Source organism: Dendropsophus ebraccatus, chromosome 13 (assembly GCF_027789765.1).
Source record: "Dendropsophus ebraccatus isolate aDenEbr1 chromosome 13, aDenEbr1.pat, whole genome shotgun sequence".
Classification (NCBI taxonomy): domain Eukaryota; kingdom Metazoa; phylum Chordata; class Amphibia; order Anura; family Hylidae; genus Dendropsophus; species Dendropsophus ebraccatus.
The window spans coordinates 55,231,588-55,303,676 of NC_091466.1; the positions used below are offsets into that span (position 1 = coordinate 55,231,588).

The 72,089-nt window shown below is 43.3% G+C and overlaps 4 protein-coding genes across 4 annotated transcripts; all 4 read left to right on the forward strand.

Moving 5' to 3' along the window:
- The first annotated feature begins 2,803 nt into the window (after nucleotides 1-2,803).
- LOC138770573 (olfactory receptor 5AR1-like) lies at nucleotides 2,804-3,742 on the forward strand. Its single transcript, XM_069949677.1, has one exon. The coding sequence runs from the start codon at nucleotides 2,804-2,806 to the stop codon at nucleotides 3,740-3,742; it is 939 nt and encodes a 312-aa protein (XP_069805778.1).
- Nucleotides 3,743-20,215: 16,473 nt separating this feature from the next.
- LOC138770574 (olfactory receptor 5AR1-like) lies at nucleotides 20,216-21,154 on the forward strand. The gene has a single exon (XM_069949678.1). The coding sequence runs from the start codon at nucleotides 20,216-20,218 to the stop codon at nucleotides 21,152-21,154; it is 939 nt and encodes a 312-aa protein (XP_069805779.1).
- Nucleotides 21,155-40,051: 18,897 nt separating this feature from the next.
- LOC138770575 (olfactory receptor 5AR1-like) lies at nucleotides 40,052-40,990 on the forward strand. The gene has a single exon (XM_069949680.1). It carries the CDS (start codon nucleotides 40,052-40,054, stop codon nucleotides 40,988-40,990), a length of 939 nt encoding a protein of 312 aa, XP_069805781.1.
- A 12,757-nt stretch (nucleotides 40,991-53,747) lies between these two features.
- LOC138770576 (olfactory receptor 5AR1-like) lies at nucleotides 53,748-54,719 on the forward strand. The gene has a single exon (XM_069949681.1). It carries the CDS (start codon nucleotides 53,748-53,750, stop codon nucleotides 54,717-54,719), a length of 972 nt encoding a protein of 323 aa, XP_069805782.1.
- The last annotated feature ends 17,370 nt before the right edge of the window (nucleotides 54,720-72,089 follow it).

Consider the following 72,089-nt stretch of genomic DNA (forward strand, 5'->3'; position numbering starts at 1 on the left):
AAGTGAGCTCCCTGCATTATAGTCAACACGTGTTCCTAGCAATATTAAAGCAATATCGGAGAATATCGGAAAAATTAATGTATGGGGCAGTGTACTTTTTTAGTAGGGAACCAATCAGCACAATTGTACTAATATGGTTTCCAGATTCATAGTATAGGGCTACTGTGCAGCTTACCGGAACGCACCAGCCGTAGCTGCAGCAGTAGCTTTAGTAAGGTGAAAAAGGCCTGTTAGTGGCCTCTCTGCCTGTCAATCATCCCTGCACTGCATGCTGACAAGCAGAGAGCGGTGACTATTCACAGGCAGCTCCCTGTCCAAATAACTAGTTGCTGCCCCTCTCCCTTGCACAGCAGAATAAATATTTTTTCTCCTTGCTAAGGGTTCAGATTACGGAATATGCAAGGGCTGGTTCCGCTGTCCGCTGAAAGAATAAACATGTCAGTTCTTTCAGCGGAAGATGGAATCGGCCCGGCCAAAGAATGGCGTCAGTGGAGCTGGCGGATACGGGTACGAGCGATGGAATCCACCTGAACTTATGCACGCAGATTCCACAGTCTGAAGCCACCCTAAAGTTACCTCTGCAGTCGCTGCTGGTACGTGCCGCGAGCTATACAGTAGCCCTATACTATGATTTTGGGTCGAAGGGGTCTTATGGATACATTTGGTGCACTTACTGGGAATGTTTCTGACATACCAACATATAAATGATGTATGAATAGAGGCTTACTTGTTAACATTCTAGAAGGTATGACCACTGTCTTCAAAGTTACTATTTATACCAATAGCGTGTTCCTCAATTCTCTTTCAGAAACTAAGTAGCGTATATGGAGAAGTTAAACCAAACAAGTCTAAACTGTTTCATTCGACTTGGCTTATCTACTGTTCCTCACTTTCAGATTTTATGTTTCCTTATATTTTTGGCTATGTATATGGTCACATTCTCAGGAAACATTTTGCTAATAATTGTGCTGAGAAGAAACCAAGCTTTACACAACCCAATGTACTTTTTTCTATGTAATCTCTCCTTCATTGACATCTGCTTCTCCTCCACCATTGTTCCCATACTTCTTATTAATACTATATCCAAGGACAGGAATATATCACTATGGGGCTGTGCCTTTCAAATGTTTTTCTCTTTAGTACTTGGGGCAACAGAGTGTCTTATCCCTTCAGTCATGGTCTATGATAGATTTGCAGCCATCTGTAGGCCATTATATTATACCGTTATTATGAGTAAGAAGATTTGTGTTTGTATAGCTTTAGCATCATGGAGTGTCCCTTATAAATGCCCTTATACACGTGCCACTCACTTTTCAATTACCCTTTTGCAGGTCTCACCATGTCAACCATTTCTTTTGTGAAGTGCCTCCTTTCTTAAGAATGTCCTGCAAAGATCCTTGGCTTAATGTAGTAGCAATGTACTGTATATAATTATAAAAATCAGTTGTAGTGACTAATTTGCCGTCACTTGAGACAATTTGAGGAGAATGGAAATTATATACATCATGAAAGCAATTCGACAACAAGTACCATTAAAACATAACTTTAAATATAAATATATATATTAATATATATATATATATATATATATATATATACAAACTACAAAATATATAAATGTGATGCACAGACTCTCATTCTCTCCAAATATATGAGATGGATGAGTGTATAGACATGTTGATTCTTTGTTGAAGGTACATATCTAGACTATGTGGCCATAATCTGATAGTTTGGCCACCCTAGTTGGCCTATCTATCGAAAGATATATACCTAGCTTTATATCATATTTTTATATCACTTTACATACACACGATGGGGGGATTCATCATCCCCATGTGTGGTGTACGTCAGTAAAAAGCTGCAGATTTTTGTGCAAACCAATTTGCAACTTTGTGTCGCTCAAAAACCTACTTGGCTGATGGTGGCAAGGCACGATGGGGGAGTGGTATAACTCACGGCAGCCTTAGTTTTACGGAACAGGCTGCAGGAGAATTCTCTATCAGTCAATAAGGCCGCAAAGCCACACAGAGACTTCAGATCCAGCAGCAAACGAGACTAGGAGGAGGAGGACCTGACCCCCCGGTAAACAGGCATATTGGATTACAGTATTCCCTGGCCTCCTCTAAAATCAGAGAAAAGAGGTTGGTTAGGGGGCTCACACTTCTTCAGTCAAGATATGGCTTATGAAAAACGGTCATTCGTTGGGGATGATTAGTTGGATAGAATTTTATAAACTATTATTTCATCGTATATGTATATGTCAGTATAGTTTCTATGCTTTTGTTTCCTTTGATAACCCTATTCTTTGTTTGCCTCTTTTATTATATTTAAACTTCATTTTAATAAAGGTGCTCTAATGAACCTATAATCTTAGAAGAATCGTTACCTGGAACTAGTTAACACATAGTGGGTGGTAGTCTTAAATGTAACCTATGTAAGGTGTCCCGGCAGTATAATTCAATGTGTGATGGCAGTCTACTTTGATTAAATTTCGATAAAGGAGTGATGACAGAGGAAGGTCCAGTGTGACCTTGCAAGCTCTAATCCAGAATTTTAGCCCGGGGATTTTGACTTGGATCCTTGACACATGAATAGAAGGATAAATGGGGCCTTGGTATAATTTTTATCCCAAGGTCTGTGGGTTGGGAAGTAACAGTTCTAACCAAAGAGCTTGTCCTGGCATAGGCTGTCTTAAAATACACTTTTATAAAAAAATATATATATATTTTTATATAAAATATTAGCACTCTACATCTCTAAATATTCACATTTTTCCCACATTTTATCCAGCAACATAAATGTAATGGAAGACTTGAATCAAACATTTCATGGAAGATTCGTCCTTCTTGGTCTGACTACTGTCCCATATCTTCAGATCATATTCTTTCTTATATTTCTGCTGATGTATATAATAACACTGTCAGCGAATGTTCTACTCGTCATTGTGGTGACTATAAACTCCAAGCTACAGACGCCCATGTACTTCTTTCTGTGCAATCTCTCTATTATTGACATCTGCTTCTCCTCCACAATTGTCCCCCATATTCTCAGAAATACAATCTCCAAGGACAGAAGTATTTCTCTGTTAGCATGTGCACTTCAAATGTTTTTCCATTTGGCGTTCGGAGCCACTGAGTGCGTAATACTTGCCATCATGGCTTATGATAGATTTGTAGCCATTTGTAAACCTTTACACTATAGAAACATCATGGGCAAGAAATTGTGCTGCTGTTTAGCTGCTGGTTCATGGAGTTTTTGCTTCATGAAATCAGCCCTTCATGTGGTCCTCACCTTCCAACTACCCTACTGTAGATCTCACTATGTCAACCACTTCTTCTGTGAGATGCCTCCATTTTTTCAATTGTCTTGCAAAGACACTTGGCTAAATGAAATAGCAATGTATATCTCAGCCGGAATGATAGCCTCGTGTTCATTCATCCTTACTTTGATTTCATACATCCACATCATCTCCACTATTTTGAAGATCCGTTCCTCACAAGGGAGGAAAAAAGCTTTCTCCACATGTGTCTCCCACCTTACGGTGGTGTTGCTCTATTATGGGACTATTATGATTGTGTATCTCAGACCTCACTCTAAGTACTCTTCTGAGATAGACAAGACCGTATCCATTTTATATACAGTGGTAACTCCAATATTGAATCCCATCATTTATAGCATGAGGAACAAAGATGTTAAAGGTACCATAGGAATGAAGTTTTTTAAGCAGTCATTGGACCATTAAGATAAATTCTGGTCATTTACTTCTACATTTGCAACTTTAAAATAAAAGCAACCAAAAAGACAGACATTCTTATTTTTACCAAATAATTAATAGACTGCTATAGTGCAAGACACTCAGAATGGGAATAGTTCAAAGCAACCACCAACAGGGGCGGATTAAGGGGACCGTGGTGAAGTCTCCCACTATGTGTTTTCTTTCTCTTCTTACACCTTGGTAAAAGTGTATCACTCCAGTGACACAAAATAGGACAGGAGGCCGCTGTTCTTTACTTCAACCACTAGATGTCACACTTCGTCACAGCACAGCTACAGTTAACACTAGGTTCAGCTACACACACCACTCTCTCTAACTACTTCCCTTTAGTTGTTAGTTAGTGCCTGGTCTTAGGCAGGCGGGACATATGGACAGTCTGTTCCTGCAGCTAGCTACCCAGCCTTCATGGCTAACCAGACTAGACCCCTAGCCCTTTTGTGCTGCAGCTAGTTTTGGCCTTAATGACCAGGCTAGTTTTTCAAAATCTGACCTGTCTCACTTATAGCTCAGTGATCCTTAATGTATGCTAGGGATTTTCTCAATTTCACAGTGAATAGGAGGGAAAAGACACCCCACAATTTGTAACGCAGGTTCTCCTGAGTACAACGGTACTATGTGGGCATAAACCACTGTATGGCCACACAGCAGGACTCAGAAGGGAAGGAGCGTCCTTTTGCTGGAGCAAAACCGCAGCTAGTATCCTTTATTAGAATATTGCAGAAACGGACGATTACGGGTAATCTGGAGTGGTTACTACCTATCTGGCGTGGTTACGCATAATCTGGGGTAGTTACAGGAAACCTAAAGGTGTTAACGGGCAGTCTAGCATAGATCTAGCATAGTTTCGGGCAATCTAGGGGTGTTTACTGGCTATCTGGGGTAGTGACAGGCAATCTGGGTTGGTTACGGCATTCTGTGGCAATCTGGGGTGGTTTCAGGCAATCTGGCATGGTCACGGGCAGACTGGAGGGGCTATGAGTTGTTACAGGTTACAGGTTGTTACAGGTTATCCGGGGTGGTTATAAGTAATCTGAGGTGGTTACAGGTAATCTTGAGTGGTTACAGGTAAACTGGAGATGTTTATGGACAATCTGGCATGGATACAAGCAATCTGGGGGTGCTTAAAGGCTATCCGGAGGTGATTACGGGCAATTTGGGGGGGTTAACTGGCTGTCTGAGGCAAAAACAAGGTCTGCACAATCTAAATAGGTGGTGCTACACTACATACCAATACAAATTTTAAACAATACAAGATGAAAAGGGGGTATGTAAAATTGTGAAGCACACCAAAACCACGATATAGCAAAAATACTAAAATTCTTTATTAATACAATAAATAAATAAAATTCTGAATCCCTTCACCCATATTAAAAACACTTAAAAAATACCTATCAAGGGAACCGGAAAATAAAAGGGTTCCTAAGGACTCTCAAACACAATACATGCTCACTCCTGTGATAAGTACTATATATGACAAAATATAAAACACAGTATGGACCAGGTGCACCAGGAAAAAGATTAAGTGCTGTGTGAAATTACCAACCAAGATGTAAAAACCTTAGGACCCAGGTTATGGAGATAGAGGATCATTCAGGAAGCCAATGGGTATATGGGAGATAAGAATCATGTCCATTTCGGAGGCCGCAAGCAAGAAAGGAAGTGAGTATCCAGTGAAAAAGCTAGACTAAAAGAATAATTTAAAAAAAAGGATAAAAAAAAATGAAAAACGAAAAAGTGAAGTGAAGATGAGCTAAAGATGGAAGATGAGAAAAAAATGGAGGAGAAGAGTAAAAGAAGGTGACATTGTGTATGTAAGAGACTAGGAAAAGCCTAGTCATGAAAGGTGTCAAGAAAAGCCCACCATTAAAAATGCAAACACAACACCCATAAATAACAACAATACACTTACTTATAAAATCCTGTTTATAGAAGCTCCCCATTCATACCACCAGGAGCAAGACTCCACAATCTGTAGATCTATCTTGATTCCCTGTGTAAAAGAGATTTTCTTATGTCGCAACCCCTCATCCCCAGCGACACTTTTTCTAGGCCAACCACATGTAGACTCTCGCACTTAACACCGTGATAGTCCCGGAAATGCAAAGCCACTGACGTTAAGTCCGGAGTAGGGATGAGCAAACGTTTGAAAAGTTTGGTTCGGTTCGATCCGGCGAACTTTCGTGAAGTTCGGATTCGTACGAACTGAACCTAAAACGAACCTTGCTATAACAGCTGAATAATTGCAGCTACAATAGTGGGAGTCTGATAGGGTATAGTGTCATTTAGTTGCAGTTGCTATTACAATGAAAAAAGTGGAAAAAATCAAAGTGCAAAAATAATGGGAAAAAAAGTAAATAAATAATAATAATAATAATAATAATAATAATAATAAAATATAGTGAATTAAAGTGCAAGAATAGGGGGGGGGGAAATATTGGGAAAAAAAAGTTGAGGAGGAGGAAGCGGCAGCACTTGATTGCACCCAGGCCAGTATTGTTGAGAAGAGACAAGTTGAGGAGCAGGAGGAGGAGGCAGCACTTGATTGCACCCAGGCCAGTATTGTTAAGAAGAGAGAAGTTGAACAGCAGGAGGAGGCATCACTTGATTTCACCCAGGTCAGTATTGTTGAGAAAAGACAAGTTGAGGAGTTAGCACTTGATTGCACCCAGGCAAGTATAGTTGAGAAGAGACAAGTTGAGCAGCAGGAGGAGGCAGCAGTTGATTGCTCTCAGGACAGTATTGTTGAGAACAGAGAAGTTGAGGAGCAGAAGGAGACAGCACTTGATTGCACCCAGGCCAGGATTGTTGAAAAGAGACAAGTTGAGGAGGCAGCTTCAGCAGCTCTTGATTGCACCCAGTATGTTTCCAAATAGACAATTGACGGTGGGGGCATTAGTAGGAGTAGTATTCTTTTTGACCCAGAAGGGCCTAGTACAGAGAACTGAAGAGAAAGAATATACACGATAGTAAAAATCATTTTTTATACATGACAAAATGTTGATGTAGAGTTCAGCACAGGACAGTCAACGTTTTTTTAAAAAAAACCTCTAACATTACAGCTAGTCTAGTAGGATACGGACACGGTTAAATAGACAGATAACCTCACCCACAGAATCCATGAGGTGAAGAAAGGACATTTAAAAAGGCACGGATTCAAGAAGGCTTCACCCCAGTTCCATTATCCAAAAATGGACACCTCACTGGCACTTACTTTACAAATTGACGCAACTACTCTGGTGTCAAACCTGTTGAATCTGGGCCTATGGCTTTTAGAGAGACATTATATATATATATATATATATATATATATATATATATATATATATATATATATATATAGATACACCAGTTTGATGTCCTAACCGAGTGTAGCGCCCAACCCAATGAATGTATGCTTTTGTGTTTTTTTTAGTGCTGTCACCAGCTGGCTTAAAGGATAAGTCCGGGCAAATTATACGTTTCTGGGTCAAGTAAGGGCACAGAAAGTTATATATTGCCTGGACTTATCTTTTAAAGTGGGTAGGGGAAAAACCCCTGATGGGGTATGGGAGTGACCTCCCACCCTCGCTTTTGTCACTCCCAAAAAACCTCACCCTATGGGTACCTTCATATGTGGCTGCGGGTTTGCTGAGTAAAATCCACAGGGCATTTTTATATCGTTCACCAAACCACGTTCAGTACTGTGGTGCCATCCGGACATACACAGTTCTGCGCTGCACTAGGTATTTGCGTCATGCCCCATAGTACTGAAGGTGGCATAAAATCAGCCAAAGATGCGCTGTGGATTTTAGGCAGCAGAAAACCCCCAAAAAGCCTCCCATTGTAAAGGCACCCGTAAATAAGGCAAGTTAACCAGCCTTTCAGCAATTGTTTGTTGCTGTTACTAACTGTGGAGTTTTTTTATATCACAGTTGAAGGACAGCAGCCTCCATGATATATACCCCATAGACAGCCTTATTCTACGCGTAACTGCATGAGAGGCGTAAAATAATTTGCACAGAGAAGAACCCCATCAGGATTTGCGGTGTGAGATTTTACTACTGTCATGATATCGACAAAAAATACCTCAAGAACAGTTAGTACCCGCTCACAAAACGGTAAGTATTGTTCCTTGGCACGGGTGCCAGGGATAGAACCCTACGGCTACAGTTCACAAAAGGTGAAATCCCCACTTTGTGAAGCATAGTCGTGGGCAGTGTCGGACTGGAGTGCCTTGGCCCACCAGGGGAAATCATTCTTGGGGCCCACCCTTCTGCCACCGCACTTATCTATGGTAACATTAATAAGGGTCCATTAACACGGCGTGATATGGGGCAGCATAGGGCTGCAAATGATTGCTAATCAGCAGGGCAGGTGATGTGCAGCCGACAGCAATGATCTTAGCCGCACAAAAGATCAAATCAGTCGACTATGGGACATTTGCTTGCATGTCAGCAGATCTCTGGCACTTTTACATGGGCCGATCATCGGCTGAATAGACTTCCTAGGAGCACTTGTTACCGATTATTGGCCGGTGTAATTAGGCTATAAGACAATTTTTTTGTATGATAACGCTGTATACTTAGATACAAGTCATACAGCTACCAATAACACCAGTATACAAAGAGCAAATATCCCCACACATATTACCGCTATATAGTAACTGACCAAATCCTGTCTATCAAGACCGATATTACCAATAAACCAGTATACAGGAGGGAAATAGTATCACCATACATATTACCGCTATACTGTTACTGACCAAATCCTGTATACTGAGACCAATATTACCAGTATACAAGGGGGAAATATTACCGCAACACCACAACCATTGCTACCATATTGTTACTGACCAAATCTGGTATACTAAGACCAATGAACACCACACCAGATTACAAGTAACAAATAATACCCCCACATACTGACTAACACCACCACATACTGACTAACACCACCGCTGCTACTGAATAAAATCCTCTGAACAAAAGATCAATGTCCCCTCATACAGTCATATAGAGGTAGCCCCAGCTCTACACTATATACGTTACAGTGCACATAGATTTAGTGACTCACAGGGGACGTCTTCTCTGATCGGAGTTCTTCCCTTTTCATCTTCTTCTCCATCTGCCCTGGGCCCTTATGAGAACTTCTCCGAGCCACGAATCCACAGAATCTGCCAGAGAAATATATTAGGCTCCTCACTCTGTCACCATCCTCATCTCTCTACACACTGCACATCTGTACTGGCCCCTTTACACCTTCTCTCAGTGATTAGCCCTGACTATTTGTAGCGTGTGTATGTGTGTGTGTGTGTGTGTATATATATATATATATATATATATATATATATATATATATATATATAGTGTACACACCTTGTAGATGGCCCCTTGTTCAGTTCTCCATATAGATGGCCCTGTGTGCCTCTACTATAGTAGAGATCCCCCTCTGTGTAATCCCCTTACAGTAGATGACAACCTCTGTGCATTCCCTATATCAGGGGTAGGGAACTTCTCCAGCTGTTGCAAAACTACAACTCCCATCATGCCTGGACAGCCACAGCTAAAGCTGTAGTTTTGCAACAGCTGGAGAGCCAAGGTTCCCTATTCCTGCCCTATAGTATATAGCCCCCTCTGTGTAGTCCACTAAAGTAGATGCCCCTCTCTGTGCATGCCCTATTGTATACACACCGCACCCAGTATAGTTACCCTTATACATTGTTGTCCCCCTCTGTGTAGTGCCCTTTATAGATGCCTCCTCAGTGTTGTCCTCCTTATAAATTGCCCCCAACCAGTGTCCCTTATAGATGGCTCCCTGTGTTATCCCCCTTATAACTGGCCCGCTTGTGTTATCCATCCCCCCATATAGATAGCCCCCTTATGTTGGCCATCCCTACCCCCCATATAGCTCCTTATGTTGTCTATTCCCCCGTATAGCCCCCTTAGGTTGTCCTTGCCCCATATAGCCCCTTATGTTTTCCTTCCCCTGTATATAGCCCCTTATGTTGTCCTTCCCCTGTATATAGCCCCCCTTATGTTGTCCTTTCCTGTATACAGCCCCCCTTATATTGTCCTTTCCTGTATATAGCCCCTTATGTTTTCCTTCCCCTGTATATAGCCCCCTTATGTTGTCCTTCCCCTGTATATACCCCCCTTATGTTGTCCTTCCCCTGTATACAGCCCCCCTTATGTTGTCCTCCCCCTGTATATAGCCCCCCTTCTGTTGTCCTCCCCCTGTATACAGACCCCCTTCTGTCGTCCTCCCCCTGTATATAGCCCCCCTTATGTTGTCCTCCCCCTGTATACAGCCCCCCCTTATGTTGTCCTCCCCCTGTATACAGACCCCCTTATGTTGTCCTCCCCCTGTATATAGCCCCCCTCATGTTGTCCTCCCCCTGTATATAGCCCCCCTTCTGTTGTCCTCCCCCTGTATACAGACCCCCTTCTGTTGTCCTCCCCCTGTATATAGCCCCCCTTATGTTGTCCTCCCCCTGTATATAGCCCCCCTTATGTTGTCCTCCCCCTGTATACAGCCCCCCCCCTAATGTTGTCCTCCCCCTGTATATAGCCCCCCCTTATGTTGTCCTCCCCTGTATACAGCCCCCTTATGTTGTCCTCCCCCTGTATATAGCCCCCCTTATGTTGTCCTCCCCCCTGTATACAGCCCCCCTTATGTTGTCCTCCCCCTGTATACAGCCCCCCCCCTAATGTTGTCCTCCCCCTGTATATAGCCCCCCCTTATGTTGTCCTCCCCTGTATACAGCCCCCTTATGTTGTCCTCCCCCTGTATATAGCCCCCCTTATGTTGTCCTCCCCCCTGTATACAGCCCCCCTTATGTTGTTCTCCCCCTGTATACAGCCCCCCTTATGTTTTCCTTCCCTGTATATACCCCCTTATGTTGTCCTCCCCTGTATACAGCCCCCCTTATGTTGTCCTCCCCCTGTATAAAGCCCCCCTATGTTGTCCTCCCCCTGTATACAGCCCCCCTTATGTTGTCCTCCCCTGTATACAGCCCCCCTTATGTTGTCCTCCACCCTGTATACAGCCCCCCTTATGTTGTCCTCCCCTGTATACAGCCCCCCTTATGTTGTCCTCCCCTGTATACAGCCCCTTATGTTGTCCTCCACCCTGTATACAGCCCCCCTTATGTTGTTCTCCCCCTGTATACAGCCCCCTTATGTTATCCTCCCCCTGTATACAGCCCCCCTTATGTTGTCCTCCCCCTGTATATAGCCCCCCTTATGTTGTCCTCCCCCTGTATACAGCCCCCCTTATGTTGTCCTCCCCTGTATATAGCCCCCCTTATGTTGTCCCCCCCTGTATAAAGCCCCCCTTATGTTGTCCTCCCCTGTATATAGCCCCCCTTCTGTTGTCCCCCCCCCTGTATATAGCCCCCCTTCTGTTGTCCTCCCCCTGTATATAGCCCCTTATGTTGTCCTCCCCCCTGTATATAGCCCCCCTTCTGTTGTCCCCCCCTGTATAAAGCCCCCCTTATGTTGTCCTCCCCCTGTATATAGCCCCTTATGTTGTCCTCCCCCTGTATATAGCCCCTTATGTTGTCCTCCCCCCTGTATATAGCCCCTTATGTTGTCCCCCTGTATACAGCCCCCCTAATGTTGTCCTCCAACCTGTATACAGCCCCCCTTATGTTGTCCTCCCCCTGTATATAGCCCCCCTTATGTTGTCCTCCCCCTGTATATACCCCCCCTATGTTGTCCTCCCCCTGTATACAGCCCCCCCCCTTATCTTACCCCCTCTGATAAAAAAAAAACAAAAAAAAAAAACACAAGACTACTCACCTAACCACACGATCCCCCGTCGGTCGCCGGCCTCCTCTTCTCTCTTCTCCTGACAGGTGAGCAGCTCCGTTGCGAAGTGCCGCCAGCGCCATCACTGACCTCAGTGTGCGCCGCGGTGGCTGGGACTTCCGGTATTCGCTCCATGAACCGGAAGTCCTAGCCGCCGCGGCGCACACTGAGGTCAGTGATGGCGCTGGCGGCACTTCGCAACGGAGCTTGCGACACTCTTGTGATCGCAAGCAAATCTCTGGTTGCCTACGGCTTCCCGCTTTGTCAATCAGAACACTTCCTTACATTTAACTGGAAGCGATTGTTGCGATCGCTTCCAGTTAAAAAGGGAGGTGCGGCCCCCGGCCCCCCCTAGGAGCGGGGGGGCCCACTCCAGCTCGGGGCCCACCGGGGGTTTCCCCAGCCCCCCGGTGGCCCAGTCCGAGCCTGTACAGTATGTATATACATACGCACCCTTCCACAAGCATACGCCTATGTATTTGTACACATTTTTCATGTTCATCTATAGGGTACATATAGTAGGTTTAAACTTTTTAAACTGCCTAGAGCAGCACTTCCAGTTTGGGCACTAATAAAGTTTAAGACCAAAATGTGCAGTTCAAAGGGCATCATAAATTTCCTTTAAGAACAGTAACCCTTCAACAGTAAAATAACAATATTAACCTTTTCAGGACCAAGGCAAATTTTATGAATATGACCTGTGTCACTTTATTCATCAATAACTTGGGAATGCTTTTACCAATCCTTCTGATTCCAAGATTGTTTTTTTGTTACATATTCTACTTTATGTTAGTGGTAAATTTGAGTTGATAGCTTTAGAATTTTTTTGTGAATAACTCCAAAATGTTGTTAAAAATGTAAAAAAAAGCGCATTCTCTACATTTGAAAGTCTCTGCCAATAAGGAAAATAGTAATACTACATTCATTATTTATTAATTCATATCTATAACATGTCTACTTTATTTTAAAAGCATTTGGTGAACATGCTTTTACTTATTTGGGATGTTAGAGGCCGTGAATGTTTAGTAGCAATTTTCAAAATGTTCGTGAAAATTTCAAACTCAGAAATTCTTTAGGCACCAGTTCAGTTTTGGAGTATATTTTAGAGGCCTGTATACTAAAACCCCCCACAATTCAACCCATTTTGAAATCTTCACTCTTTCAAGTATTTAAATTTACATTCATTCAGTTATTTAACCCTTTCTGCATTTCACAGGAATAACTGCAAAGTAAGAGGGAAAAGTTAAAATTAGCATTTTCTTTCCAGAGATTCCAATGTAATCCTATGTGTTTTTTACAAAACCAATTACCGTTACTGATCCACCAAAGCCAGCAATTGCCGATGCTGGATCCCCTTTGGGGGTCCAGTGGCGGTTACACTAAACTGTCAGCTATCAGCTGAAAGTTTAGTTGCGGCTCCCGGTCACTGTTTTTCTAAACAGCGAGCATCTGAAGCAGGTCAGTAAATGTACTGACTTTTGCTTGAAAGGGTTAAATCTAATATACTGTATGCTATGTAAACGTTTATATCTCCAGAGAGTTAATTACTGCCGTTCTATTTCTGACATTAACTAAACACAACTATAACTCTCTGCAGAGACTAATAAGAGATTGAGAAATTAACTTCAGTTCATATATTCTACAATACAGCTGGGATCCTAAATTGCTTATATAAGAATGGCTTCCCAAGCTTGCTTTTTCTATTTTAGTAGCACAGTTTCTATAGTTTGGCCATGCACAAGTTTTAAGAATGGTCACATATAAAACAATATAAAAATATGAGCAACAACTTTACTATACTAAATGCTATGTTTTGTCAGTGATTCACTAGAAACCAAGTTTTGTTGAGGTAAGTCACCGCAACCCCAACAGATCAAAACTTTTGACATGATTGTTGTTGTGTGACATGTCTTTTTTTTTTTTAATGACAGTAACACTTTAATATGACAGTACTTTGAGATGCCTCCTCATTGCAATTTGTTTTGATGGTTTATTAATTGATTTTCACAAGATAAGAAAACAGTAACAGGCATTCAACGATACATGACATCAGAGATCAAATATAGTCATTTAGGTGTAATTATCAGTAAGGTGGTTAAAGGGGTATTCTGGCCCTATGGTAAAAATGAATGCAAAATAGAAAAAAAAAATTACCTAGAACTTTCTCTACAGCTCTCGTTCAGTTCTTTCCTCCTTTCTTATGGCTCTTAGACGGAAAAGAGAAAATACGAAAATGCTAAAACTTTTTTTTCCAGGGTAATTATGATGTTGGGAATTGTATTTTCCAGCTCTCTGGCTGTATAAACAATACAAGTCCCATTATGCACTGACAGTTGAAAGGAGTTGCAGTTTTGTAACAACTGGAGAGCTGGTGGTTGGGGAACACTATTTTACTGTATGTAACAACAGACATACCCTAAGAAAACAAATTATTGTTAAAAAAAAATTCTTGATAAAAATACATTACATTAAATACAACCACATAGACAAGAAACAGGTCCGGAATATTGGTATACTGGGGACTAGCATGAAGTAAGGCAACAATTGTTTGTAAGCTCTTGCAAGCAGGACCCTTGTTTCCCATGTGTGGCTTCATAATTATATGTAAATCTCTATGTATATACCCCTAGAATTGAAAAGTGCTGGGGAATCTGTTGGCGCTATATACATTAATATTATAATTATTACTATCATTATTGTTAGCCCAAAAGAGTGTATGTATATACACCAACAATATGCTTAAAAAAACATGGCTAAATAGATTTATGTTACATTGGCCCCATCTACTGGTAGGTGTTAAAATAATAACATGCTCAAATCCCTGTGTAATCTAATCTATTCAGGTAAAAATTAGGTTAATAAATTAGACTCAGGGTAAGACACCACAGCTATAGAGAATAGCAGATGTAAGAGGAAACAGAAGAAGATACATAGGGGGACATTTATCAAAGGGTTTGGGCCTAATTTTAGGTGAATAATTGCATTTTTAACCCATTTTTCACCCAAGTTCTATTTATGAACCAGTATTCAACAGGTAAATATTTTTTGATGCAACTTTTTTAAAATCTGCCTGTTTTAAGTATTCACCCAAAAGTTTGCATAATCCGGGATTTACCATTTGCGACTTTTTAAAAAGTCGCATAAACAGGCGCAAGCTTACGTCTGGTCAGAACCAGGTGAATAAAACTGCACAATTTTTTCATATTTGCGCCTTTTGTGCGCCTTTTTCTTTAGATGCATTTACTATGGCAGTGATGAATTTTAATGAATCAGTCACAAGATATTAGAACAAAATACACACCAATCCCCATTAGAATAGTTGCACTTATTAGACTCCTTAGTAAATATCCCTCATAGTTCTGTTTAATGTACGTAGACAAAGGCACGCACATGCATATAGCTTTACTACACACAAATGCACACACCACATACACATAACTTTGCTACATCCCTAGACACACACAGTGCACACATACACAGCTCTGCTACACTGTACACAGACACAACTCTATTATAATTACCTTTAGCCCCACTCTATGTGTGACTCAAAGACATTACTGATCCTGGAGAATCACTGATTCTCAAGAAAAACTGATGTGTGAATTAGGCTTTAGTGATATCTGTGACAAAATTTACCTGCCAGCACTCATGAGGGCCCCTTCACCTGGTCAGAGGGGATGGGAAATTGGAGTTATTTCTGCAGCTACCCGCTCTGCTGATGTCGGGACCGCACAGCCAATACAAGACTATAGGGGGAGATTTCTCAAACATGGTGTAAAGTGAAACTGGCTCAGTAGCCCCTAGCAACCAATCAGATTCCACCTCTCATTCCTCACAGACTCTTTGGAAAATGAAGGTGAAATCTGATTGGTTGCTAGGGGCAACTGGGCCAGTTTCACTTTACACCATGTTTGATAAATCTCCCCCATAGTGTGTTTTTCCAGCAATTCTTAGTGACGGGACTGAGGGACTGATCAGCCAACAATTCTATGTGGGGAAAGTGTCTACTGTTTCTCAGAGAGGAAGCAATCTCTTCTTTTTTTCTTTTATATATCCTGTATTTGACCTTGTGCCTGTTTTATAGACCTTCATCTGGATTTTGTCTATATGTGACAGTCTGGTTTTAACCCGGCCTGTCTCTAATATAGCCTTGTTTTGGTTTAATCCTTGCTGGTTTTTGACCTGTAACTAGTTTTTGGTTTCCTCCCTCTTTGTTGTTTCGCTTTTTACATGTTCAGCAAACCTTTACATAATGGACAAACGTCTTCCCTATGTAATAACATGCACATCCTCAAAGGATACCACATAGTTTTATTAGCTTTAAAAAAAAACGCTAAAACATATTTGTTCACCCCCTGGTGATACATTAACATTATTTACATAGCTGCAATTATTGCATAGCCCACATTTATGATTTCCAGTAGATCTAGTGTTGTCAAGCCAATTAGCACTCAGTTTTGCACTATTATTTAAAAGACACTCAGGATCTTGTAGCTATCTCAATGGTTTTGAGTGGTGAGAGGGCTACCAGTTGGCCAGTATCGATGTCGAGACCATGTACAGTATACTCACATCCCTCAGGATGACGGTATACAGGCTGTTAGACCTCATTTAGAAAATACTAGGCAGTATAATAAGATTTACATTGCTTACATACAGTATGTGAACTGTTGGAAATGGACAAATGGACAATGAACAAATATGCATTAGAGATTTTTTTACTTGTCGGTCTACCTATGTGATATATGTAATCCTTTGCGGATATTATTGCATAGGGAAGATGACTCATCCATTCTGTAAAGGTTTTGCTGAACATTTATGTTCCATTAAGACAGGAAAGAGTTGTCCGAAATTAATCCAACATTTACTTAGTTCACACCAAGGTTCAGTTAGAAACATGCCGTTTTATGGCACTGAAACGTATACCATATTCACCTGCAGGAGATTGTCATACACGTCTATTGGACGCTGGGACAAAGATGATACTGCGAGTAGATGCATTGGGCCCGTTGGTTTTAAACGAGCAATCAGATATGTTAATTGATGGATTGCTAGCTGGGTTGTATTTTGGTTAATGTAACTTTTTCTAATATTGTTTATATGTATTTTTGATAGATTAATAATATTAAAGGGCAACTCTGGCTTTTTTTTTAAGCTTATTTAACACACATTAGAAAATTATATAACTTTGTAATGTGTCTAAATAACCTATGTGGCTCCAATTCCCCTCTTTCCGACCCCCGACCCCCTCCCTCGGAAGTGAAATAAAATATACATACCTGATTATGGTCGACCCCGTCCTCTTCTCCCGGGGGCACCACTTCTGCTGAAGTGAATGGGACATGAAAAGACTGCTGGTGCACTTGCACTTTTCATTGGCTGGACCGTATCACATGGCTCCCAGCTTGCTCAGCCCTGATTGGCTGAGCTTGCTGGAAGCCATGTGATGCGCTCCAGCCAATGAAAAGGCTGCCGGTGCGCATTTGCACCGGCAGCCTTTTCTCTCCCATTCACTTCACACAGACCCAGAAGTGAGGGAGTTCTGAAGACCAGGGCCGGAGGTGACGGGGTCGCAGGCGGCGGGGGATTCAAGTGCCGATCGTCAGCGGAGGGATGGTGAGTATGATCTGTGTGTGTGTCTGTGTTTTTGTTTGTTTTTCCGCCCTGCCGGAGTTGTTCTTTAACCCTTTTGGGTAAAGTGTAGTCTGTGATTGACTATGTGAGTCATGTGACTCAACAGGTGTGTGATAAAGAAAAGTTATATACATAGTAGAGTTATGGCCAAGAGGAAGCGCAAGATGTATTAAGTGTGAAACAGTCCGTTTCGGATTTATTTTGTCACATATCTATGACCTAATTCAGAAGTGAGCTCCCTGCATTATAGTCAACACGTGTTCCTAGCAATATTAAAGCAATATCGGAGAATATCGGAAAAATTAATGTATGGGGCAGTGTACTTTTTTAGTAGGGAACCAATCAGCACAATTGTACTAATATGGTTTCCAGATTCATAGTATAGGGCTACTGTGCAGCTTACCGGAACGCACCAGCCGTAGCTGCAGCAGTAGCTTTAGTAAGGTGAAAAAGGCCTGTTAGTGGCCTCTCTGCCTGTCAATCATCCCTGCACTGCATGCTGACAAGCAGAGAGCGGTGACTATTCACAGGCAGCTCCCTGTCCAAATAACTAGTTGCTGCCCCTCTCCCTTGCACAGCAGAATAAATATTTTTTCTCCTTGCTAAGGGTTCAGATTACGGAATATGCAAGGGCTGGTTCCGCTGTCCGCTGAAAGAATAAACATGTCAGTTCTTTCAGCGGAAGATGGAATCGGCCCGGCCAAAGAATGGCGTCAGTGGAGCTGGCGGATACGGGTACGAGCGATGGAATCCACCTGAACTTATGCACGCAGATTCCACAGTCTGAAGCCACCCTAAAGTTACCTCTGCAGTCGCTGCTGGTACGTGCCGCGAGCTATACAGTAGCCCTATACTATGATTTTGGGTCGAAGGGGTCTTATGGATACATTTGGTGCACTTACTGGGAATGTTTCTGACATACCAACATATAAATGATGTATGAATAGAGGCTTACTTGTTAACATTCTAGAAGGTATGACCACTGTCTTCAAAGTTACTATTTATACCAATAGCGTGTTCCTCAATTCTCTTTCAGAAACTAAGTAGCGTATATGGAGAAGTTAAACCAAACAAGTCTAAACTGTTTCATTCGACTTGGCTTATCTACTGTTCCTCACTTTCAGATTTTATGTTTCCTTATATTTTTGGCTATGTATATGGTCACATTCTCATGAAACATTTTGCTAATAATTGTGGTGAGAAGAAACCAAGCTTTACACAACCCAATGTACTTTTTTCTATGTAATCTCTCCTTCATTGACATCTGCTTCTCCTCCACCATTGTTCCCATACTTATTAATACTATATCCAAGGACAGGAATATATCACTATGGGGCTGTGCCTTTCAAATGTTTTTCTCTTTAGTACTTGGGGCAACAGAGTGTCTTATCCCTTCAGTCATGGTCTATGATAGGTTTGCAGCCATCTGTAGGCCATTATATTATACAGTTATTATGAGTAAGAAGGTTTGTGTTTGTATAGCTTTAGCATCATGGAGTGTGGGCTTTATAAATGCCCTTATACACGTGCCACTCACTTTCCAATTACCCTTTTGCAGGTCTCACCATGTCAACCATTTCTTTTGTGAAGTGCCTCCTTTCTTAAGAATGTCCTGCAAAGATCCTTGGCTTAATGTAGTAGCAATGTACTGTATATAATTATAAAAGTCAGTTGTAGTGACTAATTTGCCGTCACTTGAGACAATTTGAGGAGAATGGAAATTATATACATCATGAAAGCAATTCGACAACAAGTACCATTAAAACATAACTTTAAATATAAATATATATTTAAAAAAATATATATATATACAAACTACAAAATATATAAATGTGATGCACAGACTCTCATTCTCTCCAAATATATGAGATGGATGAGTGTATAGACATGTTGATTCTTTGTTGAAGGTACATATCTAGACTGTGTGGCCATAATCTGATAGTTTGGCCACCCTAGTTGGCCTATCTATCAAAAGATATATACCTAGCTTTATATCATATTTTTATATCACTTTACATACACACGATGGGGGGATTCATCATCCCCATGTGTGGTGTACGTCAGTAAAAAGCTGCAGATTTTTGTGCAAACCAATTTGCAACTTTGTGTCGCTCAAAACTTGGCTACTTGGCTGATGGTGGCAAGGCACGATGGGGGAGTGGTATAACTCACGGCAGCCTTAGTTTTACGGAGCAGGCTGCAGGAGAATTCTCTATCAGTCAATAAGGCCGCAAAGCCACATAGAGACTTCAGATCCAGCAGCAAACGAGACTAGGAGGAGGAGGACCTGACCCCCCGGTAAACAGGCATATTGGATTACAGTATTCCCTGGCCTCCTCTAAAATCAGAGAAAAGGGGTTAGTTAGGGGGCTCACACTTCTTCAGTCAAGATATGGCTTATGAAAAACGGTCATTCGTTGGGGATGATTAGTTGGATAGAATTTTATAAACTATTATTTCATTGTATATGTATATGTCAGTATAGTTTCTATGCTTTTGTTTCCTTTGATAACCCTATTCTTTGTTTGCCTCTTTTATTATATTTAAACTTCATTTTAATAAAGGTGCTCTAATGAACCTATAATCTTAGAAGAATCGTTACCTGGAACTGGTTAACACATAGTGGGTGGTAGTCTTAAATGTAACCTATGTAAGGTGTCCCGGCAGTATAATTCAATGTGTGATGGCAGTCTACTTTGATTAAATTTCGATAAAGGAGTGATGACAGAGGAAGGTCCAGTGTGACCTTGCAAGCTCTAATCCAGAATTTTAGCCCGGGGATTTTGACTTGGATCCTTGACACATGAATAGAAGGATAAATGGGGCCTTGGTATAATTTTTATCCCAAGGTCTGTGGGTTGGGAAGTAACAGTTCTAACCAAAGAGCTTGTCCTGGCATAGGCTGTCTTAAAATACACTTTTATAAAAAAATATATATATATTTTTATATAAAATATTAGCACTCTACATCTCTAAATATTCACATTTTTCCCACATTTTATCCAGCAACATAAATGTAATGGAAGACTTGAATCAAACATCTTATGGAAGATTCGTCCTTCTTGGTCTGACTACTGTCCCATATCTTCAGATCATATTCTTTTTTATATTTCTGCTGATGTATATAATAACACTGTCAGCGAATGTTCTACTCGTCATTGTGGTGACTATAAACTCCAAGCTACAGACGCCCATGTACTTCTTTCTGTGCAATCTCTCTATTATTGACATTTGCTTCTCCTCCACAATTGTCCCCCATATTCTCAGAAATACAATCTCCAAGGACAGAAGTATTTCTCTGTTAGCATGTGCACTTCAAATGTATTTCCATTTGGCGTTGGGAGCCACTGAGTGCGTAATACTTGCCATCATGGCTTATGATAGATTTGTAGCCATTTGTAAACCTTTGCACTATAGAAACATCATGGGCAAGAAATTGTGCTCCTGTTTTGCTGCTGGTTCATGGAGTTTTTGCTTCATGAACTCAGCCCTTCATGTGGTCCTCACCTTCCAACTACCCTACTGTAGATCTCACTATGTCAACCACTTCTTCTGTGAGATGCCTCCATTTTTTCAATTGTCTTGCAAAGACACTTGGCTAAATGAAATAGCAATGTATATCTCAGCCGGAATCATAGCCTCGTGTTCATTCATCCTTACTTTGATTTCATACATCCACATCATCTCCACTATTTTGAAGATCCGTTCCTCACAAGGGAGGAAAAAAGCTTTCTCCACATGTGTCTCCCACCTTACGGTGGTGTTGCTCTATTATGGGACTATTATGATCGTGTATCTCAGACCTCACTCTGAGTACTCTTCTGAGATAGACAAGACCGTATCCATTTTATATACAGTGGTAACTCCTATGTTGAATCCCATCATTTATAGCATGAGGAACAAAGATGTTAAAGGTACCATAGGAATGAAGCTTTTTAAGCAGTCATTGGACCATTAAGATAAATTCTGGTCATTTACTTCTACATTTGCAACTTTAAAATAAAAGCAACCAAAAAGACAGACATTCTTATTTTTACCAAATAATTAATAGACTGCTACAGTACAAGACATTCAGAATGGGAATAGTTCAAAGCAACCACCAACAGGGGCGGATTAAGGGGACCGTGGTGAAGTCTCCCGCTATGTCTTTTCTTTCTCTTCTTACACCTTGGTAAAAGTGTATCACTCCAGTGACACAAAATAGGACAGGAGGCCGCTGTTCCTTACTTCAACCACTAGATGTCACACTTCGTCACAGCACAGCTACAGTTAACACTAGGTTCAGCTACACACACCACTCTCTCTAACTACTTCCCTTTAGTTGTTAGTTAGTGCCTGGTCTTAGGCAGGCGGGACATATGGACAGTCTGTTCCTGCAGCTAGCTACCCAGCCTTCATGGCTAACCAACCTAGCCCTTTTGTGCTGCAGCTAGTTTTGGCCTTAATGACCAGGCTAATTTTTCAAAATCTGACCTGTCTCACTTATAGCTCAGTGATCCTTAATGTATGCTAGGGATTTTCTCAATTTCACAATGAATAGGAGGGAAAAGACTCCCCACAATTTGTAACGCAGGTTCTCCTGAGTACAACGGTACTATGTGGGCATAAACCACTGTATGGCCACACAGCAGGACTCAGAAGGGAAGGAGCGTCCTTTTGCTGGAGCAAAACCGCAGCTAGTATCCTTTATTAGAATATTGCAGAAACGGACGATTACGGGTAATCTGGAGTGGTTACTACCTATCTGGCGTGGTTACGCATAATCTGGGGTAGTTACAGGAAACCTAAAGGTGTTAACGGGCAGTCTAGCATAGATCTAGCATAGTTTCGGGCAATCTAGGGGTGTTTACTGGCTATCTGGGGTAGTGACAGGCAATCTGGGTTGGTTACGGCATTCTGTGGCAATCTGGGGTGGTTTCAGGCAATCTGGCATGGTCACGGGCAGACTGGAGGGGCTATGAGTAATCTGGGGTTGTTACAGGTTATCCGGGGTGGTTATAAGTAATCTGAGGTGGTTACAGGTAAACTGGAGATGTTTATGGACAATCTGGCATGGATACAAGCAATCTGGGGGTGCTTAAAGGCTATCCGGAGGTGATTACGGGCAATTTGGGGGGTTAACTGGCTGTCTGAGGCAAAAACAAGGTCTGCACAATCTAAATAGGTGGTGCTACACTACATACCAATAAAAATTTTAAACAATACAAGATGAAAAGGGGGTATGTAAAATTGTGAAGCACACCAAAACCACGATATAGCAAAAATACTAAAATTCTTTATTAATACAATAAATAAATAAAATTCTGAATCCCTTCACCCATATTAAAAACACTTAAAAAATACCCATCAAGGGAACCGGAAAATAAAAGGGTTCCTAAGGACTCTCAAACACAATACATGCTCACTCCTGTGATAAGTACTATATATGACAAAATATAAAACACCAGGTGCACCAGGAAAAAGTGCTGTGTGAAATTACCAACCAAGATGTAAAAACCTTAGGACCCAGGTTATGGAGATAGAGGATCATTCAGGAAGCCAATGGGTATATGGGAGATAAGAATCATGTCCATTTCGGAGGCCGCAAGCAAGAAAGGAAGTGAGTATCCAGTGAAAAAGCTAGACTAAAAGGATAATTAAAAAAAAAAAAAAGGATAAAAAAAAATGAAAAACGAAAAAGTGAAGTGAAGATGAGCTAAAGATGGAAGATGAGAAAAAAATGGAGGAGAAGAGTAAAAGAAGGTGACATTGTGTATGTAAGAGACTAGGAAAAGCCTAGTCATGTAAGGTGTCAAGAAAAGCCCACCATTAAAAATGCAAACACAACACCCATAAATAACAACAATACACTTACTTATAAAATCCTGTATATAGAAGCTACCCATTCATACCACCAGGAGCAACACTCCGCAATCTGTAGATCTATCTTGATTCCCTGTGTAAAAGAGAATTTCTTATGTCGCAACCCCTCATCCCCAGCGACACTTTTTCTAGGCCAACCACATGTAGACTCTCAACACTGATAGTCCCAGAAATGCAAAGCCACTGACGTTAAGTCCGGAGTAGGGATGAGCAAACGTTTGAAAAGTTTGGTTCGGTTCGATCCGGCGAACTTTCGTGAAGTTCGGATTCGTACGAACCGAACCTAAAACGAACCTTGCTATAACGGCTGAATAATTGCAGCTACAATAGTGGGAGTCTGATAGGGTATAGTGTCATTTAGTTGCAGTTGCTATTACATTGAAAAAAGTAGAAAAAAATCAAAGTGCAAAAATAATGGGAAAAAAAGTAAATAAATAATAATAATAATAATAATAATAATAAAATATAGTGAATTAAAGTGCAAAAATAGGGGGGGGGGAAATATTGGGAAAAAAAAGTTGAGGAGGAGGAAGCGGCAGCACTTGATTGCACCCAGGCCAGTATTGTTGAGAAGAGACAAGTTGAGGAGCAGGAGGAGGAGGCAGCACTTGATTGCACCCAGGCCAGTATTGTTAAGAAGAGAGAAGTTGAACAGCAGGAGGAGGCAGCAGTTGATTGCTCTCAGGCCAGTATTGTTGAGAAGAGACAAGTTGAGGAGCAGGAGGAGGCATCACTTGATTGCACCCAGGCCAGTATTGTTAAAAACAGACAAGTTGAGGAGCAGGAGAGGGCAGCACTTGATTGCACCCAGGACAGTATTGTTGAGAACAGACAAGTTGAGCAGCAGGAGGAGGCAGCAGTTCTTTGCTCTCAGGCCAGTATTGTTGAGAACAGACAAGTTGAGGAGCAGGAGGAGGCAGCACTTGATTGCACCCAGGACAGTATTGTTGAGAACAGACAAGTTGAGCAGCAGGAGGAGGCAGCAGTTCTTTGCTCTCAGGCCAGTATTGTTGAGAAAAGACAAGTTGAGGAGGAGTTAGCACTTGATTGCACCCAGGACAGTATTGTTGAGAACAGACAAGTTGAGCAGCAGGAGGAGGCAGCAGTTCTTTGCTCTCAGGCCAGTATTGTTGAGAACAGACAAGTTGAGGAGCAGGAGGAGGCAGCACTTGATTGCACCAAGGCCAGTATTGTTGAGAACAGACAAGTTGAGGAGCAGAAGGAGACAGCACTTGATTGCACCCAGGCCAGGATTGTTGAGAAGAGACAAGTTGAGGAGGCAGCTTCAGCAGCTCTTGATTGAACCCAGTATGTTTCCAAATAGACAATTGACTGTGGGGGCATTAGTAGGAGTAGTATTCTTTTTGACCCAGAAGGGCCTAGTACAGAGAACTGAAGAGAAAGAATATACACGATAGTAAAAATCATTTTTTATACATGACAAAATGTTGATGTAGAGTTCAGCACAGGACAGTCAACGTTTTTTAAAAAAAACCTCTAACATTACAGCTAGTCTAGTAGGATACGGACACGGTTAAATAGACAGATAACCTCACCCACAGAATCCATGAGGTGAAGAAAGGACATTTAAAAAGGCACGGATTCAAGAAGGCTTCACCCCAGTTCCATTATCCAAAAATGGACACCTCACTGGCACTTACTTTACAAATTGACGCAACTACTCTGGTGTCAAACCTGTTGAATCTGGGCCTATGGCTGTTAGAGAGACATTATATATATATATAGATACACCAGTTTGATGTCCTAACCGAGTGTAGCGCCCAACCCAATGAATGTATGCTTTTGTGTTTTTTTTAGTGCTGTCACCAGCTGGCTTAAAGGATAAGTCCGGGCAAATTATACGTTTCTGGGTCAAGTAAGGGCACAGAAAGTTATATATTGCCTGGACTTATCTTTTAAAGTGGGTAGGGGAAAAACCCCTGATGGGGTATGGGAGTGACCTCCCACCCTCGCTTTTGTCACTCCCAAAAAACCTCACCCTATGGGTACCTTCATATGTGGCTGCGGGTTTGCTGAGTAAAATCCACAGGGCATTTTTATATCGTTCACCAAACCACGTTCAGTACTGTGGTGCCATCCGGACATACACAGTTCTGCGCTGCACTAGGTATTTGCGTCATGCCCCATAGTACTGAAGGTGGCATAAAATCAGCCAAAGATGCGCTGTGGATTTTAGGCAGCAGAAAACCCCAAAAAAGCCTCCCATTGTAAAGGCACCCGTAAATAAGGCAAGTTAACCAGCCTTTCAGCAATTGTTTGTTGCTGTAACTAACTGTGGAGGTTTTTTATATCACAGTTGAAGGACAGCAGCCTCCGTGATATATACCCCATAGACAGCCTTATTCTACGCGTGACTGCATGAGAGGCGTAAAATAATTTGCACAGAGAAGAACCCCATCAGGATTTGCGGTGTGAGATTTTACTACTCTCATGATATCGACAAAAAATACCTCAAGAACAGTTAGTACCCGCTCACAAAACGGTAAGTATTGTTCCTTGGCACGGGTGCCAGGGATAGAACCCTACGGCTACAGTTCACAAAAGGTGAAATCCCCACTTTGTGAAGCATAGTCGTGGGGATTATTTTAGGGATGGTACTGTTCTTGGGGTATGGGTTGGACGGTGCACTGGTGTGAGGCATTAAGCTGGTGTGGAGATGTTAAATGGCCAACACACCATGGGCATTAAATTTGGAGATGGGGATCTGTTTATTCAAAAATATCCGAATTTTTAAGGTGATTTTTTTATTTATTTGGGGTCTAAGGGGGGAACATTACTTACGGATTACGGATTTTTACGTTGGGCACATATTTAAGATATTAAGGACAGTTTCTTGGACACACGGATTGCCATGCAAGGCGGGTGACTGATGACTTAGTCATTCACATCAGGCAGGGGGGTGGTATAATCTGATGTATTCCAGGCACGATTAATCTTCACAAAAGTCAGCATCTCAACACTGTGGCAAGAGGGCCTCGTTCTTTGCGGTGTTACAATGTTATCCGCCACACTGAACACCCTCTCTGATGCCACACTACTGGCTGGGCAGTACAGCAGAGCCAAAGAAAACTCTGCCAGTTGAGGCCAAATGTCCAGTTTCTCTGCCCAGTACTGCACAGGGTCGGTGACACTTTGGGGCAGGGTACAATCCAGATAGGCAGTGACCTGCTGGGTGAGCTCATGCTGGTCCACGCCATGAGTCCGGTGTTGTGTCCCCTCTTCAGCAGCTGGCTGCATGAAATCGCTCAAGGATTGTAGGCTGTAGCGACTTCTCACACCTCCACAAGTTGTGGTGGTGGGAGTGGAGCGGGCTGGTTCTCCCCCGAGAGGATGTTGTCGGGGAACCTGGCTGGTCTCGCAGGTAAGTTCAGACCAACTGACTGGTGAGTAGGTCCCAGTAGTACACCAGTTTTGCCTCCCTCTGTGATGGCTGAAAAAAATCAGCCATTTTGCGGCGGAAGCGAGGGACCACCAGGGTGGCCAGCCAGTATTGGTCCCTCTGGCAAATGTCCACATTCCGGCTGTCATTCCGGAGACACTCCCGCAGACACCTTGCCACTTGCACCAAGGACAATGAGCGCCTCTCCTCTCCACTGTCCTCGGTATAGTTTCAGGGTCTGCTGGGGTCTTCCTCCTCTTCTTCTACCACCTCATCCTTCATCTCCTCCTGTGATTGAGAGGCAGAGAAGCCAGGTGGCGGTGTGTGAAATGGCTGGGCGTAGACATCTTCCTCCTTCTCATCCTCCATCTGCACTTCATCCAGCTCTGGGCTCAAGGCGATGTTCAGCCTTGGATGCTGGCCTGGGAATCCTCGCTGATGATGTTGTTCAGCGCACTTTCCAGAAAATGGAGGATTGGGATGATGTCATTGATCCCATAGTCCTGCCTGCTCACAAAGAGAGTCACATCCTCAAAAGGGATCAACAATTGGCAGACTTCCCGCATTAACTGCCAGTGTGTGACTTGGAAGTCGTAGTGTGGCGTGAAGCTGCCTGATTGCCCCATGAGGTAGTCTGTAACGGCTGACCTTTGATCGTACAGGCGGTCGAGCATATGGAGGGCAGAATTCAAGTGTGTTGGCACGTCACAGATTAGCCGATGTTGGGGCATACTGCGCTGTCTCTGGATTCTGAGCAGGGTGTTCCTTGCAGTGTAGGAGTGGCCGAAATGTTTGCACACTCTGCTTGTTATCCTCATAAGGTCTTGTAGTGCAGGAAATGATCGAAGAAACCATGTGGTTTATCACTTGTGCCATACAAGGTGTATGAGTCAGCCCTCCCCGTTGCACTGCAGAAACAATGTTCCTCCCATTGTCCGCTACAACACTTCCCACCGTTAGTCGATGTGGGGACAGCCATTGATCTATCTCCTCCCTGATGGTCCGTAGGAGCTCCTGCCCACTGTGGCTCCGTTCACCCAGGCTCACCAAATGGAGGACAGCCTGAGAACGCTGGGCCTGACATTGGTAGTAAGACACCAAGGCAGGTAGGACAGTGGTGGTTGAGGCAGAACTTGTGCTCCCCGATGCTGGCCTCCTGGAGGTGACAGTGGCAAAAATGGGTCAACTTCCTGATGGTCTCCTGGGAGGATGTTGACCCAATGGGGAGTAGCGGACATGTACTGGCCTTGCCCATAATTAAAGGACCAGACATCAGCACTCAGGTGCACGGTTTTGAACACCGAGAGACCCAAAGAGTCGCCAACCTTTTTCTTCACGTAATTGTGCAGTGATGGGACAGCTTTGCCAGAGATGGGTGCGCACATGCCATGAAATCCCTGAAAGGCTGGGATTCCACAAAGTTGAACGACAGGAACTGAAGCACCAGCAGCTTAACCAGGTGTCCGGTCTGTTTCTGGGCCATGGAATGGCTGCTGGAGTACACCTGACGTTTAGCCATGGACTCGGTCAGGGATTGCTGCCTCATTAGGGGTGTAGATGGCAGTGACATTGTGCTGCTGCTGGCACCTGAGGCTGACGAGGCCTGAGTTCTACTGAGAGGATGCTGCATGATGGGATCTGCAGTGTATGGTGCATCCTGACAGGAGGTGGTATTGGGGTCACGGTTCTTCCAGGCCTGTTGGTGTTGCCTTTCCATATGCTTTCGCATTGATGTTGTCTCAAGATTATCACCCCTACTATGACTGACCCTCTCATTGCACAGCAGGCGCAGAGGGATGTTCTTATCTGTCCCCAGAAGGAAGAACTGCCAGATGACAGAGGACCGTGGTTTGCTGACAGCCACGGGGTGTCTTGCCACTGTTGCCTGAGGGTGCCCTCTCAGGACCAAGGCTTTGAGGTAATGAACTCTGCCTGGTAGTTTGTCTTCTACCTCTCCCTCTTGTGCCTTGGTTCCTTGCAGCAGTGGGATGTTGCTGCGTAGGTAGCACCTCTATTTACTCCCCTGATGATGCCGAGGATAATGCAGTTTGAGGGCACCACGTCCGATCAGCGACATAATCATCACCACTGCTACTTTCCTCCCGTGGCTGGGACAGGATATCAGGTGTGGCACTGGATGCCCCTCCCTGGCTCTGTTGACTGCTTACAGCCAACACCTCCTCTGGAGTCTCAGCACGTTCCACCCGCTGACTTTTGGGGACTTCCTCCTCATCATCACTAAAAAGCTAAAAGAAAGAGAGCAAAAAAACACAGGCACCGGCGCCTTGTGTAACACCTTAGGATAAATGGGATAGTGGGTAGGGAGATGTTGCACTCACCTAAGAGCCACTTGGGCTTGATGCGTATCACCCAAAGAGGGTTAAGAAGTGTAGAAATGTCCAGATCCCGGTAGCTGCTAAGCTAGACGTACCAACGGACGGGATGCTCCCACCGGGGGCCCGTATAGGAATGATGCAGAGAAAGTGATAAAAAACACAGGTACAGTGACTCCAGCGCTGCTACCGTAGGACCATCACAGGATTCCGATAGTTAAGATCATAGAGGATTTATTTACAAAACAAAGCATGAGGTTAACATGTTTTGGGAAAAAGCTATCCCTTCCTCAGAACCAGTATGCATACTGGTTCTGAGGAAGGGATAGCTTTTTCCCGAAACATGTTAACCTCATGCTTTGTTTTGTAAATAAATCCTCTATGATCTTAACTATCGGAATCCTGTGATGGTCCTACTGTAGCAGCGCTGGAGTCACTGTACCTGTGTTTTTTATCACTTTCTCTGCATCATCACTAAAAAGCGGTAGAGACCCCAAGGGCAGATCAAGGTTTGCCAAGATTTCCCTGGCAGAAGGTGCCCCAAAGGTGAGTGGCATAGTAATAACAAGGGATGGGGTAGAGGACTCTCGCTGACCGTCCCATGTAAGGGTGGTGTCGGATGATCCACCCGATAGTTGACTCCTCGTTTTGGGAGCTATAAGCGGTGGAACTTAAGGATTGGGTAAGCCAATCTAGAACCGTTGGCTGTGTGGTTCTTACATGACCAGTGGGCATCAGGGGTAGCTGCACCCTGCTGCCATGCCTGTTACCCCGGCTGCCACGGGACCTGGTGCTGCCACTTCTCCTACCCTCACTGTCTGCTGTTACAGTCCTTGACTGGGAAGTGCTGGAGGTAGGATGCTTGGACATATTTCTTTGGTTGGGGGAAAATGAAATGAGAATTAAAAAAAAAAAAGCTTATAAGTGAGTTATTGGCCGGAAGGCACACAGTTTCAATGAGTGATGTGGGTTGACGGCACCCAGCAAAGCAGAAATGGACTGTTTTTGTGGGGCACTGACTTAGCGTCACACTCTATGGAGGGCTTCAACAATTTTTTCTGCTATAGGTTAGTTCACCTACAAAAGCTTATGAGAAACAAACTTTTTTAACCCCTTCAAGACCAAGCCAATTTGCACCTAAAAGACCAGGGTCATTTTTCAAAATCTGACCTGTCTCACTTTATGCGCTTATAGCTCAGTGATGCTTTAACGTATGCTAGCAATTCTGAGATTGTTTTTTCGTCACATATGGCACTTTATATTAGTGGCAAAATTTGGTCACTACTTTGTGTGTTTTTTGTGAAAAACATCAAAATATCATGAAAAATTTAAAAAATTAGCATTTTATGAACTTTGAAATTCTCTGCTTCTAAAAAAAGAAAGTTGTATTACATAAATTAGTTACTAAGTCACATTACCAATATGTCCTCTTTATTCTGGCTTCATTTCATAAACATATTTTACTTTTTTAGGGTGTTACGGGGGTTAGAAATGTATCAGCAAATTACCACATTTTCGTGAAAGTTTCCAAAACTGATTTTTTTAGGGACCAGTTCTTATTTTAAGTTGATTTAGGAGGTTTGTATACTGGAAACCCCCATAAGTGACCCCATTTTGGAAACTAGACACCTTAAAGAATTAATCTAGGGGTATAATGAGCATTTTAACCCTACAGGGGCTGGAGGAAAGTATTCACCATTAGGCCGTAAAAAAATGAAAAATTAAAATTTTCCAATAATATATACATTTAGATTAAAGTTTCTCATTTTCAAAAGGAACATGAGAGAAAAAGCACCCCAAAATTTGTAACACATGTTCTCTTGAGTACTACGGTACCCCATATGTGGGCGTAAACCACTGCATGGGCACACAGCGGGGCTCAGAAGGGAAGGAGCGCCAATTAGCTTTTCCATTGCAGATTTTGCTGAAGAAGTTTCCGAGCACCAGGTGCATTTGCAGTGCCCCTGTAGTGTCAGCAGAGAGAAAAAACCCCATAAGTCACCCCATTTTGGAAAGTACACCCCTCAAAGAATTCATCTTGGGGTAGGATGAGCAATTTGACCCCACAGGTGTTAGAGGAAAGTATTCAAATTTAGACAGTAAAAATGAAAAATTAAAATTTTTTCAAATAATATGTTCCTTTAGTTTGAAATTTTTCAATTTCACGAGGAACAAGAGAAAAAAAAAGTACCCCAAAATTTGTAACGCAGGTTCTCATGAGTATAACGGTACCTCATATGTGAGCATAAACCACTGCATGGGCACACAGCGGTGCTCAGAAGGGAAGGAGCGCCAATTAGCTTTTTCAATGCAGATTTTGCTGAAGAAGTTTCTGAGCGTCAGGTGTGTTTGCAGAGCCCCTGTAGTGCCAGCGGAGTAAAATCTCGCCATAAGTCACCCCATTTTGGAAAGTGCACCCCTCAAAGAATTCATTTTGGGGTGTGGTGAGCATTTTGATCCCACAGGTATTAGAGGAAAGTATTCAAAAGTAGACAGTAAAAATGAAAAACTCGAATTTTTCCAATAATATGTTCCTTTAGTTTGAAATTTCTCAATTTCACGAGGAACAAGAGAAAAAAAGTACCCCAAAATTTGTAACGCAGGTTCTCCTGAGTAAAAAGGTACCTCATATGTCGGTATAAACCACTGTATAGGCACACATCAGGGCTCAGAAGGGAAGGAGCGCCAATTAGCTTTTTCAATGCAGATTTTGCTGAAGAAGTTTCTGAGCGCCAGGTGGGTTTGCAGTGCCCCTGTAGTGCCAGCGGAGTAAAATCTCACCATAAGTCACCCCATTTTGGAAAGTGCACCCCTCAAAGAATTCATCTTGGTGTGTGGTGAGCATTTTGACCCCACAGGTATTAGAGGAAAGTATTCAAAAGTAGACAGTAAAAATGAAAAACTCGAATTTTTCCAATAATATGTTCCTTTAGTTTGAAATTTCTCAATTTCACGAGGAACAGGAGAGAAAATTCACCCCAAAATCTGTAACGCAGGGTCTCCTGAGTAGAACGGTACCCCATATGTGGGCATAAACCACTGTATGGGCACACAGCAGGGTTCAGAAGGGAAGGAGCGCCAATTAGCATTTTCTCTGCAGATTTTTCTGAAGAAGTTTCTGAGCACCAGGTGCGTTTGCAGAGCCCCTGTAGTGTCTACAGAATAGAATCCCCCCAAAAGTCACCCCATTTCGGAAAGTACACCCCTCAAAGAATTCATCTTGGGGTAGGATGAGCATTTTGGCCCCACAGGTATTAGAGGAAAGTATTCAAAATTGGCCAGTAAAAATGAAAAACTTGAATTTTTCCAATAATATGTTGGTTTAGTTTGAAATTTCTAAATTTCACAAGGAACAGGAGAAAAAATCTACCCCAAAATCTGTAACGCAGGTTCTCCTGAGTACAACGGTACCCCATATGTGGGCATAAACCACTGTATGGGCACACAGCAGGGCACAGCAGGGCTCAGAAGGGAAGGAGCGCCAATTTGCTGGAGCAAAACAGTAGCTAGTAATAGTTATTAGAATAGCGCAGTTACTAAAATACAATAAAAAAACTTAGATTACAGGTAATGCAGGGTGGTTCCGTGTAATCTAGAGGTGGTTACGGGCAGTCTGAGGTGGTTACGGGCAGTCTGAGGTGGTTACGGGCAGTCTGGGGTGGTTACGGGCAGTCTGGGGTGGTTACGGGCAGTCTGGGGTGGTTACGGGTAATCTGGGGTGGTTACGGATAATCTGGGGTGGATACGGTCAACATGGGGTGGTCACAGGCAACCTGCTGTGGTTACGGCAACCTGGGGTGGTTACAGGCAACCTGGTGTGGTTAGAGGCAACCTGGTGTGGTTAGAGGCAACCTGGGGTGGTTATGGGCAACGTGGGGTGAATACGGACAACCTGCTGTGGTTACAGACAATCTGGTATGGTTACAGGCAACCTGCTGTGGTTACAGACAATCTGGGGTGGTTGCGGACAATCTGTGGTGGTTACAGGCAACCTGCTGTGGTTACGGATAAACTAAAGTGCTAATAGGTAATCTGAGGTGGGTACCTGTAATCTGGCGTGGTTACGGGCAATCTGGAGGGGGTCACTGGCAATTTGGGGTGGTTAGAGGCAAGGTGCAGTGTTCAGAGGCAAGGTGCGGTGGTCAGATGCAAGGTGCGGTGGTCATAGGCGACGTGCGGTGGTCAGAGGCAAGGTGCGGTGGTCATAGGCGACGTGCGGTGGTCAGAGGCGACGTGCGGTGGTCAGAGGCGACATGCGGTGGTCAGAGGCGACGTGCGGTGGTCATAGGCAAGGTGCGGTGGTCAGAGGCAACCTGCGGTGGTTGCGTGCAATCTGGGGGGTTACATGTAATCTGGCATGATTACGGGCAATCTGGGGTGGTTATGCCCAACCTGCGGTGGTTAGGGGCAACCTGGAGGGGTTACAGACAATCTAGAATTGTTGCGGATAGAGTGAAGTGCTTATAGCTAATCTGGGGTGGTTACATGTAATTTGGGGTGGTTACAGGCAATCTGGGGTGATTACGGACAATCTGGAGGGGGTCACTGGCAACGTGTGATGGTTACGGGCAACGTGCGGTGGTTACGGGCAACGTGCGGTGGTTACGGGTAATCTGGGGGGTTACGTGCAATCTGACGTGATTACGGACAACCTGGGGTGGTTACGGGCAACGTGCGGTGGTTACGGGCAACCTGCGGTGGTTACGGGTAATCTAAATTAGTCTCTGTCACTTTAAATTTTAAGAGCTTGGCTGGTTGTGGAGCGCATGTGCACTTCATAACCAGCCAGGACGCCGAGGAGGAAGGAGCTCCGTGGATCCGGTGAGTATATGGGGAAGGGGGGGTGACTGGGGGACGGGGGTGACAGGGGGGGTGGGGGGCGACTTGGGGGGTGGGGGGACATCACTTTTTATCCCCTGTCACCAATCATTCATGGTGACAGGGGATAAAAAGTGCCAGGAGCACATGGTACAAGCGATCAGCGGTATATAGTATATACCGCTGATCGCTTGTACCGGGACCCCACAGGGGGGGTCCCGATGACTGCCCCATGCTCTCCGCTACCTCCGGTAGCGGAGAGCATGGGGCTTTCATTCATTTTTCTTTTTTGATCACTGTGAACAGACATTAGTCTGTTCACAGTGATCGCGGCGGCCATCTTGGATCCGATGGCCGCCGCGGGAGGGGGGGTTAGTGACTGGGGCACTAGGGGGCTGATCTGGGGTCTGATTTTTACTTATTTCATCTCCCCCGACCGTGGATTCACGGTGGGGGGAGATGAAATACAGCGGCGGCACCGGCCCATTAGTGACCGCCGTTCCGGCGGTCACTAAGGGGTTAATGGGGGTCAGCTGCGGAATCGCAGCTGATCCTCATTATCTCCGGTGCTGTACACAGATGAGAGCGGGATCGCTGCAGGGTTCTCATCACAAAGCCCCGTCAAAGCCGGAACGTATATGTACATTCCTACTGCACGGGGCATGTGCAAAAGGAACGTATATATACAGATGGCTGACGTGAAGGGGTTAATTTACTTTTTAAAAATATTTTGTATTTATTTTTTTATAACTTTAAAAAAAAAAAAATTTCTGGTGGCTAAACGGGGTTGACGGCACCCAGCAAAGCAGAAATGGACAGGTTTTGTGGGGCGCTGACTTAGCGTCACACTCTATGGAGGGCTTTAATATGTTTTGCTGCTATAGGTTACTTCCCCTATAACAGCTTATGAGAAACAAACTTTTTTTTTTTCTTTTTTTTTTTGCGGCTAAACGGGGTTGACTGCACCCAGGAAAGCAGAAATGGACAGGTTTTGTGGATCGCTGACTTAGTGTCACACTCTATGGAGGGCTTCAATAAGTTTTGCTGCTATAGGTTACTTCACCTATAACAGCTTATGACAAACAAACTTTTTTGGTTGCAGCTAAACGGGGTTGATGACACCTAGCAAAGTAGAAATGGACAGGTTTTGTGGGGCACTGACTTAGCGTCAGGGCCGGCCTTAGAGGTGTGCGAGCAGTGTGGCTGCACAGGGCGCTGTGCACTCCCAGCAGGAAGGGGGCGCCACCTGCTTCCCCCTGAGGCCATATGAGTGTCAGCAAGGAGAAACCTTCTCTCCCCCAAACATGTGACTGCAGCCTGGCCCCCTCCCCCGCCCCCCAACAGCGTCTCCTGGCTCACAGATGCCCCTTCTCCCTCCGGACGGAGACATCAGCAATGTGAACCTCCACTCTACCTCCTCCACCTCCTCCTCATGGGCAGAGACATCGTCCACTGATCCTTCTGTGTGAGTATATGTATGTATCTGTCTGTGTGTATGTCTGGGTGTTAGTGGAGTGTGTTAGTGCTCTGTGTGGTGTGTGTGGAATACAAAAACTCCCAGCATGCTCCTGTGTGGTGTGTGTGGAATACAACTCCCAGCATGCTCCTGTGTGGTGTGTGTAGAATACAACTCCCAGCATGCTCCTGTGTGGTGTGTGTGGAATACAACTCCCAGCATGCTCCTGTGTGGTGTGTATGGAATACAACTCCCAGCATGCTCCTGTGTGGTGTGTGTGGAATACAACTCCCAGCATGCTCCTGTGTGGTGTGTGTGGGATACAACTCCCAGCATGCTCCTGTGTGGTGTGTGTGTGTGTGTGTGTGGAATACAGCAACAACTCCCAGCATGCTCCTGTGTGGTGTGTGTGGAATACAACTCCAAGCATGCTCCTGTGTAGTGTGTGTGGAATACAACAACAACTCCCAGCATGCTCCTGTGTGGTGTGTGTGGAATACAACTCCCAGCTTGCTCCTGTGTGGTGTGTGTGGAATACAACAACAACTCCCAGCATGCTCCTGTGTGGTGTGTGTGGAATACAACTCCCAGCATGTTCCTGTGTGGTGTGTGTGGAATACAACAACAACAACTCCCAGCATGCTCCTGTGTGGTGTGTGTGGAATACAACTCCCAGCATGCTCCTGTGTGGTGTGTGTGGAATACAACAACAACTCCCAGCATGCTCCTCTGTGGTGTGTGTGGAATACAACTCACAGCTTGCTCCTGTGTGGTGTGTGTGGAATACAACTCCCAGCATGCTCCTGTGTGGTGTGTATGGAATACAACTCCCAGCATGCTCCTGTGTGGTGTGTGTGGAATAAAACAACTCCCAGCATGCTCCTGTGTGGTGTGTGTGGAATACAACAACAACTCCCAGCATGCTCCTGTGTGGTGTGTGTGGAATACAACTCCCAGCTTGCTCCTGTGTGGTGTGTGTGGAATACAACAACTCCCAGCATGCTCCTGTGTGGTGTGTGTGGAATACAACAACAACTCCCAGCATGCTCCTGTGTGATGTGTGTGTGGAATACAACTCCCAGCTTGCTCCTGTGTGGTGTGTGTGGAATACAACTCCCAGCATGCTCCTGTGTGGTGTGTGTGTGAAATACAACAACTCCCAGCATGCTCCTGTGTGGTGTGTGTGGAATACAACAACTACTCCCAGCATGCTCCTGTGTGGTGTGTGTGTGGAATACAACAACTACTCCCAGCAAGCTCCTGTGTGGTGTGTGTGGAATACAACAACTACTCCCAGCATGCTCCTGTGTGGTGTGTGGAATACAACAACAACTCCCATCATGCTCCTGTGTGGTGTGTGTGGAATACAACAACAACTCCCAGCATGCTCCTGTGTGGTGTGTGTGGAATACAACAACAACTCCCATCATGCTCCTGTGTGGTGTGTGTGGAATACAACAACAACTCCCAGCATGCTCCTGTGTGGTGTGTGTGGAATACAACAACAACTCCCAGCATGCTCCTGTGTGGTGTGTGTGGAGTACAACAACTCCCAGCTTGCTCCTGTGTGGCTGTGTGTGTCTGTGTAAGCAGTATAAGTGTGCCTGTATGTGTATATGTGACAGTATCTGTTTGTGTGTAAGCAGTATATACAGTGTGTGTCTCCAAGAGATAGGCTTGGGGTGGGCTACAATCAGCCAGGGGGGGGGGCTTCCAGTTGAGCCAATGGAGGTGGAGAGAGACACCCTAGAGCAAGAGATCTTGAGACCAGTAGGACAAATAGCGTTAAGAAAGCTGACATATCGCACTTTAACGTACGGCTCTTCTGTGAAGTCTCGGAAAGTCTGCTCAACCCAGCACAGGGTCCCGGCACCTCTCTCTACCCTATAAGGATGGGAAACCAACACGGTAGGGCAAATGGCGGCCTCATTAGAGAATCTATACGTGAGTACAAGTATCTTCTTCTACTTCTGTTCTCCACTATGCTATCCCGGCAGAAAACATTGCTACCTTGCTATGACAACTCTTACTACTACCTCTTGCCCACAAATTCTTACCAGTAAACCAAATTATCCTGGTTAAGCTATTGGACTTTGGTCCATTTTGTCGCACCTATACACCTGTTCACACTTGGGTTATCCAAACCAAGAGCGCAGTGCCTGATTTTCCGGGGGTCGGTTCCAACACTAGTCCTGGCCGCCATAACAAGGGCCCAAGTGACCCTCGCAGTAGCCACAACTCCACAAAGCTACCCCGGTATACGGCACATAAACCTTCAGCATCGACCTACACAGACACAGAACCAGTAGTGGCACATGGGTTCTGGTACATCTTCATCTATAGTGTACATGGGTTCTGGGACATCTTCATCTATAGGGTACATAGGGTACATTCCAGTTTTGGCTCAAGGGCTACGAATTGAAACAGCACTGTCTTCCCTTCTGTAAACCAGCTAATAAAGTTCAAGACCACAATGTACAGTTCACGGGGCGGCATAACTTTCCTTTAAGAACAGTATCCCATCAACAGTAAAATAAAACTATATTTAATACACTGTATGCTATGTAAACGTTTATATCTCCAGAGAATTAATTACTGGCGTTCTATTTCTGACACCAACTAATACACAACTATAACTCTCTGCAGAGACTAATAAATAACAGGGGAGTTTCAGAAATTAACTTCAGTTCATATATTCTACAATACAACCAGGATTCTAAATTGCTTATATAAAAATGGCTTCCCAAGCTTTTCCTATTTCAGAAGCAAAGTTTCTATGAGCAAAAACTTTACTATACCAAATGCTATGTTTTGTCAGTGATTCACTAGAAACCAAGTTTTGTTGAGGTAAGTCACTGAGACCTGAACCGATCAAAACTTTGGACATTGTTGTTGTGCGACGTGATTTATTATTATTTTTTTCAATGGCAGTAACACTTCAACATCTTCATGACCGAGGTCATTGATGCCCAGATGTCTGGGTTAAATTAATGCAATGTTCCTCCCCGCCTTCTAAGAGCAATAGCGCTTTTATTTTTCCACCTACAGGGCTGGTTGGGGTGTTATTTTTTCTCATGTATAATTTAAAAAAATAAAACAATCCTGTTTTTTTGTTTTTTTTCTGTTTACGCCGTTCACCATGCAGGAACAATAATGTAATATTTCAATAGATTGGATAATTACTAATGCTATGATATGTAATATGTTCATTAATTTTTTTAACATATTTTTATTTTTATAAGGGGCACGAAGGTATTTTAAACTTTTATTGGGGGTTATATAAGGTTTTTTTTTACTTTTTTAAGGTTTTATACTTTTAAAAACTTTTTTTATTACACTTTTATTAACTGTAGAACATGCAATCATTAGATTGCATAAACTGATCTATGCTATAGCATAGATCAGTTTTATCGGTAATCTGTACATAGAGTCTGCCTGAGAGCAGACTCTATCTACAGATGGTCGATCAGACAGGACGGAGGTAAGTGGCTTACCCCCGCCAGTCGGTACAAGCGATCGGGACCCCCACAGCACTGAAATGTGTGGGACCAATCTTACTGCAGTGGTCCCGCACACATTAAAAGCCCCTGAAGTCAGAAGCATATATATATATATATATATATATATATATATATATATATATATATATATTAATTATATATATATATATATATATATATATATATATATATATACACACACATTCCTGCTGCAAGAGGCATGTGCAGCAAGAACGTATATATACGTATGGCTGACGTGATAGGGTTAATATGACAGTACTTTGAGCGGCCTCCTCATTGCAATTTGTTTTGATGGTCTTTTCATTTATTTGCACAAGATAAGAAAACAGTAACAGGCCTTCAATGATACATGACATCAGAGATCAAATACAGTCATTTAGGTGTAATTATCAGTAAGGTGGTTAAAGGGGTATTCTGGCCCTATGTTATAAATGAATACTATGCTGGGTCCCTTACAAAATATTTAAAAAAAAATTGACCTAGAACTTTCTCTACAGCTCTTGTTCAGTTCCATCCTCCTTTCTCATGGCTTTTAGAAGAGTCGGAAAAATACAAGTCCCATCATGCACTGACAGTTGCAGGAGATGCAAATGGTTAGGGAACACTGTTAAGCCATGTTCACACAACGTATGTTTTGTATAAATCACTGCCGTTTTTGCAATTTGCAACAAAAATGGCCGTGATTTATACACAACAAACGTTGTATTGCAATGAATAGAATCCCGACCAGAGATAATAAAAAAAAAAAAAATGTATATTGCGAACTTGCTCAATACCACATCTACTGCTGATTTAGATTTTGAAAGTTATAACGACAGGTACACTTTAAGTCAAGATATGGCTTATGAAAAATGGTCATTCATAGGGGATCCTTAGTTGGATAGACTGGCCCGTGTTCTGCTTCCCTAAGCAAACTGGACTCAAACATGTTCCATGTTTTTTTTTCCTTTGATAACCCTATTCTTTATTTGCGAATATTTTATTCGCATCGGGCCCATCTGCGCCTCCTGCGCCAGTGGGGCAGAGAGGGGGCGTTACGTGGGGTGCGACAGCACGCAGAGGGGGCTTGACCACTGCATGCGCCACATTTATAATTTTTTCCGGGGGAAAAATTATAGTGAAACCGTAGGTTTTAATTTATTTGCATGAACGGGCTTCATGCGCACAGGATTTATGTAGAGGCGTAGGTTTCAATTCGTGCTCACGAATGGGCTCTGTGCACACAGGATTTATGTATAGGCAGTGCTCCTCTACATAAATCCTCTGATCTCCAGAGCTGCAAACGCCGGATTTAATAAATGTCCCCCCATAGTTAATGGGTTGGGAGGTAACAGTGCTAACCAAAGAGCTTGCCCTGTCATAGGCTGTCTGACAGTAGACTTCCATTAAAAAAATATACAATATTAGCACTCTACATCCCTAAATATTCACATTTTTCCACATTTTATCCAGCAATATAAATGTAATGGAAGACTTGAATCAAACATCTCATGGAAGATTCGTCCTTCTTGGTCTGTCTAGTGTCCTGTATCTTCAGATCATATTCTTTCTTATATTTCTGCTGATGTATATAATAACATTGTCAGCGAATGTTCTTCTCGTCATTGTGGTGACTATAAACTCCAAGCTACAGACGCCCATGTACTTCTTTCTGTGCAATCTCTCTATTATTGACATCTGCTTCTCCTCCACAATTGTCCCCCATATTCTCAGAAATACAATCTCCAAGGACAGAAGTATTTCTCTGTTAGCATGTGCACTTCAGATGTATTTCCATTTGGCGTTCGGAGCCACTGAAGGCATAATACTTGCCATCATGGCTTATGATAGATTTGTAGCCATTTGTAAGCCTTTGCACTATGGAAACATCATGGGCAAGAAATTGTGCTGCTGTTTAGCTGCTGGTTCATGGAGTTTTAGCTTCATGAACTCAGCCCTTCATGTGGTCCTCACCTTCCAACTACCCTACTGTAGATCTCACTATGTCAACCACTTCTTCTGTGAGATGCCTCCATTCCTTCAATTGTCTTGCAAAGACACTTGGCTTAATGAAATAGCAATGTATATCGCAACTGGAATCATAGCCACATGTTCATTCTCCCTGATTGTGATTTCGTACATCCACATTATCTCCAATATTTTGAAGATCCGTTCCTCACAAGGGAGGCAAAAAGCTTTTTCCACATGTGTCTCCCACCTTACGGTGGTGTTGCTCTATTATGGGACTATAATGATCGTGTATTTCAGATCTCACTCCACATACTCTCCTGAGAAAGACAAGACCGTATCCATTTTATATACAGTGGTAACTCCTATGTTGAATCCCATCATTTATAGCATGAGGAACAAGGATGTTAAAGGCACCATAGGAATGAAGTTTTTTAAGCAGTCATTGGACCATTAAGATAAATTCTAGTAATTTACTTCTACATTCGCAATATTAAAATAAAAGCAACCAAAAAGACAGACATTCTTATTTTTTCCAAATAATTAATAGACTGCTACAGTACAAGACATTCGGAATGGGAATAGTTCAAAGCAACCACCATCAACAGGGGTGGATTAAGGGGACTGTGGTGTAATGTCCCACTACGTGTTTTCTTTCTCTTCTTAAACCTTGGTAAAAGTGTATTACTCTAGTGTCACAAGATAGGACAGGAGGCCGCTGTTCCTTACTCCAATAACTAGATGTTACACTTCTTCACAGCACAGCTACAGTTAACTCTAGGTTCAGCTACACACACCTCTCCCTCTATAGTAACTACTTTCCTCCAGTTGTTAGTGCCTGACTTCAGGGTAGTCCCTAAATCCCATACCGCAAAGGGACCTTGATGGGCGCACCTTGATGGGCGCGTGCACACAGCTCTCCAGGCAAGCCCCGTCCTGGCCAGATTTCATTAGCTGCTCCACTCTGGGCTTCCTAGCTTAATTAGCTGGGGCTGCTGAACTTGGATAAAGCTCTAAGGTTGTCTCAAAAACATGGATACAGCCAATGACTATATCCATTTTAGGGCTTTATCCAACTTCAGCAGCCACCGCTAATCAAATGCCGAAAGTTCGGGTTCGGATGGACTCGAGCATGCTTCAGGTTTGCTCATCTCTAGATACTACCAAACTACTTAACTATCCCCTGCCCACACAAGCCACACAAATACATACCTCCCAACTTTTGCTGAGAGGAAAGGGGGACAGTCACGGCAATTCACCACGCCCCCTATAGCCACGCCCTCCCCATAACCACACCCCCATCTCCACGTCACCTATTACCATTATATAAAAAACAAATATTAGCACCACATCTTCACCACATAGTGACTTATACCCCCATACCATTACTACATAACATCCACTATACAAAGACCAGTATCTCTACTACACTGACCCATATGGAGGTAGATACAAATGGTGCACAGGCTCTTTACACCATATACGTCGGGACGGAGGGACATGACCCCAAAATCGGGACTGTCCCTCCGGATCAAATACATGTACCCCCACACTATATCTATGTGAACACACAGCAGGTTCAGTCATACAAATACACATTTGAAGGGGGAGAGTTATCAAACATAGTGTAAAGTGAAACATTTACTGCACCATTACTGCACCAAAGGCAGAAGACAAATAACAAAACCCCATATAAAACAACATTTCGCTCTCCCAAGGGTTGTACACATACCATAGAGTTGATACATATTACAAAATATATACAGGGTGGTCCAAAAGTAGGTGGACAGTATGTGTGATAGGGTTATGAAGGGGGAGATTTATTAAACATGGTGTAAAGTGAAACTGGCTCAGTTGCCCCTAGCAACCAATCAGATTCCTCTTTTCATTCCTCACAGACTCTTTAGAAAATGAAACCTGTAATCTGATTGGTTGCTAGGGGCAACTGAGCCAGTTCCACTTTACACCATGTTTGATAACTCTACCCCTAACGATACAGTTTGAACCTAAAGTGACATTTCAGACGTCCCTCCCTCTATATTTATCCACCATACCTGGCTGTATCCTTGGAGTTTCTTCCTTCTGGGACCTTAGGACAGCGGAGGTGGGAGGAAGGGGGGGTTTACAGGGAGCTGACCTCTGTCCTCTGCTGGACAGAGGACAGAGGTCAGCCACACTTCTTATCAGCATGCAGGAGGTGACTTTGCAGCTGACAACTTCTGTCAGAGTGGGGCAGCAGGGTGAGGAGGTGAGCAGCCACAGCTCCTGACATGTGACCGGTGCAGCGTCCTGCTCATTCTGCACATCTCTACACCTCTATGGCAGGGAGATGAGGACCAGCGTGCTGAGGCCCACTGAGGGCCCGAGCAGAGTTGCCCATAGAGCTTGCCTGGTGAGTTCTGTTTTGTTTTTTACTTTTTATCAGAGGGGAACACTGTGGGCTATATATATATATATATATATATATATATATATATATATATATATATATGAGGAATAACAATACTGGGGGCTATATGGGGATGCTCAACACTGGGGGCTATATGGGGGAGGAACAAAACTGGGGGGCTATATGGGGGAGGAACAACACTGGGGGCTATATCGGGCTGGGGATGCACAAGACTGGGGGGCTGCCTATAGGGGATGCACAAGACTGGGGGCTGCCTATAGGGGTGCACAAGACTGGGGGCTGTCTATAGGGGGATGCACAAGACTGGGGGCTGCCTACAGGGGGATGCACAAAACTGGGGGCTACATAGGGGGATGGACATCACTGAGGGCTATATAGGGGGGAACAACACTGGGGGCTATATGGGGCTTGGGATGCACAAGACTGGGGGCTGCCTGTATGGGGTGCACAAGACTGAAAGCTTCCTATAGGGGGATGCACAAGACTGGGGGCTGCCAATAGGGGGGTGCACAAGACTGGGGGCTGCCTATAGGGGGATGCACAAAACTGGGGGCTACATAGGGGGATGGATAACGCTGGGGGCTATATGGGGGAGGAACAACACTGGGGGCTATATGGGGCTTGGGATGCACAAGACTGGGGGCTGCCTATAGGGAGATACACAAGACTGGGGGCTGTCTACAGGGGGATGCACAAGACTGGGGGCTGCCTACAGGGGGATGCACAAGACTGGGGGCTGTCTATAGGGGGATGTGCAACACTGGGGGCTGCCTATAGGGGATGCACAAGACTGGGGGCTGCCTATAGGGGATGCACAAAACTGAGGGCTACATAGGGGTATGCACAACACTGGGGGATATCTTTATGGGGGATGGGCAACATAAGGGGGCTATCTATATGGGGGATGGATAACACAAGGGGGGCATTTGTAAGGGGGACAACACGGGGGTTATCTATAAGGGGGGCAATCTATAAGAAGGACAACACAGAGAAGGCATCTAAAAGGGCAACTACTGAGGATTCGTGGTTCGGAGAAGTTCTCCTAATGGCCTTGGGCAGATAGAGAAGAAAATGAAAAGGAAGAACTCTGATCAGAGAAGACGTCCCCTGTTAGTAACTAAATATATCTGCACTATAATTTATATGAAGTACAGAACCTGTGTAGAGCTTGGGTTTTTTTTGTGGCGTAGTGGTCGGTCAGAGGAGGGGGGCCCCAATCAAAAGTTTGTTATGGGGCCCAGCCATTTCTAGTTATGCCCCTGTTCCTGTACACTGCACATGTGTCCCAGCACCAGTAACTCAGGTCCACACAGAAGGGGATGCCGGATATTGTATTGTGTGTTTTCCCAACTAGGTGTCACTGTCATCTTTATTATGTGTATACTGTACAGAGCACAGCGGAAGGTCTAAGGGTTAATGGTTTTATGTCACCTGCTATATTTTCTCCTATCACAGGTGCTCATTTCCCTAACTTTTTTTCCCATCGTATCTCTTCTCTATCTTGTCCACACATAGCCCAGCCAATCACACACTACCTAAGTTGTCCCTATAAAAAGGAGCTAGTTCCTGGTGGGAGGGTCTTTTGTTGAGCCAGTGGAGGTGGAGAGAGACACCCCAGAGCAAGAGATCTTTTCTTTGTGCAAGAAATTTAATGTTTATAAATTTCGAAAAACAATTTAGAAAAACCGGGGCTAAATTTTATGCCTACAACAATAAAATAGGCAAACTACTTGCTCATAGACTCAAACAACAACACCAGAAAACAAAAATTCCCTTTTTGAGGAATAAAGACAAAACAGGCAAAATTACGGCCCCCCAAGGATATAGCAAATAGATTCAGAGATTTTTATAAAACTCTGTATAACCTAAAAACTGACACTCTGATCAAACAACCGTCGAAAAATGATATTCAAACCTTTTTAGACTCTTCCCTCACTCTCCCCACAACAATTGGCATCACTAAATTCACCCATAACCGCTCCCGAGGTATATTCAATAGTAAAATCCTTACAGTCAGGCAAATCACCCGGCCCAGATGGCCTGACAAATGAATATTATAAGAAATTTTCTAATATTCTTGTTCCTGTCTTAGTTCCTTTTTTCCAGGAAGCGGCTACATCTGGATCCTTGCCAGAAGAAAATCAAAAGGCATTGATTGTAACACTCCCAAAACCTGGTAAGGATCCAGATGTACCTCAAAATGTCAGACCCATCTCCTTGCTCGACTGTGATGTTAAGATTTACGCCAAACTGTTGGCCCTTAGATTGGCAGATATTCTACCATCTTTAGTGAGAAATGATCAGACAGGTTTTGTAAGGGGTAGACAAACTTCAGATAATACCCGAAGAGTATTAAACATATTACATCATATAGAAAAAAATGATATCCAAGCTGTTTTTTTAGCGTTAGATGCTGAGAAGGCGTTCGACCGAATAAACTGGTCGTATGCCTTCTCAGCACTGGGCACAATGGGATTTAGTGGTATGATTTTAATGGCAATTCAAGCCCTCTACTCTGCTCCCTCAGCCAAAATATTTGTAAACGGAACCCTGTCAGATAGCTTTATAATAAATAATGGCACAAGGCAGGGGTGTCCGTTATCACCTTTGATTTTTATCCTATGTATGGAGCCACTGGCCCAAGCTATTAGATCCCACCCAAACATCAAAGGTATCCCCAATGGAGATACAATGCACACTATATCACTATACACAGACGACATTATTTTGTCACTGTCTGCTCCTGACTCATCTCTAGAACACACCATGAAGCTTTTATGTTTTTTTTGGCTCTATTTCATACTACTGCTTGAAGAAATCAAAGTCACAAGCCTTACCATTAAACTTATCTCCTGATTCTATTAGACAACTTAAATCTAAATATTTGTTTGATTGGCAAGAAACTAGTATTAAATACTTAGGTATAAATATAACTAACGCCATGAAAATGTTATATAAAAACAATTATGCCACATTCTTAAAAACATTTCATGAAGAACTAATACAATTTGACAAGATAGAAACTTCCTGGTTAGGAAGAATCGCATCTTACAAAATGATGCTATTACCAAAGCTGTTATATTTATATCGTACTCTTCCCATAAGGGTTCCCTTATCCTTTTTCTCCAAGATTAGGGCTCTACTTTCCAGATATATATGGCAAAACAAGCCACCCAGAATAGCTTATCCACTATTAACTAAACATAAACTGGCGGGCGGCATAGGCATACCCGATGCAAGGAGATACTACTGTATATAGCTACGTTAGTGTCCCAGCTAAGATATTGGCGACTTTCCGATACATTACCATGGGTAACCATTGAAAAATATTATATGAGAAACCAAGATATGTATACTGTACTCTTCTATAAGTTTTGGAAACTACAAATTCCTAACAACTTATCACCTCTTTCAAGGGCTAGTTTGTATTGTTGGGACCAGGCACATAAAGCCAGCAACATCAACTCCACAATATATTTGAAACATACCCCAATACAGCTGATATCTAACGGTATCCTTGACATAGATATTACTAATTGGATTAACAGTGGTATTACTACCATGTCCCAAATCATAGACGGAATAAAAGAAAAGGAAAAAAGGCCCGGCGCCTCGTGTAATACTGACAAATATGTAGGATGATTGAGAGGTAGAAGGTTGCTCACCTTGTTGCCCCTTGGGCTTTGTGCGTATCACCCCTCACTGTCCGTGGGGGTACTGGGGGTCCTGTGAAAGGTCCGAGGTATGTGGTGGCTAGGATAATGGCTGCTGAAGACGGGGTTAATATTATAGATTTCCCTATACTGGCATCCAGATACAGACTACCATCCAGAGAGGTGTTTACACACCTTAGAATTAAACAATTTATACACTTCCATAGACCTGTGTCTTCAGAGTAATGTCCACAATTATTGGCTTACTTAATATCAAATGTGAAAGGCCTTAACCCTTAGACGACCCAGGGCGTATAGTTACACCATGGAAGTCTGTCCCCAGACGACCTAGGGCATAACTGTACGCCCTGGGTGTTTCTCCTGCTATGAAGCATGCTCCGGAGCGGAGCGCGCTTCATAGCAGATGGGGGCCGGCTGCAATCAGCAGCCAAGACCTCACCGGTAATGACACGCTGCAGCGATCGCGCTGCCGCGTGTCATTAACTCCTTAAACGCCGCGATCGACCGCGGCGTTTAAGTGTAAGTGACAGGGGGAGTCTGCGGGGGTCCCGATCGGTAAAACAGACCGCCGGAGGTCTCTCACCTGCCTCCGTGCGGTCCGATCGGCGATCTGCTGCACTGAGCCTGCACAGGCAGGCTCAATGAGCAGATCGCCGATAACACTGATCAATGCTATGGCTATGGCATAGCAATGATCAGTGTAAAAATCAAACTAATGTATGTACAAGTCCCCCAAAGGGACTTCAAATGTGTAAAAAAAAAAAAGTTAAAAACACTAACACACTACCCCAAAACCCCTCCCCCAAAAAAAGTTGAAATCACCCCCCTTTCCCATTATATAAATAAAACATATAAAAATAAATAAATAGATAAACATATAATATACCGTAGCGTGCGTAATTGTCCAATCTATTAAAATATAACAAGCGTCATTGCGAACGGTAAACAGCGTAGACGAAAAGAGGGAAAAAAGTGCGCGGATTATCGATTTTATATATATATTACATTATATATAAAAAAAATTTATAAAAAGTGATCAAAACGTGATAAAACCGTTATAAGCATCACAATAGGCCCATTTTATTTATAATTAATTGCCAAAAAAAGGATTTCATTAAAAAAATATATATAACATTAGAGAATCTGTATGCAAAAGAGGAGTCCGTGGAGCCTCATTGAAGAGTCTCAAAACACAGGACTAGCCAGATATCCCTCCGGGAAGGACCCAGCCAAGTGGCAGCTCCTGTTAGGAAACCACCAAATCCACCATATTAAGTGGCCCTATAAGTCAGTGTAATGACAAGGGATAAACCAAGGCTAGGTAACCATCCACAGACAGCTGTTTCGGGGTGTTGCCCCTCATCAGTGTGGAGCAGGATTCTGGCTAGGTGGGAGCAATGCCTAGTAGAGCCATAAGAGAAACAGATTGCTGAACTCAGGGAGAACAGCCAAATGACAACACTGCCGGCTGCTAATGAAAGCGCTCAATGCAGTGAAGTCCTAGGTGCATTGCCCCCTGGGAAACATGAGTATGCAAAAGAGGAGTCCGTGGAGCCTCATTGAAGAGTCTCAAAACACAGGACTAGCCAGATATCCCTCCGGGAAGGACCCAGCCAAGTGGCAGCTCCTGTTAGGAAACCACCAAATCCACCATATTAAGTGGCCCTATAAGTCAGTGTAATGACAAGGGATAAACCAAGGCTAGGTTCCCAGGGGGGCAATGCACCTAGGACTTCACTGCATTGAGCGCTTTCATTAGCAGCCGGCAGTGTTGTCATTTGGCTGTTCTCCCTGAGTTCAGCAATCTGTTTCTCTTATGGCTCTACTAGGCATTGCTCCCACCTAGCCAGAATCCTGCTCCACACTGATGAGGGGCAACACCCCGAAACAGCTGTCTGTGGATGGTTACCTAGCCTTGGTTTATCCCTTGTCATTACACTGACTTATAGGGCCACTTAATATGGTGGATTTGGTGGTTTCCTAACAGGAGCTGCTACTTGGCTGGGTCCTTCCCGGAGGGATATCTGGCTAGTCCTGTGTTTTGAGACTCTTCAATGAGGCTCCACGGACTCCTCTTTTGCATACTCATGTTTCCCAGGGGGCAATGCACCTAGGACTTCACTGCATTGAGCGCTTTCATTAGCAGCCGGCAGTGTTGTCATTTGGCTGTTCTCCCTGAGTTCAGCAATCTGTTTCTCTTATGGCTCTACTAGGCATTGCTCCCACCTAGCCAGAATCCTGCTCCACACTGATGAGGGGCAACACCCCGAAACAGCTGTCTGTGGATGGTTACCTAGCCTTGGTTTATCCCTTGTCATTACACTGACTTATAGGGCCACTTAATATGGTGGATTTGGTGGTTTCCTAACAGGAGCTGCCACTTGGCTGGGTCCTTCCCGGAGGGATATCTGGCTAGTCCTGTGTTTTGAGACTCTTCAATGAGGCTCCACGGACTCCTCTTTTGCATACTCATGTTTCCCAGGGGGCAATGCACCTAGGACTTCACTGCATTGAGCGCTTTCATTAGCAGCCGGCAGTGTTGTCATTTGGCTGTTCTCCCTGAGTTCAGCAATCTGTTTCTCTTATGGCTCTACTAGGCATTGCTCCCACCTAGCCAGAATCCTGCTCCACACTGATGAGGGGCAACACCCCGAAACAGCTGTCTGTGGATGGTTACCTAGCCTTGGTTTATCCCTTGTCATTACACTGACTTATAGGGCCACTTAATATGGTGGATTTGGTGGTTTCCTAACAGGAGCTGCCACTTGGCTGGGTCCTTCCCGGAGGGATATCTGGCTAGTCCTGTTTTTTGAGACTCTTCAATGAGGCTTCACGGACTCCTCTTTTGCATACTCATGTTTCCCAGGGGGCAATGCACCTAGGACTTCACTGCATTGAGCGCTTTCATTAGCAGCCGGCAGTGTTGTCATTTGGCTGTTCTCCCTGAGTTCAGCAATCTGTTTCTCTTATTAGAGAATCTGTGTAAACCTGCATATGGTTGTGTTCGGGCTGACCTATAGAATAATTGTATAATGTTGCTTTTACCATATAGTGCATTACGTAGACACACGAAACCCCCCAAACGTTACCATATTGCATTCTTTTTTACGATTTCACCAATTTATATCTTTATAAATAATATATTTGGAATTCCATCATACATGTGATGGTAAAATGAAAGACGCCATTACAAAGTACAACTATTCCTGTAAAAAACAAGCACTTACATGGCCTGTAGATAGAAAACTGAGAGTGCTGGAGCTCTTAGAAGGGGAGGAGGGAAAAATGAAAACACTAAGATCAAAATTTGCGCGGTCCACTGGGTCATTTTGGGCCTGGTCCTCAAAGGGTTAAAGCTGTATACGATATATTAGACGAGTATCTAATCTTCCAAAAATGTGACCCTTACCAGAGATGGGAAGAAGAGCTGGGAATATCCTTTTCCAATACAGATTGGCAATTAGCTTTGAAATACACCTATGCCTCTCTCTCTAATGTTAATCAAATAGAAGCAATAACTAAAACGTGGCTTCAGTGGTACTACACTGAACACAGACTCCATCATATCTTTCCCAATGCTGGAGAGGATGTGGAACCTTAGGAAACCTGTCACACATTCTATGGGAGTGTTCCAAAATTAAGAAATATTGGAACATGATTTCTATTTTACTATAAAAAATAACACAAACTCCGATTAATCTTAATGCGCATCTAACACTGTTACTGATAGGAGTTGACAAATTACCAAGTAAACATAGATTTATAGTTTGTAGAATACTGGTGATTGCCAAAATGATACTTACCAGATACTGGAAACAGACGAACGTACCATCCAAGGAAGAAGTTACTAATCTAATTCAACAGAGCTATAATTTTGAGGAAATACTTGCGATAGGGAATAACACTTTGACTAAATTTTATAAAGATTGGGCACTGTGGAAACAAAATCATATATCCACAACTAACATTAATTTATCCACACCATATTCAGAAATTTAACCTCTTGTAATATGTAAATCTTTAACTTGTACTCATCTGTTGGATGTTGTTGTTAACTATTATTATTATTTTTGTTAGTGGTTTGATTGACCATCTACAAATGACTTTGGCTATTTTTTATTTCTGCCTTGGCAGGGAATTACCTTCTTTCCCCATAGGGGTAAAACTTAACTTTTATTGAAGTCTTTAAACAATAGGAAAAAGTGCAAGTGTATATACAGTGCTATGAATTAAAAATAGTCACTTGATATCTCATATCCGTATTTCAGGGTAGGCATGCCTAGGGGCAGGGAAGGACAGCGCAAAGGGGTTACACCAATCGGTGATATTTAGTGCTGAATAGGGGAAGCTAGACTGCCGGCTAGTCTGGCTTGTATTCCCTTCTAATGATGTAGGCAGCTTACAAATTTGTAATTTGTTGCGCATTTACAGGGTCGCGATATAACTAAGTGATTATCCGATGGTGTATGGTGTGTCTCAGAAAAAAGGACCTTGACTCATAGCTGATCTAGCTGAAAAACTCGCAGGGAGATTTCAGCTGCGAGTCTGTACGTGTGAACAGACCCTTAAAGGGAATGTACGATTAGGCCCGTGCTAAAGCACTGGACACATGCCGACCCACCCCCAGTAGGAGGTAACCCCCGCCCCTCTATGATATATCTCCATTGATTTTAATAGAGCAGCATCATAGAGGGGTGGGGGATTCCTCCCTCTGGGGGTGGGTCGGTCTGCCTCCAGTGCTTCAGCCCGGCCCTGATGGTACATTTACTTTAAGCTATTGGACTCTGGTCTATTTTGTCGCACCTATACACCTGTTCACACTTAGGTTATCCAAACCTGAGCACAGGGCCCGTTTTTCCGGGAGTGAGTTCCATAATGGCTGCCATTATAACAAGTGTCCAACTGACCCTACACCCACGCAGCAGCCACAACACCGCATAGCTACCCCGGCATACGGCACATAAACCTTCAGCATCAACCTACACATACACAGAACCAGTAGTGGCACATGGGTTCTGGTACATCTTCATCTATAGCGTACATGGGTTCTGGGACATCTTCATCTATAGGGAACATAGGGTACATTCCAGTTTTAGCTCAGGGGCTACGAAATGAAACAGCACTGTCTTCCCATCTGTAAACCAGCTTATAAAGTTTAAGACCACAATGTACAGTTCAAGAGGCGGCATAACATCTCTTTAAGAACAGCATCCCATCAACAGTAAAATAAAAATATTATATTTAATATACTGTATTCTATGTAAATGGTTTTATCTCCAGAGAATCAATTACTGACGTTCTTTTTCTGACACCAACTAAACACAACTATAACTCTCTGCAGAGACTAATAAATAGCAGGGGCATTTCAGAAATTTACTTCAGTTCATATATTCTACAATACAGCTGGAATCCTAAATTGCTTATATAAGAATGGCTTCCCAAGCTTACTTCTTCTATTTCAGAAGCAAAGTTTCTATGGTTTTGTTATGCACAAGTTTTAGAAATGGTCAAATATAAAACAAAAACCTGAGCTAAAACTTTACTGTACCAAATGCTATGTTTTGTCAGTGATTCACTAGAAACCAAGTTTTGTTGGGGTAAGTCACTGAGACCCCAACCGATCAAAATTTTTGACATGTTTGTTGTTGTGTGACATGTAAACTATTTTTGTTTTAATAAGACTTTAGTTACACTTTAACCTCTTTGTGACCAAGGTCATTGATGCCCAGATGTCTGGGTCAAATTAATGCAATGTTCCTCCCCCCTTCTAAGAGCCAAAGCACTTTTATTTTTGCACCTACAAGACTGGTTGGGGTATCATTTTTGCGCCATGATTTCTAGTTTTTATTAATATCATATTGGTGTAAAGGAAAAATTATATGACTTTTTATAATTTTTTTTCTGATATATAATTTATAAAAAATCAGGAATCCTGGTGTCTGTTCTTTTTTTTTATTATTATTTACACTGTTTACCGTCGGGGAACAATAATGTTGAATTTCAATAGATCAGACTAATTCAAACGCTACAATATGTAATTTAATGTATTAAACTTTTATTGGGGTGTTATATAAGGTTTTTTTTAAATATACTTCTAAAAACTTTTATTTTTTATTACACTTTTATTACAGGAAAACATGCAATCATTAGATTGCATATACTGATTTATGCTAGCATTGATCACTTATGCATAGCATTGATCAGTTTTATCAGCGATCTATATATAGAGTCTGCCTGAGAGCAGACTCTATTTAAAGGTGGTCAATCCAACAGGATGGAGGTAAGTGGCTTACCTCCGCCCGTCGGTACAAGCAATCGGGACCCCCACAGCACTGATGTGTGCGGGACCGATCTTACTGCAGTGGTCCCGCACACCTCAAAAGCCCCTGAGGTCAGGAACATTTATATAAATATACACTCCTGCCACAGGTAGAGCTTAAAAAAATTAAACTTCTGCAGAAGCATTTAGCATTACTTACATGTTTATCCCAGTTTTGAAACTACCAAAAATCCATTTGTTTAGGGGGGTTTTGTTCTGTATTGTTTTTCTGTCCTACCTGGTTGAGCAGTTCCCAGAATTCAATGCTTTCCCCCATCCATCACAATAAGTTAAATTAGTGCAGCAGCTGTTTCTGGCCATTCAGAGATGGTGGATGACTCAGGGGATTGGTGGATCCAGCCAAGCCTCCTGTGAGATCACGCCCTGCCCCCTGTCTGCATCACCAGCCTGTCCTCAGCACACACAATGTGAGACAGAGGCATGGAATATTTGTCTCCTAAGGTGGGAGAGCAGTGGAAGCAGGAGACAATGTGAACTGGCACAGGGGACATTTTTTTTCATTTCCTGGATTTCTATCAGCTACCAGTGTGGCAGAACGGCACAGATACAGTAATACATAGTATAGACACATCTATATAACTTTTTATGTACTTTTAATAGAAAAAAAGTTTTTCTTATCCGGAGTTCCCCTTTAATGGGTTGGGAGGTAACAGTGCTAACCAAAGAGCTTGCCCTGTCATAGGCTTTCTCACAGTAGACTTTCATAAAAATAAAAAAAAATACAATATTAGCACTCTCTATCTCTAAATATTCACATTTTTCCCACATTTTGTCCAGGAACATAAATGTAATGGAAGACTTGAATCAAACATCTCATGGAAGATTCGTCCTTCTTGGTCTGTCTAGTGTCCTGTATCTTCAGATCATATTCTTTCTTATATTTCTGCTGATGTATATAATAACACTGTCAGCGAATGTTCTACTCGTCATTGTGGTGACTATAAACTCCAAGCTACAGACGCCCATGTACTTCTTTCTGTGCAATCTCTCTATTATTGACATTTGCTTCTCCTCCACAATTGTCCCCCATATTCTCAGAAATACAATCTCCAAGGATAGAAGTATTTCTCTGTTAGCATGTGCACTTCAAATGTATTTCAGTTTGGCGTTCGGAGCCACTGAGTGCATAATACTTGCCATCATGGCTTATGATAGATTTGTAGCCATTTGTAAACCTTTGCACTATAGAAACATCATGGGCAAGAAATTGTGCTGCTGTTTAGCTGCTGGTTCATGGAGTTTTTGCTTCATGAACTCAGCCCTTCATGTGGTCCTCACCTTCCAACTACCCTACTGTAGATCTCACTATGTCAACCACTTCTTCTGTGAGATGCCTCCATTCCTTCAATTGTCTTGCAAAGACACTTGGCTTAATGAAATAGCAATGTATATCGCAACCGGAATCATAGCCACATGTTCATTCTCCCTGATTGTGATTTCGTACATCCACATTATCTCCAATATTTTAAAGATCCGTTCCTCACAAGGGAGGCAAAAAGCTTTTTCCACATGTGTCTCCCACCTTACGGTGGTGTTGCTCTATTATGGGACTATAATGATCATGTATCTCAGACCTCACTCTGAGTACTCTCCAGAGAAAGACAAGACCGTATCTATTTTATATACAGTGGTAACTCCTATGTTGAATCCCATTATTTATAGCATGAGGAACAAGGATGTTAAAGGTACTATAGGAATGAAGTTTTTTAAGCAGTCATTGGACCAAAAAGACAGACATTCTTATTTTTTTCAAAATAAATAATAGACTGCTTCAGTACAAGACATTCAGAATGGGAATAGTTCAAAGCAACCACCATTAACAGGGTTAATGACACTAAACGTTTAGATTAGGGTCGAGGGTCCAGTAAGGTCTGATTTTGGCTGCTAGGTAGCCCGGAGTGGAGCAGCCAATGAAATCAGGCTGGGGAGGGGCTTGCCTGGAGAGCTTTGTGCTCACCCACCAAGGTCCCTTTATGGTATGGGATTTTCTGAGATTCTGGGTGTTACAGGGCTTAGAAATGTATCAACAAATTATCAAATTCTTATGAAATTTCTAAAATTGATCTTGTTAGGCTAGGTTCACACTGCGTTTTCAGCATCCGTTTAACGGATCCGTTTTTTTTAACGTCCAGAAAAATAGGGTCATCAACGTTTTTTTGTCCGTTTTGGTCCGTCAAAAAAAACGGATCCGTTTTTTTTTATAATGGAAGTCAATGGAAAAACGGATGCACACAAATGAATCCGTTTTTTGCAATCCGTTTTTCATGCGTTTTTTGCAAAAAACGGATGCGTTAAACGGATGCTGAAAACGCAGTGTGAACCTAGCCTTAGGGACCAGTTCATTTTTTAAGTGGATTTAGGAGGCTTGTATACTGGAAACCAGCATAAGTGGCCCCATTTTGGAAACTAAACACCTTAAAGAATCAACATAAGGTTATAATGAGTATTTTGCCCCTATAGGTGCTTGAGGAAAGTATTCAACATTGGGCCTTAAAAAATGGAAAATATAAATTTTCCCATAATATATTTGTTTAAATTAATTTATCTTATTTTCACAAGCAACATGAGGCACCTTAAAATTTGTAATGCAGGTTCTCCTTAGTACAACAATACCCCATGTATAACTGTATGAGCACACAGTAGGGCTCAGAAGGGAAAGAGCGCCAATTAGCATTTTCAGTGCAGATTTTGCTGAAGAAGTTTCCGAGTGGCAGGTGGGTTTGCAGTGCCCCTGTAGTACAAACAGAATAGAACCCCCCAGGGAATCATCTATTTATAAGTATAAGGATATCTTCATACACTACAGAAACACTTCACCACCTCCGGGCAGAGTACTTTTGACATTAGGCAAGGGGCCCTCGTATCCTGTCCCTGACACCTACTACTGTTTTTTTCTGTCAACTCACCTTTTTTGCCTATTGCAAATTTGTTGTAAGTACTTGAACATTGTTTGTGATTGTTTTTGCATCAAGATGCAAAACATACATTTAAATTTTTGCGTTTTAGTTTTTTCCTCCTTGTGCTTAAAAGGCCATAGCAGTTGCAATAACAGACTGAATTTTTGCATAAAGTACACTGCGAAACCAGAAAAAAATTTAATGTGTGGTGAAATTGGAAATTGCTTTTACACCATTTGCCCTGGGGTAAAACTGACTTGTTATATATGTTCGTCAAGTCGTTACGATTACAACTTTATGTAACATGTTTAACATTTATTTTATTTGATGGCTTGTAAAAAATTCAAAAATCGCTCTATTACTATACTTAAACGCTTTTATCCTTTGGTCTATGGGTCTGTGTGAGGTGTAATTTTTTGCTCCATGATGTGATCTTTCTATCGGTACCTTGATTGCGCATATGCGACTTTTTGATAGCTTTTTATTAAATTCTGGATTTGATGCGGCTAAAAATGCGCAATTTTCACTTTGGGATTTTTTTGCGCGTACGCTGTTTACCGTGCGAGATCAGGAATGTGATAAATTAATCGTTTAGGACATTTTTTTTTTTTCTTTACACTTATACTAGAAGCTCCCCTGGGGGGCTTCTAGTATAAGCACACTGATCTCTCATTGAGATCTATGCAGTATAGATATACTGCATAGATCAATGAGATAGGCACTGGATTGCTTTCGGCTGCTGCAGCCGAAAGCGATCGAGTGCCGAGCCGGGATCAGCGACATTATGATGCAGACCCTGGCCGGTGCCGGATGTGTGGATCACTTCTCTGGGACAAAGTCCCGAGGGGGTGGGGGCGATCCACCCCACTAGACACCAGGGATGGCTGACAGCAGGCAATCAGATGCAGCTGTCAACTTTGACAGCTGCATCTGATTACTTGATTAGCGGGCACAGTGATCAGGCCCTGCCCGCTAATAACCACGGTCCCGAGCTACTTGCGGCAGCCAGGACGGCGGCACTTCAAAACGGGGCCACCGCACGGCCCTGTTTTGAACGGCCGTAGACGATCCTGGACGTACCTGGATGCCCAGGGTTGTCTAGGGGTTAAAAGATGCTTAACATGATACGGTCATCTCTGTCATCTCTGCTGCCATACTTGCACCTACACCGCGCACCTCACCTTAGTCCTAACACAGGTCCGGTTGCCATGTGTCTGGGAGTGGGTGTTACCACTCCTAGCCAGCGTGACACCAGAACCCACCAGCAGGCCCAACATAAGTTCCAGCAACTTAGGCCACCACAATGGGCCCGGGCTATTCAGAAATTGTGGGCCCCTTGCTAACCACGCCACCTCTAGCCCTTCCCCCACCCCACTAACCACACCCCAACTAACCCTGCCAGCTAACCAAATAACCTTGCTACAAGATCTATCTACTACCTATCTATCTATCTATCTATCTATCTATCTATCTATCTATCTATCTATCTATCTATCTATCAATAAAGATTAGAGATGAGCCAGTAGCATTCTATTACACTATTCAAAATACTTGTTTTCGAGCATACGACTGAAAAAGCTGTAAAAAATTGTTTCTCCTCACACCTTGTCTGTTGCCTTTTTCTAGCCAATAAATATGCAGGGTGTCGGCCACTTTGATGATTATACAACCTCAGATCACTTATTTCTTGACGGCAGCCCCGACCTGGATAACAGAAGGCCAAGACCAAGAGCTAGGTACTGTACTTTCTCTTTGCCCAAGACGAAAGGAGGAATTGCCCTGTCAGACCTTACCAATACCATCATACTGTTACTGGATAACACCGCCATACCAGACCTGAACTATACCGCCATACTGTGACTGGTGTACACCGCCATACCAGACCGGATCAATACCACCATACTGTGATTGGATAACACCATCAGACCTGACCAATACCACCATACTGTGACTGGACACCAGACCTGACCAATTCCACCATACCACATTCCCCCCCCCCCTAAAAAAATGCAAACCTTTTTTCCGTCCCCCTGCTCCCTGGTGCTGCCCCCCTGCAAGGTGCTTCCCTAGGCACTGTACCACGGGTGCCTAGTGGTAAATCAGGACATCAGCTACTTAGACAGACAGACAGACAGACTGTCAGGCAGTGTATAATTTTCCTGTATACACCTGTGTTGACCTATTTCGTACAACATCCAAATTTTCACAAGACACCTTTTTGCGCTCCGTGCTATGTTAAAAAAAAAAAAAACTGTTACATAACTGCTATCGCCATATGCCAAACTTTTGAAATATACTGTATATGCAAGTGTTTGCTTACTTCCTGTTAGCTAAAAATTGTCCCAGTACACTTTCTTGCGCTCTGTGCATGAAAAAAGACTCTCTAATGTATCTGCTGTCACCATATGTTCAATTTTATAAATATACTGTATACGCCAGGATTGGCACAGTTGGTTTGTGTTGAACTGTCGCAGTAGTTTATCACTCTCCGGCAGGTTAAAAAGACAAAACTTTTGCAATGGAAAAGGCTAGTGCAAAGGCACGAGGACAGGCGGAAATGCTGGTGCAGACAGAAGCTGCGGCTAAGCGCATGAGGAAACATTGCGCTCTTACAGCATCCCTGGCTTCATCCGTTAGTTTAACACGGGGCGAGGTACAGTACATCGCTGTTAAAGCCAGAGCAGCAGGAATAGGTGGTCAAATGGAAAGCGGACAACGCTTCCAGTCACCTGTCCACCACCCAGTCATCCACACAGTCCAGTCTAGTCGAAAGCCAAGAGTCTGGACTGCAGGAACCTCACTCTAACCATCCTTCCTCCCAACCTGCCCAATGTTACAACCAAGTGATCCCACCTTTGCCCACTCCCAGGAGCTACCTGAAGATTTTTTGTGAACTGATGCCCAAAAATCTCCTGGTGATTTTGATGGTCTGGATCGGCAACTTGTATGTCAAATCATGATGACGAGACACAGTTGCCAGTAAGGGAGGCTGTTGACATGTCCAGTGCTCAGGAGGAGGAGCAGAGTGATGGAATAGAAGAGAAGGTGGTGGACGTAGAAGTCAGTGACCCAACCTGTCCAGGTGTCATTTCTAGTGGGGCAAGCAGTGGAGATGCTTAGGCGCATACTGCAAAAGACAGGAAGAGGCAGTAGTGTGGCCAGCCACAGCTCCTCCCCATAGCAGCCCCTCGCGCAAAGCTCCCCCATCGAGGGCTCGCTCTTCCTTGGTGTGGAGATATTTTAACATGTGGGCGGACAACAAATGGAGTGCAGTTTGTCCACTGTGCCATTCAAAATTTAGTAAGGGCTCGGAAAATAGCAACTTTAACCACCACTGACATGCGGCAGAACATGGAAGCCAAGCACTGGACTGAGTGGGAGAGAGCAAACAGACAACAACCTGCGCCATTGGGTGCTGCCACTGCCTCCTCCCCTTTTCTGTGTGCTGGCACTTCAGTGCAGTCCACCAGCCAGGACACCTGCACATGTGCCTTTGAACCACCCCTTTGCTTTTCTCTGATCCTTCACCTTAAGTTTCCCCTCTGCCTAAGTCTGCCCTTTGCCTAGACCAACATCCTCCAAGTCCCACTGTGGTGACCTCCTGCAGTGGTATGGAGGAGGTACGGTTCGTCACTTGCCAGATGGTTAGGCGTGACGCCACCTCTGTGGTGGTTGGTCGAGATATAGCCGGGCCCAATGATGTTATGTCGTGACACCAGTACCGGTTGGGCACACAGGTATGAGGGAACACCTGCTTTTAGTTAAGAGGGTCGGTTATACCTTGTTTCCCTGTGGTCAGTGTCCTGCTGGGTTGATGCAGGGTCCCTTGGGTTGTTGTCACAGTGGTCTGAAGTGGAGTGATGACCCAACCGGACTATTAGTACTGCCACCCACAGAAAGGGGAGATGACCCAAGGAATGTTAAGGGGAGAGAAGCCACCTAGGATAACTATAGCCCATGCCAAGATCTAGGGATGAGCGAACTTTTCAAAAGTTTGTTTCGATCTGGCGAACTTACGTGAAGTTCGGATTCGTACGAACCGAACCTAAAACGAACCTTGCTATAACTGCTGAATAATTGCAGCTACAATAGTGGTAGTCTGATAGGGTATAGTTTCGTTTAGTTGCAGTTGCCATTTCAATGAAAAAAGTGAAAAAAAAAATTAACCAAGGTGTAAGTGATTACACGAGACATAGGACACAAAGCTCCTTGGACCCAGTAGGGTGGAAAACAGACTTTTGACAGCATCAATAATAGTACTGTATTGGACTCAGTATGGTGGGAACAGACACTTGACAGAGGAGGAGGAGGCGGCACCACTTGATTGCACCCTATGACTATTTGAAGAGGAGGAGGAGGCAGTACCTGATTGGACCCTGGCCAGTATGGTTGAGAAAAGACAATTGACAGAGGAGGATGTTTAGCCTTGGAGTGGTGGCCTGGGAATCCTCATGTTGATGTTGTTTAGCGCACTTTCCAGTACACGGATGAGTGGGACGATGTAGTTGATCCCATAGTCATGCCTGCTCACAAACAGAGTCGCGTCCTCAAAAGGGATCTACAATTGGCAGGAAATGTTCGAAGAAACCTGTGCACTATGAGGTTTATCACATGTGCCATACAAGGTGTATGACTCAGCCCTCCCTGCTGGACTGCAGAGACAATGTTCCTCCCATTGTCGGCTACAACACTTCCCACTGTTAGTTGACCTGGGGTCAGCCATTCATATATCTTCTCCCTGATGGTCCGGAGGAGCTCCTGCCCACTGTGGCTCCATTCACCCAGGCTCACCAAACGAAGGACCGCCTGAGAACACGGGCCTGACATCGTTGGTAAGACACCAGGGCAGGTTGGACTGCAGTCAAAGCGGTGGATGGTTGCAAGCTGGTGGAGGCAGAACTTGTGCAAAACTGGCCCCCTAAAGCACCGGGGAGGTGACAGTGGCAAGAATAGGCCAACTTCCTGATGGTCTTCTGGGAGAATGTTGACCCAATGGGCAGTAGCAGACGTACTGCCCTTACCCATAATTAAAGGACCAGACATCAGCACTCAGGTGCACTGTCATGGACACCAAGAAGCCTAATGAGTCGCCAACATTTTTCTACACAACTGTGCAGTGATGGGACAGCTGATGGGACTTTTTTTTGGCTGGGACGGTGACTTTTTTTTTTACAGTTTTTTTTTTTTTTTTTTTACTTTTTTTTGTTGCGGCTAAACGGAGTTCTCCTATTTTATCTATTTTAGCTTGAACACTAAAGTTGCTTTCATGTTTCTTGGTTGATACAGACAGCTGTCACATTACATTTTTGATTAGGCAGCACCCATATCTGAGGAGACTAACTTAAGGTCTCACCCTAACAGGGGTGACGTCACACATCTTTATATTCACAGAAAACCAGGATACAAGGGATTATAGGAGTAATAATCCCTTACATCCTGGTCTATTCTGTGATTTTATTTGTTATTGTTATTTTAACCAGATTCGTTACGAACTTTCTCAAAGTTCGTTTGGTGACGAACCAAACTTTTTGCAAAGTTCATAACGAATCTGGCTCATTATGGTTTGGTTCGCTCATCCCTACCAGGAACCTCTCTAAACAGTGCAGGGCAGTCTCCTGAAACAAGAGGAACTGACCCCAGTAAAACAAAGCTACCAGGGGAAAGGTCTATGTATCCTACTTGGTTATCTCCCCGTTCTTTGAGTGGCAGTACCAATTACCCGGGTGGGTCTGCTACCACTTCAGGTTACTGTGACAATTGCCCAAGTGTCCCTCAACACTCCCGGAGGTTACCGGCCATTGGGGACAGTAAACCGACCAAAGCAGGTACCTACATCACACCTGTACAAAAACACCCAATACTCAGTTATCACAGAAGTGGCCGAGTATTACAGCTCTGTGCCCTGTGACTACGACAGTCCTTTAATTTAGGCCTATTGGACCGCTTCAGTTGCACCCACATAAAGAGGGCTCTGGCCAGCAGAAGTGGTGTGGCCCGAGGTGCTAATGCAGGTGTTGTGTGCAGCTGGTGGACTCTGGTGTTTGGGACTACTTGTCCCGGTGGCCAGGAGTGGTAGTACACATGGGCACCGGACTTTTAGTAGAACAATTGTGCGGTGCAAGTGAGGGTGCAGGTGCAGCGACAAAGATGTCCCGACTTAAACAGTGCTTAACTTTACTGAAAATACTGCAATAGTGCAATACAAAAAATATAAGAACAGTTCTGGTAACTGTAAGTGCTAGTGCAAGAATACTTGAGCAGAAGACTTTTCTTGAGAGAGAGTGTGGTGTAGGGGCCAGGTAGAAGCCCTTCCCTAATTAGCACAGTACCCTGCCGGGATGTGTGTGAAGAAAGATGCTTGAATCTTGTAGTGAATCTTCTCATACTCGTACGTTTAGATAAATACCAGTTAACTTATCTGACCGCCTTCTGCCTCCCAGTATCAGTGACCGCCCTGAGAAGTAGTACGAGTGCTAGGTCTTTGTCTCTTAGTGTAGCTCCCACTGAAGCCTAACCCAAGGTGGAAGAGCGTCTGTCAGTTCACTACCTCAGCTCTTAGTTTCTTTGACTTACTGGGGATCAGCCCCTCTGCCTTTTCCTTAGGGGGTTACTGTCCTGACTGACGAATCCTTGATGTAGCCAAGGGGGGCTCTCTTGTGGTACCGGTTACGCAACCTCTTGGTTTAGCACTGCATCTAGCTAATTACTTTCTCCTAGCTTAGATAGAAAAGGTGTAGTCCCTGTCAAGGACCAGGCCTATGCCAGGCCTGCTGTGGTGGGACAGGAAGGGTGTGAGCAGTGTCGGACTGGAATACCTGGGGCCCACCAGAAGAAATGATCTTTGGGGCCCACCAAAGAAGAATCGGTAAAAAGCGACATATAGACCCGGCCCTATCCTGGATTCATCTTTATCTGCGACAACTCCCTTGTTAATGACATGTTTTCAGTCGAACTATAACTCTCTACACTTATGAAGCTTTAATGAAGGGTATGATTGGAGTTGTAGTTTTAGAGAGAACAAACCTTTAATAATTGATTGTTGTGCAGAAGCTTCTGGTGGTGTAATCTGTTAAAACCATCAGCCCTGAAGGTCTAGCACTATATGTCTCTACAGTGGCAGCTCATATGTACTACAACTTCCAGCATATCCTGAGGGATGCAGACTATCATTAAATGCTGGGAGTTGTAGTGCTTGCAGCTATTGTACCTAGAGTACTCTTGGTGTATTGTACACTGAATGCTTTGTGGGAGATCAGAATACATAGTTATGTAGGGGCTCAGTGTGTGGAAGTGCCCCTAGAACAGAACTCTCAACATACCATCACACTGTTACTGACCATATTATCCATCATAATACTACTACTTCATCCTCCTGCACCTCCATTATCATACTACTACCCCTCTCATCCTCCTACCCCTCCATCATCATTCTACTACCCCTCTCATCCTCCTGCTCCTCCATCATATTACTACCCATACATCATCCTCCTACCCCATCATACTACTACCCCTTCATCCTCCTGCCCCTCCATTATACTACTACCCATCCATCATCCTCCTATCCCATCATACTACTACCCCTTCATCCTCCTGCCTCTGCAGTATACTACTACCCATCCATCATCCTCCTACCCCATTATACTACCACTTCATCCTCCTGCCCCTCCATCATATTACTACCCATCAATCATCCTCCTACCCCATCATACTACTACCCCCTTCATCCTCCTGCCCCTCCATCATACTACTACCCCTACATCATCCTCCTTCCCCCTTCATCCTCCTGCCCTTCCATCATCATAGCAGTACCCCTCTCATCCTTGCCCCTCATCATAATACCAGTACCTCCCTTATCATTCTCCAGCCCCTCCATCTGTATTTAAAACAAAAAACAGCTATACTTACCTCTCCTGTAAGCTCCTTTAGTGTCCCAGGGACTCCTCTCCCTGCTCTGCTTGAAGGCTGGAAGGGGTGGGGCTTCCTGTGGCAGGGGCGGAGCTTCCCGGGACTACCCAGGACATGGTTTTTCCGGGGCTGTCTGTTCAGAGTTGGGCAGACCCGGCAAAACCATGTATGTATCCTGCTGCAGCTGGGGGCCCACTGAGGACATGCAGCATCATCCTATGGCTGTCTGGGGGCCCCAGCTGGAAAGGCAGTGGGAGTGGGGGAGGGGCCCACCGGAGGATCCTCCGGTCCTCCGATGGCCCAGTCCGACACTGTGTGTGAGAGAGACATCTACAGAAAGTCTGCTCAATAAAACAATATAAAACACATAACATCGCCTTTTATTAGAATGGGCTTCACTAAATCTTAAGTTTCAAAACTTCCTTGAAAGGATTAAAAATTCACAAATCCTATTAAATTATATGACACTATAATTTATATGACTTAATTTAAATTAAAATAGATTAAAAAATGCCTTGGGTGCGTGAATTCTACGAGGAATTCTAGAAAGATTACAACATAATTCAGTTCAAGCATGTACACAGGGGCTTAATATACCTTGATAATACAACAAATACATATATATATATAAGGGATCCTACTAGCATTACAGTTTGCTATGTGACAGAGACTACTCATCCTTACAGCTTTACCATACTTTGATTAAAGAAGTAAAGTATTATCAAGGTAAGGATAAAACACTCAAAGTATTAGAATTATTATATCCTAATTCAAGAAATGTCTTCCAACAAGGTGTAATGGAGTAGTCTTATTCTGCGTTTACACGTAACGATTATCGTGCGAACTTGCGCGATAACGATCTAATTCGAACGATAATCGTACCTGTAAACGCAGCGAACGATCAAACGACGAGCGAAAAATCGTTCATTTTGATCTTCGAACATGTTCTCAAATAGTCGTTGATCGTTCGCTAAAAATTTGCAGATCGTTCAGTGTGAACAGTCGTTCGCCGATTTAACCAATGTGTGAGATAGGCTTAAGCGATCGCAAAATGATTGCAAAACGAAATTTCCGTACGATATATCGTACCATCTAAACGCTGATCGTTTTGAAGATGAAAAAAAAACGTTACTACGACATCGTTAATCGTACAATCGGGCAAATTATTGTTTCGTGTAAACGCAGCATAGAGAAATATTTTTTGATGCTTAAGAGAGCTCAGGGTTGCAGAGAGAGAAAAAAAACTCACCTGCCACTGATCGACCAAAATTGCCCTTCTGACAGTGCCAGTCCTCACTTTTTTTGCTTTTTTGGAAAGTCTCAAAGAAGGTGGACCGTTATACAAAACAAAAAGGTTCAAGTGCAAAGATTTAAAGGGACTGTGTCACCTCCAACTCACCCTCCTCAAAACCCTAAACTAAAGTCATCTGTAAGATAAAAGATGCTGATTTCAAATTTGTCATTTTTAGCCCTCTACTCCTTTGTATTTCACAGCAGTAATTCTACAAACTGGGCATGTTGAGACATAGAGATGACTACTTTGCTTAAGACTACAGTGGTTTGCAATAAATTAGAATATCAACATAAAGTTATTTTTTTTTTCAGTAATTCAATTCAAAAAGTGAATTACATACAGAGTAAACTTTTTCAAGCATTTATTTCTATTAAAGTTAATCAACTGATGGCACTGCAGAGGTGTTATTGAAGCCCAGGTTGCTATGATAGCGGCCTTCAGCTCGTCTACATTGTTGGGTCTGGTGTCTTTCATCTTCCTCTTGACAATACCCTATAAATTCTCTATGAGGTTAAGGTCTGGCAAGTTTGCTGGCCAATCAAGTACAGTGATGCTGTGGTTAGTAAACCAGGTATTGGTACTTTTGGCAGTGTGGACAGGTGCCAAATCCTGCTGAAAGATGAAAATTTTATCTCCAAAAATCTTTTCAGCACATGGAAGCATGAAGTGCTCTAAAGTTTCCTGGTAGACGGCAGCATTGACATTGGTGTTGATGAAAGACAGTGAACCTACACCAGCAGATGACATGGCTCCCCAAACCATCACTGATTGTGGAAACTTCACACTACACCTCAAGCAGCTTGGATTGAGTGCCTCTCCACTCTTCTTTCAGACTCTGGGACCTTGATTTCCAAAAGAAATGCTAAATTTACTTTCATCTGAAATCAGGACCTTGGGCCACTGATCAACAGCCCAGTTCTTCTTTTCCTTGGCCCGGATAAGACGCTCCTGGTTGCATGTGCACCTTTTTCTACCACACTTTTTCCTTCCACTCAACTTTCCATTAATATGCTTTGATACAGCACTCTGAGAACAGCCAGCTTCTTAAGCAATGAACTTTTGTGGCTTACCCTCCTTGTGGAGTGTGTGAATGACTGCCTTCTAGACATCTGTCAAGTCAGCAGTCTTCCCCATGTTTGTGTTGCATACTGAACCAGACTAAGGGACCCTTTATAACACTTAGGAAGCCACTGCAGGTGTTTTGGGTTAATTATTCTAATTTTATAAAATACTGACTTTTGGTTTTTTTTTGGCTGTAATCCATAATCATCAACTAACAGAAATAAACGCTTGAAAAAGTTCACTCTGTATGTAATGACTCTATAGAATATATGAGGTCACTTTTTGAATTGAATTACTGAAAAAAAAACTTAATGTTGGTATTCTAATTTATTGCAAACCACTGTAGAGGACTACTAACTAAGGACTGTAACTTATAGCAAAGGAATGCAAGAACATAAAAAGATAAAGAATCAGTATTTATTTTATACTGATGTATAATCTACTGATACCTAAGTTTAGCAGGTGTTTTGGAGGTGACAGATTCCCTTTAATTATGTAGACATAAAATGGATAGATGTATTAGAACAATGGCCAGACTGGCCCACAAGGAGACCAGGAAATTTTTCAGAAGGCTCTGGGTCTAAAATTAAAATCTAACTCGCTAACACGTTCTGTGGGGTTACTGCACAAATAGCTTTTCAATTTTTCTATATGGACAGTAACAACAGTATTCAATACAATTCACTTAAAAGAAGATCTACTCTTCCATTTAGCAGGAAACTGGGCCTTAATATATATATATATATATATATATATATATATATATATATATTTTTTTTTATAAATTCTATTGAATTGTGTGGCCTTTACCTACAATCCAAAAATAAACAATGTTTACATTTTTGGCTGTTGCTTTTCAGTTAGGACGTTGTGCCACTGACTATGAAGACTTGGCAAAGACACAAGTCCACATACCAATATATATTGTCTGTACAAAGATCACATTTATGATAAATTCAGGGGTCCTAAATGACAAGCGCAATTCCTTGATCACTGAGGGGTATTTTTTGCCAAAGTCCCTGGTTGACATGTTATTCTTTTCCAATGCAGCAGCTCCATGTTAATTTATCAATATCATAGGCGCTTTGGGTTGCACCAAATTGCAAGGTTAGTGTCCTCTATGAGCCATTGTGTGATGTATGGCCGCCTTTAGAAGCTTCTCAGGCTAGGAGTGCACGTCCATTGTTTTTGGTTCGTTTATTTTCCTTTCCTTTCTTATACAGCATGAACACTTGTTCTATTTAGCTGGACACTTGATGTTGGTTTTTGTTTTCATTTTGGGGGGTTTTGTGTTTACGCCGATTGCCCTATGGTAAAACTGACATATTATTTATGTTTCCTAGGTCTTTATAATTTCAACAATATGTAACTTGTATAACTTTTATTTGATGGTTTTTTAAAAATTTAAATGAAAAATAAATAAATTAATTAATACATTTGTTCAAAATTGCTTTGTTACCTTTTTTATCCTTGTAACGCTTTTTATTTTTGGTCTATGGGGCTGTGTGAGGAGTCATTTTTTGAGCCATGATCTGTAATTTCTATTGGTACCTTGCTTGCACATATATGTGTGATACTCCACTTCTGTGATAGGTTTTTTGTGTAGGTGTATACAGATGAGATGTAGATACCTGCTTTGGCTGGTTTGCTGTCCCCAATAGTCGGTAACCTCTGGGGGTGTTGAGTGTCAGTTGGGCACTTGTCACGGTAAGGCTAGGTTCACACTGCGTTTTCAGCATCCGTTTAACGCATCCGTTTTTTGCAAAAAACGCATGAAAAACGGATTGCAAAAAACGGATTCATTTGTGTGCATCCGTTTATCCATTGACTTCCATTATAAAAAAAAACGGATCCGTTTTTTTTGGCGGACCAAAACGGACCAAAAAACGTTGCTGACTCTATTTTTCTGGACGTTAAAAAAAACGGATCCGTTAAACGGATGCTGAAAACGCAGTGTGAACCTAGCCTAACCTGGAGTGGTAGCAGACCCACCTGGGTAGTTGGTACCGCCACTCACAGAAAGGAGTAAAATAACCCAAATGTTCGGTTGTGTGCGTGCGTGGGTGCAGGTGCTGACAGATTTGAGTCCCGTGCATTGAATAAAAATAGAAAACTTTACTGAATAAGACTTGAGGATCTTGACTAGTAAACACTGTGGCTGACAGTGAGGTAGAACCAATGCTTTGGAGAATTGGCACTTTGTAGAGAGAAGGAAAAGGAGAGGAGCCCTGCCCAATGTAGTATGTAGCTCTGCCAGAAAAAGGGTGTAGAAAGAAGAGATAAGTGATACTCGTACTCACAGATGCCTAGTTGTGGCTCTAAACCGCCTATGCCCCCTAGTTGCAAGATACCTATCCTAGGTGGGTAATTCCAGCTCCAGTTGTTGGTTATCTGGGTGTAGCAGGTTGCCGAGACTTCCTAGTCATCCTGCACTGTGCAGTAGGATACGTAGACCTTTTCCCTGGTAGCTTTGTCCTACTTGGGTCAGTTTCTCTTGTTTCAGGAGACTTCCCTGCACTTTTTAGAAGGGTTCCTGGCGTGGACAAAGGTTATTCTAGGTCGCTTCTCTCCCCTGAGGTGAGCTTAGCACTGCATACTGAACTTAGTTGCTTGCATAAAAGAAAGTCTTTTGTTCTGTCTCTGGTCCTTGTCAAGGGCCCTTGACAAAGCCAGGTCCTGGCTCAACTTCTGCTGGAACTAGTTCTGTTCGTTTCCTCTCACTCTGAAAACTTAGTAAAAACTACCCTTACTTCCTCCACCAAGCTAAAACTCCTCCTACAGGGGTGTTTGTATACCCTCCTGTGAGTGGAGGGGCTAAGTGTGCGTAAGAGAGAGGAGAAAAGAGATAGATAGAAGAGAACCATCACCTGCTACTGGTCAGCATATAAACACATGGTATTAAACAGTTAACCTTCGACTTCAGCTGTGCATAGAAGACACTAACAACTGTGGTGGCACCTAGTGGAGAAAACAAAGTTCTACATCTTCCACTTGTTAACCTGAGAGAGTGACTTACACAGGTGCTCTAGACAGCACCCGTGGAGGGACACTACATGCAAATTTTTGATCCATTTTTATTACAATTTTTCTGGAATTAATGTAACACAAAATCTGCAATTTTGCAATTTAGAAGTTTTTTGCGATGACGCTGTTTACCATGCGACATCACAAATGTGATAAATTAAAGGGGTAGTGCTGCGTTAAGAAATTATTCACAGAATAATACACATGACAAAGTTATACAACTTTGTAATGTATGTTATGTCTGTGAATCGCCCCCTTCCCTGTGTACCCCCACCCCGCACGTGTACCCGGAAGTGTGGTGCATTATACATACCTGTCACGTGCCGACCCCCGTCCCCGATCTTCTGTGCCACAACGTCATCTTCGGACGGCTGGCCGAACACATCCGATCGTCCCGAGTGCCGGCCACCCTCTGCCGCGTCATGAGATGCTCAGCCGCAATTGGCTGAGCATAACTGTGCTCAGCCAATCGCGGCTAATGAAGCGGCCGCGTCATCAGCCGCTCAGCCGCAATTGGCTGAGCACAGTTATGCTCAGCCAATCGCGGCTGAGCATCTCATGACGCGGCAGAGGGCGGCCGGCACTCAGGACGATCGGAGAGCTTCGTCCGGCCGGCTAAAGAGGACGTTGTGGCACAAGATGGCGGACGGGCGCGACACGGATCAGGTAATGTATAATGCACCCCACTTCCGGGTACACGTGCAGGGGTAGGGGGACACAGGGAAGGGGGCGATTCACAGACATAACATACATTACAAAGTTGTATAGCTTTGTAATGTGTGTTATTCTGTGAATAATTTCTTAGCGCCGCACTTCCCCATTCAATAGTTTGGGTCATTACCCATGAAGCGATACCAAATATGTTTGTTTATTTATTTTTTTACATAAAAAGGGAAATGGGGATTTTTTTAACCCCTTAACCTCTTAAGGACATATGACGTACCGGTACGTCATATGTCCGCACTTGCACTTCAAAGTGCCGCGATCCCGGGTGCCGCGAGTAGCCCGGGACCGCTGCTATTAGCGGGCACGGTCTGATCGCCGTGCCCGCTAATTAGCTAATCGGAGGCAGCTGTCAAAGTTGACAGCTGCCTCCGATTACCGGAGGCAACGTTTCCCTGGTGTCTAGTGGGGGAGATCGCTCCTCCGGGACCTTGTCCCGGAGGAGCGATCTCCGTTACTGATGCCGGCCGGGGACGCGTCCAAGATGGCGCCGTCCTCGGCTCGGCACTCGTTCGTTTTCGGCTGCAGCAGCGGAAAGCAAACGAGTGCCGATCTCATGGATCTCTGCAGCATATCTATGCTGCAGAGATCTCAATGAGAGATCACAGTGTATAAACTAGAAGTCCCCCAGGGGGGCTTCTAGTATATGTGTAAAAAAAAAAAATAAAGTGTTGTTAATAGTAAAAAGCCCCCTCCCCTAATAAAAGTCTGAATCACCCCCCTTTTCCCAGGTTTTAAATAAAAGTAAACAAATAAATAAATAAATAAACATGTTTGGTATCGCCGCGTGCGTAATCGCCCGAACTATTAATTAATCACATTCCTGATCTCGCACGGTAAACGGCGTAAGCGCAAAAAAATCCCAAAGTGCAAAATTGCGCATTTTTGGTCGCATCAAATCCAGAAAAAATGTAATAAAAAGCGATCAAAAAGTCATATATGCGCAATCAAGGTACCGATAGAAAGATCACATCATGGCGCAAAAAATTACACCTCGCACAGCCCCATAGACCAAAGGATAAAAGCGCTATAAGCCTGGGAATGGAGCGATTTTAAGGAACGTATATTGGTTAACAACGGTTTGAATTTTTTACAGGCCATCAGATACAATATAAGTTATACATGTTATATATCGTTTTAATCGTAACGACTTGAGGAACATGCATAACAAGTCAGTTTTACCCCAGGGCGAATGGCGTAAAAACACATTTTCCCCAAATAAAAGAAATGCGTTTTTTTTTTTCAATTTCACCACACTTTGAATTTTTTTCTGGTTTCGCAGTGTACTTTATGCAAAAATTCAGCCTGTAATTGCAAAGTACAATTAGTGACGCAAAAAATAAGGGGTCATGTGGGTTTCTAGGTGGAAAAATGCAAGTGCTATGACCTTTTAAACACAAGGAGGAAAAACCGAAAACGTAAAAACGAAAATGGGCCACGTCCTGAAAGGGTTAAAGTGTCACTGTCGTGAATTTTTTTTCCCCAGAAATCAATAGTCCAGGCGATTTTAAGAAACTTTGTAATTGGGTTTATTATCCGAAAAATGCATTTTTATCATGAAAAAGCAGTTTGAAGCTCTCCCCCCTGTCTTCATTGTTCTCCTATGGAGAGAGCTAAAGAAAAGACCAAAACAGGACAACAAAGAGTTAATCTACAAATCCCTCACGGGATATCTCCTGTGACAGTCACCAGTGACCTGTCTGAGCTCGGATTACAGCTGTCACCCAGCTCCGTGCCTGTAATCCTCTGTTATCTGCTTTCTGCTGCCGGCTAACTCCCTCCTTCCTCCTCCCCCCTCCCCTCTCCCTAGAACAGACTGGGTACGACTCCTGCAACAAGTCACAATTTTCAGATTTTTCAGAGTGGATGAAAAAGAGGAAGGAGGGGGGGACCTGGGAAAAGGCTTTTTACATGCAGATAATGGCAGATTTGGCTAATAAACCCAATTACAAAGTTTCTTAAAATCGCCTGGACTATTGATTTCTACAAAAAAAAAAAAAAAATACGACAGCGACTCTTTAAGGACGGAGCCAACTTGCATTTTTGCACTTCCGTTTTTTTCCTATTTGTGCATAAAAGGCCATAGCACTTGCATTTTTTCACCTAGAGACCCACATGAGCCCTTATCTTTTGCGCCACTAATTGTACTTTGCAATGACAGACCCAATTTTTTTCATAAAGTACACTGCAAAACAAAAAAAATTCAATGTGTGGTGAAATTGAAAAA

What these genes read in the sequence shown, in the direction of transcription:
- LOC138770573 (XM_069949677.1), top strand. Translation starts at nt 2,804, where the DNA reads ATGGAAGACTTGAATCAAACATTTCATGGAAGATTCGTCCTTCTTGGT.
- LOC138770574 (XM_069949678.1), top strand. Translation starts at nt 20,216, where the DNA reads ATGGAAGACTTGAATCAAACATCTTATGGAAGATTCGTCCTTCTTGGT.
- LOC138770575 (XM_069949680.1), top strand. Translation starts at nt 40,052, where the DNA reads ATGGAAGACTTGAATCAAACATCTCATGGAAGATTCGTCCTTCTTGGT.
- LOC138770576 (XM_069949681.1), top strand. Translation starts at nt 53,748, where the DNA reads ATGGAAGACTTGAATCAAACATCTCATGGAAGATTCGTCCTTCTTGGT.